Source organism: Phoenix dactylifera, chromosome 9, assembly GCF_009389715.1.
Source record: "Phoenix dactylifera cultivar Barhee BC4 chromosome 9, palm_55x_up_171113_PBpolish2nd_filt_p, whole genome shotgun sequence".
Lineage (NCBI taxonomy): Eukaryota > Viridiplantae > Streptophyta > Magnoliopsida > Arecales > Arecaceae > Phoenix > Phoenix dactylifera.
The window spans coordinates 20,871,975-20,942,659 of NC_052400.1; the positions used below are offsets into that span (position 1 = coordinate 20,871,975).

The 70,685-nt window shown below is 37.2% G+C and overlaps 5 protein-coding genes and 1 long non-coding RNA gene across 18 annotated transcripts in view; 2 read left to right on the forward strand and 4 right to left on the reverse strand.

Moving 5' to 3' along the window:
* Positions 1-482: 482 nt before the first annotated feature.
* LOC103709588 lies at positions 483-10,522 on the forward strand. 3 transcript variants are annotated; one of them, XR_003386164.2, is made up of 9 exons: positions 483-581; positions 746-1,011; positions 1,135-1,234; positions 1,324-1,444; positions 2,427-2,548; positions 2,660-2,781; positions 6,969-7,128; positions 9,486-9,595; positions 10,153-10,522. XR_003386164.2 is itself a non-coding variant. In XM_026805617.2 (7 exons), the coding sequence occupies exons 1-7, from the start codon at positions 864-866 to the stop codon at positions 10,160-10,162; spliced, it is 783 nt and encodes a 260-aa protein (XP_026661418.1). In that variant the 5' UTR covers positions 717-863; the 3' UTR covers positions 10,163-10,522. The 3 variants fall into 3 exon arrangements, 1 of the variants encoding a protein (XP_026661418.1); XR_003386165.2 differs by lacking the exon at positions 483-581 and having other exon boundaries at positions 715-1,011; positions 9,481-9,595; XM_026805617.2 differs by lacking the exons at positions 483-581; positions 9,486-9,595 and having other exon boundaries at positions 717-1,011.
* A 1,623-nt stretch (positions 10,523-12,145) lies between these two features.
* LOC103709589 (heterogeneous nuclear ribonucleoprotein Q-like) lies at positions 12,146-18,360 on the forward strand. Of its 2 annotated transcripts, none has more exons than XM_017843441.3 (9): positions 12,146-12,322; positions 14,682-15,459; positions 15,549-15,659; positions 16,382-16,522; positions 16,707-16,880; positions 16,993-17,197; positions 17,298-17,449; positions 17,594-17,676; positions 17,919-18,360. In XM_017843441.3, exons 2-9 carry the CDS (start codon positions 15,046-15,048, stop codon positions 18,034-18,036), a joined length of 1,398 nt encoding a protein of 465 aa, XP_017698930.2. In that variant the 5' UTR covers positions 12,146-12,322; positions 14,682-15,045; the 3' UTR covers positions 18,037-18,360. The 2 variants fall into 2 exon arrangements, with proteins under 2 accessions (XP_017698930.2, XP_038986351.1); XM_039130423.1 differs by having other exon boundaries at positions 12,164-12,322; positions 15,015-15,459.
* A 2,150-nt stretch (positions 18,361-20,510) lies between these two features.
* LOC103709590 lies at positions 20,511-24,762 on the reverse strand. The gene is made up of 2 exons (XR_604473.3): positions 24,207-24,762; positions 20,511-21,014 (listed from the first exon to the last, which is right to left on the reverse strand). It is a non-coding gene; the product is annotated as an uncharacterized LOC103709590 (long non-coding RNA).
* Positions 24,763-27,133: 2,371 nt separating this feature from the next.
* LOC103709591 (nucleosome assembly protein 1;2) lies at positions 27,134-32,170 on the reverse strand. 5 transcript variants are annotated; one of them, XM_039130427.1, is made up of 12 exons: positions 31,921-32,170; positions 31,750-31,793; positions 31,493-31,588; positions 29,335-29,427; positions 29,015-29,105; positions 28,870-28,931; positions 28,594-28,778; positions 28,326-28,503; positions 28,181-28,224; positions 27,717-27,909; positions 27,604-27,621; positions 27,134-27,523 (listed from the first exon to the last, which is right to left on the reverse strand). In XM_039130427.1, exons 1-12 carry the CDS (start codon positions 31,964-31,966, stop codon positions 27,467-27,469), a joined length of 1,107 nt encoding a protein of 368 aa, XP_038986355.1. In that variant the 5' UTR covers positions 31,967-32,170; the 3' UTR covers positions 27,134-27,466. The 5 variants fall into 5 exon arrangements, with proteins under 5 accessions (XP_038986355.1, XP_038986354.1, XP_038986352.1 ...); XM_039130426.1 differs by having other exon boundaries at positions 31,750-31,794; positions 31,916-32,170; XM_039130424.1 differs by having other exon boundaries at positions 31,894-32,169.
* A 12,046-nt stretch (positions 32,171-44,216) lies between these two features.
* On the reverse strand, positions 44,217-45,864 carry LOC103709592 (putative GATA transcription factor 22). Of its 2 annotated transcripts, none has more exons than XM_039130429.1 (3): positions 45,358-45,864; positions 44,855-45,103; positions 44,217-44,756 (listed from the first exon to the last, which is right to left on the reverse strand). In XM_039130429.1, the coding sequence occupies exons 1-3, from the start codon at positions 45,523-45,525 to the stop codon at positions 44,442-44,444; spliced, it is 732 nt and encodes a 243-aa protein (XP_038986357.1). In that variant the 5' UTR covers positions 45,526-45,864; the 3' UTR covers positions 44,217-44,441. The 2 variants fall into 2 exon arrangements, with proteins under 2 accessions (XP_038986357.1, XP_008793253.2); XM_008795031.4 differs by having other exon boundaries at positions 44,855-45,235; positions 45,358-45,860.
* A 12,508-nt stretch (positions 45,865-58,372) lies between these two features.
* LOC103709593 (probable serine/threonine-protein kinase SIS8) overlaps positions 58,373-70,685 on the reverse strand; it is a 21,926-nt gene continuing 9,613 nt past the window's right edge. For 3 of the 5 annotated variants that reach the window (XM_039130430.1, XM_039130431.1, XM_039130432.1), the window contains 10 exons: positions 70,628-70,685; positions 67,955-68,010; positions 63,342-63,410; positions 63,124-63,224; positions 62,639-62,717; positions 62,454-62,552; positions 60,791-60,859; positions 59,862-59,911; positions 59,591-59,767; positions 58,373-58,993 (listed from right to left, as the gene is read on the reverse strand). The exon at positions 70,628-70,685 is cut by the window's right edge and continues 1,177 nt beyond it. In XM_039130430.1, coding sequence (XP_038986358.1) covers positions 58,912-58,993; positions 59,591-59,767; positions 59,862-59,911; positions 60,791-60,859; positions 62,454-62,552; positions 62,639-62,717; positions 63,124-63,224; positions 63,342-63,410; positions 67,955-68,010; positions 70,628-70,685 — 840 coding nt within the window. In that variant the 3' untranslated portion in view covers positions 58,373-58,911. Of the gene's footprint in view, positions 58,994-59,590; positions 59,768-59,861; positions 59,912-60,790; positions 60,880-62,453; positions 62,553-62,638; positions 62,718-63,123; positions 63,225-63,341; positions 63,411-67,954; positions 68,011-70,627 lie in introns of those variants that run through there. The other 2 variants (XM_008795032.4, XR_005513471.1) reach the window with 2 other exon arrangements.

Sequence of the window (70,685 nt, forward strand, 5' to 3'; positions counted from 1 at the left end):
GCTACTTTATCGGATGATCATATGATTGATTTTATTTAGAGTTGGCTAAAATTTCAATATGTTGTTTCTGGCACTAGGAGCTGTAGGTTGAACGGTTTGGATTTTTGAATATAAAAGAAATGATGACAGGATTTTGTTTGGACATGGATAAGCGCAATAATTTATATCAGGCATGGTAAAACATTTTTAGATCTCCATCCCATCTTAGGCCACCCTTCACATCATTGCCATTAGGCTATATATCTATATATATTCATTACTGCAATTACAAGGAACATGGAGAAAGATTCCATGATTGCCCACTCGGAGCCCCAAAAGTAGTTATTTGGGCCTTAAAAAATCTTGATGTTTGTGATTTAGGTTAGCCAAGATAGACGATTTTGTGTTAGAACTAATGCACCTCAAGCATATTCCACATTGAATTTTGGGTGATTTGAATTGGTGTTCCAATTGCCTAGTTTTCTCATATGTATGGCACAATGCCAAGTTCTTAGCATTCTAGTACCCTTTTTTGACTTCAAGATCATGGGGAGGCTATATGGAATCTCATCTTCAGAATTATATGGAGGAGATTTTTTTGGGTATTATTCTCGGACTAAGGATATGGAGGAAGAAAGTTATTCACCCTTCTTCCTTTATTTTGTTTTGTTGCGCTTCCAAATATGAGCACGCAAATTCTTCATTTATTTGGTAAGATGTGCGCACATACCCACATGATATATTTCCTTTCATGTTATGACGGCAGATTGTTTGCCGTCTTTACCTGAAGCTAGAGCTCTGTCCCGATTTGCCCTTTAGTCTTCGCTCGAGCCCTGAAACAAGGAGGACGGAAGGAAGATCGGAGAGGAAGGCGGAGGAGGGCAATGGTGCAGTTCGAGTTGGTGAAGAGAGAGAACCGGGTCCGGGTGTGGGGCGGCGCCCTCTTGCTGTTCGTCTTCGTCATGGTCGCCACCCCGAGAATCCCCCACTCCCCCTCCTTCCACCTCTTCGCCGATATGCGCAACTTCTTGGGTCTGCTCTCCTTCCCCCACTTCCCCGTACCTCCCTTCTATACGTCTCTTTCTTTCTTTCGTGATTTCTTGATTCTTAATTTCTCTCCCTCTCTCTCTCTTTTTGTTTCTATTATTGAATCAGGAGTTCCCAATACTCTGAACGTGCTGACGAGCTTCCCCTTCTTGCTGGTCGGCGTGCCCGGCCTCGTCCTCTGCCTCTCCGGCAGCTGTTTCGGAATCAGGTTTGTTCTTTTCTTCTTTCCTACATAGATTTATATTTATATATATACACGCACACATTTTTTGATGGATGGGGGCTTTGAGTTGGTAGTTTAAAAGGGGAGGTCTGGGGCTGGGCGTTATATTATGCCGGGGCAGCGGCGGCGGCTTTTGGATCTGCTTATTATCATCTGAAGCCGGACGACGAACGGGTTATTTGGGACCGATTGCCGGTATTTATTCTTTCATTGCTTTCTCTGCTCTGCATCATATGTTTCCTTTTTCTTCAGTTGGATTGTGAGATTATGGATTGAAACCTGGATTCATTGCTGTTTATCTTGTGTCTGTTTATGAGATGATTTAAGGAATCGAATTTGTGTTTGGGATTGTCAGTGTTTTAGCCAATTGGTCGGGGAAATTTGACCTAATGCATTTGGAATGTCAAGCAAAAGAACACAAGTCGCGGAATCATACCCCTCATACTTCTTATGTATATCTTAAGTCTTCATCTCCGGATCTTTTTAGCTTTTGGATTGTGCCAACGCCAACTGTTTAAGTTTCATCTGATTTGGTGTAGACGGCTTTCACCAACTTGCTCCATTCTAAATCATTCCGTCCTCTTAACAGGGTATCATATTTATCATCATAAAGATCCCACCTTTTCTTGTACATATCTCATGATATGCTGACTTCCCGTTTCTTTATTAGATTTTGTGCTGAAAATTTCAAATTTTGGTGGCTTCGTGATCTGCATCTTGAGTATCTAGATCTTTTAGGCTCTCAGGTCATTCAGTTTGAATACATGTGATGTGGGTTTGCATACCTATTGCTGTGTTCCTTAATTCTTAATGATTCAATCTCTTTAAAGATGTATCATACTGATTATTGTTGAGAGCCCACCTTCTGTACGTGTATCCTATCTTATATTCCTCCTATGTTTCAATATGTCCCAAACCCTGCATCTCTTCATGCCCTTTAGACACAGATTTTTATTTCTATTATTTCTTTCTTAAAACATGTTAAGATAACTCTTATTCTCTATGCCTTTGCTTTTATTTTTTTGGTAACGCATGCCATGCAATGCTAGCAAGATTAAGATTGTTAAAGTTAAAAACAATTCATTAATAAAAGTAAAAATTAACAAATTTTATAAATTCATGATTATGAGTTCAAGACATTTTAACTGGCTATCCTGTTTGAACTTATGTGATGCAGGTGATGATTTCAGCCTCTTCAATCCTATCTAACTTACTCATAGAGAGATATGATGAGCGGACGGGGATAACATGTTTGTTTTCCCTCCTAATGCTTGTTCTGGTTAGCATTGCATGCGAAAGGTGATTAAATTTTACTCTCAGTTTGAATTCTAGTTCTTGAGTGAATTCAAAAATGCTCAAAGAATATCTAACAAAGATTTCTATTGGATGTGCTATCTTAGCTGGTTGCAGGACCTTTGATGATCTTCGTCTCTGCATGATGTTCCATTTTATTCCATGCGTTGCAATTCCTGCAATGGTATTCTTGTTCCCACCAAAGTATACCCATTCAAAATATTGGTTCTGGGCAACAGGTTGAATTTTATATCTTTAACTGCATTGCTGGTTTATCTTTTCTTCCATAAAGTTTGTATAAATCATATACATCAAAAAAGAAATTTGTTTGCCGCATAAAAAAATAAAGAAAAAAAATCCTCGCTTTCCTTCTACATTTAATAGTGTGGTGCTCTGGTAATCCAGCCTTACTGAAGACACCATGATTTTCACCCACAAGACTCTAATGCTAAAGAAGGAAGAATCATTTAGTAACAAAATCATATTTAGTTAGAGAGCATTAGTTTCGTCGTTCACCAAAAGAGGTGAAATTACTGAGCTTGGGGGTGAAGCTTGAAATTGCTGATCTCTCTCAGTACAAAATTGTCATATTTGGATTTTTTACAACTAAGATTTACAAATTAACCTATCAATCAACTCGAGATATGTTTGTGTTTTCACAATCAAGTAAATCTGTCCAATATTAGTTTCATTAAATTAATAAATATTCTTATTTTATTGAAAATTTTGAAATGCCAATTTCCTTCGCCATCTTCTAATGCTGAACATGGTTTTGCCTCTGTAAATCAGTGCTGCGCTTTATAGACCTAAAAATGTGCATTGGTTATTTTATTTTCATTGACTTGGCTTCGTTAGGAAATTTCCCCATGCTTGGTAAATTAGAACGTATTTTGTATCTGTGCCTTTTTACTTGTTCACCATGTTGAGTTGCTATTGCCCGGTGCAGGAGCTAGCAACCAAATTAACTTCTCCGAAAACTAACGTTAAAGTTCAGAATGAATCTTTTAAATGATTTTTGGAGAAAAGCTCTGATAAGATTGAGAGAACATATAGTAGGTATCTGATGAATTTTTTTAGGAGATTACCATGCTTCTCAAGGGATCATAATAAGAAAGACGAGACTATACATAGTTTAGTATCGCTAGAGAAGGATGTTGTTGTACTGTAAGGACCAAAATTAAAATCTCCATGTGGTTTTATTGTTTCTGCAGTATGCTGAATCCTCTGTACTAGGTGCTGCATACATTCTACTGTGAAGGAGTGCTATGGAAAGCAGTGTGTGAGATGGGATAGTGTGGTCTTACAAAATTTGGAAAGTGAGAGCACCTAAGAAGACTGTGTGTAAGTCATAATGAATTGTTAGGCATATTGATGATTACCTCTCTTGATTGTTTGTTTCTCATTCTAGATTTAATTTTGATGGTTATGTTGGAATAAGTCAACTAATACATGAAATGGAGAGCAGTTTGAAGGTGGGAGGTCTTGTGAAATTTGAAAAGTGAGAACACCTAAGAAGCTTGTATGTAACAATGCATTGTGAGGCTTAACAATACTTCTCTTGATTGATAGTCTCCAATTCTAGATTTGATTTTGATGACTGTGTTGGAATAGGCCAACTGGTCATGAAATTTTGTGAACATCAAACAATGTGACAACTGAACCTGGGTAAGCTAAGTAAGAGGAGGAAATTGGATTCCAGTATAGGAGAGGGAAGGGAATACTATACTTGAAAAGCAATCTACCTTTGATGATATGTTGCTTGAATGTTGGTAACTTGCAGATATGAGGTATTAGATTCTTGAACACTCCATAAAATAGGCAAACAGCTATTATTAGTTCATACAAGAGTCAAAGTAAATGAAGTCTTAGTCGTGCTTGGAAAGCCCTCCCTTATGTTTCATAATTCTGTTTTAATTGTTTTCTTGAGTATGTTTTATGCTTCTTAGTTATACTGTAGTGTCCAATTGGTTTAATAGCAGCAAAAAGGTATGAAAGATATTAGCTCCATTGTCAAATTTTGACATATACAATTCAAGGATTCTTTCCAATGGCATCAAGTTTCGTTATCTTAAAATTTTATAATTAATTAGAAAACCATGAACTGGAGTAGGACTTGTTGTACTGATTGTTATTTGAGCTTTGACTTCCTTAGCGTCTCCTGTCTACATTTGGACCATCTAAGAACTCATAAGTAAACCAGTAATGCGGTCAACCATCCAATCCCACATTATATTTGGTATGATTTCAAGTCCCACGCTTCCACTTATCGTGTTCAAAAATTTATCATCAAAAAGTGCTGTTTTTTGTCTTCTTAGATTTCACCAACTTATTTTTGGAGACCCTGTGCCTTCTTTTTCCATTGTTATGCATCCATACATACAGCATAAATAGTCTTGGAACTTTGCTATTGTAAATAACATGCGGTCCTACTTTCCACTGCCGAGCTTTTTAAATCATCTTCTTGTAAACTTGAATTTCTTTTCAATTGCATCATCATTTTCTATTTTTCTTTTGTCAGTTGGTTCATTTTTGAGATAAGTTTCTTTGTCCAATCTTCAAGCAATTAAATCTATCTATTGGTTTTTCTATATGATAACATGATGTTCAATTCTACAATGTCTATATGTGCATGTGTCAATATTGGATGTGTAAAATGATGTCTTATTTTTGTTTTAAGATTAATGTCTGTGTGTCTATATGTATGTGTATCAAGAAATGCAGAATCGTCCCAAACCATATCGTTCGGCCCGTTCTGAGCTATACTGGTGGCTTACCGGTATGGTACAGTTCCGACTTTGAAACCGGTTTGCTGCCGGAGCCGGAGAAGAAGAGAAAGATAGAGCGAGTGGGGGAGGGAGGAAGAAGGAGCGTCTACGGACACCTGCGGAGGGCCGTAGGGGCGCGGCAGAGGCCGAGGTCGCGGCAAAAAAAAAAAAAAATTAAGTAAAATCAACAAGCGATTTGCCAACTTCACTTAAAAATTCTCAAATTTCAAAACAGGGGACGCGGCTGCGGCCTTAGCCTCCGCCGCGCCCCCACAACCCTCCGTCCGCGGCCGCTCCTTCTCCTTTCCTCCCCCGCTCGCTCTTTCTCTTCTCCTTCTTCGGCTCCAGCTGGTTTTCTCTCGATAAGGGCTCGGTACCGAACTGGACCGGGCGCCGACTGGTACGATACCCGGTACTAGTTCGACCATCCTTTATGTGTATATACACTTTATATTGAACTTTGTTAAGCCCTTTCTTTCAAAATTATCATGGCTTTTATAATATTGAAGAATGAAACAATCAGTGCTCTTAGGCACATGGAATTATCTAGTCTGTACATATTGGAGGTATTGACCTAACTCACATTAGCACCTTGTTGTGAAAGGAATATGTCATGTAGGAATACCGTATTTTGGAGTATGCCTTTATGATTTAGTGTTATTAACAGTCATGGCACATCTTTCTTTGTGTAATTACCTTAATGTGGAAATATTGTGGACCTGACCCTGGAGGCCTTGTTGTTGCTTTCCCTACATTTGGAGGTTTGGATCTGCTTTGTATAAGGATGGGGAGACATGTGAGACTTTCTCCAACAACGCGAAAGCTGGGTGGATTTAGTTGAAGGTGCCTCTATGTTGGCATACAACTGTCAAATACCATAGAAATCTGTATCTAAATTGTATAGTATTGTTGGATGTTGTTGATTGTTGTACAACGAGGTGAAGAATTTGCTATAGGTATTTTTTGGGCATCACCCTGATGAAATTTAAATTGAGAGCGACTGTTTGAGATGGTTTTGACTACTGAATTGTAGTCTAAAGACAGATTTTGAGGCATAAATTTCAAATACAGGTTGGTGCGTTGGAATAAATAAAGAAAAGGCTAGAAAGAATTGGATGGAAGTAGTGAAAATTATCTATAGACATGATATTCCAGAAGTGCTGGTCTTGGATAGGAACAAATGGTGAAACACATTCTTGTGATGGGCGGATATTGATCAGATAAGGCATGTTATTCATGTTTAAATATCCAGATATTGCTTGCTTAAATAATTGCCTTTTATTCAGTATGGCATTGTCAGTATTTGATAAAAATATGTCCAAGAAGGCCATTTTAAAATTCAAAGGCATGTTGTTTCAAGGTCTTAGACAATGACTTTGTGACAAGCCACACCCCTCTTGATTTTTATATGGATCTGCATTTCACTGGTAGTGTTGAATGATTTGTGTTGCAAATACTGCCTTTTGCTTTCTTTTATGATGATGGTTCTGTCGTGTTATACTGTTATATGCTTATATCCGATGCATAACAGCACGTGATTATATTTGTGTTGAACATCATATTGCTTGTGTTGTAGATGGATGTCAAATATGTGCGCCACTGCTCCTTGTATATTTGATGTTCTTTTTTAACTACTGTTCTGGTGCTGTCAATTTATGCAGGGTTTTACCTTCTGGCGAGATTTGTGGCCATTGCGGATAAAAAGGTTTACAGTGTAACTCGATATGTTATCAGTGGCCACTCATTGGAGCACCTATGTTTAGCAATGGTTCCTTTGATGCTTACTCTGATGCTCTGGTTCAGAAATATTAAGATTGCCAGGTATGTCCTACAACAAACTCCTGAATCAGGGACTCAATGGGTGAATGAATATTTTACTTTTTAACTTTTTTGAAATGCATGACGCTGTCCTCCTAGCTCATGGCATACAAGCTGGTGTTTGTTGGGTGTTTAGTATGCTAGCCAGATGCCTGGCTAGGTGATATCTTTCCTGTTTCCCAATCTTCTCACTGTCAAAAAAACACATTATTTTAGTGGTTATCATGCCAGTGTTAGATAAAATATGGAACAAATGATGCTGATTGACATGAGTGGAGTTTTTCCTTACAACAGAAATGCATGCATATGTGCGCAATCGTATGTGTGCATAGATAAATCCATACAGATACATGTGCTCCGATATTTCAGTTAGATTCCAGTGCCAACCCAATTGTCTAATGACTATTTCACTATAAACTCGCCATTTGGTACTTGGTAGCAAACAATGAAAAGCTGAAGTGATTTTCCATAATAATGGTGATGGGAAAATTTCTGTTGAATATAATATTCAAGGAAATGATCTCCATCACATCAGTAACAAATTTCTGTTGTCAAAATATAAAAGGGGAATAAGGTATACAGATAGCAATATATGAATCTGGAGATATCTTTACTTTGAGACATGATTAAAGGAGTCTTTCTCTTCCTCCTCAAGTGACTAATGTCCCTGAGATTGGAAGATGTCTCTAGTCTTTGAGTCTGTGAGCCCTTGTGACATTGTTCCCATTGTGCTCTAACATTTCTTACCCTCTAGTTCTGGAAATATATCATCTTAAGAAGCAGAAGAGACCCCAATATTCCTTCAGTTTTAGTTTATCAGAAGAACAAATAATCTGTTGAATATACATAAAGCCTTGCACTCAAGATTTTTAACTTTCCTATTACTAACTTAAAACTCAAAATACCAAATCCAAGCCTATTTCTGCCATGTCCAATACTAGGTCTTCAGGGCTTGTGATTGCTCCAGATAAGGAGAAGCATCTCCATAAAATGCTCCTCGACTGTTTCCCTCTATTTGGGCAACAACATGAATTTGTTTCCCAGGTACATATATATAAATCGCATATGATGGTAAATGTGTTTCCCTGAAAACGTGTTCAATTTCTGACCATGCATTGCTCAAGCAATTCTAAAGTCGTATCTCCTTGCTACTTTCCTATTTCATATGTTCTTTTAAGATTGTCAGAAAAAGAACTCCATTCCATATACATCAGTATTTGGGGCTGTCCAAGTGTTTAAGAGTAATCTTGTGGATAACTGTGCACTACTAGTCAAAGCCCATAAGAGGCAAGTAGAGCAAGTCCAGCGGTGAATCAGAAATTTTGTCTTGATTATACTTTTCCAGAAGATTGCGTTCTGCAGCAGTACTCTCCTGTCTGAAAGGATACAGCCACCACTGCAGTAATGCCTATTTCATAGAACAGGATCAAAAGAATCCCAGGGAAAAGTGAGCCAGTAGTCCTTAAAACCAATCTGGATATTCCCTTGACTGAAAGCTCTCTTCTGATCAGTCTGGAAACTCTTACAAGTTGAAGGATAGGATATGTTCTGCTGCCTAGTCCGGACCAATGATAGGCAGTACTCGCATAAGCTCAATTTCTTAAATCCATTCCAAACTTATGGGCCCTTATCTATAACCCATGCTTAATGGCCTAACTTCAGAACCTCTTTTCAAATGCAATGAAAGGTTTCTTTCCCATAGGCATGGAGTGCTTGATTAGCCTTTTTCTTTTGCTTGATCATATTTAGTCTGTGCTAAAGTGTTTCTCTCTAGAATATCCCTTTTAATCTCACCAGTTTTCTTGGAACAATGGTGTATATGAGATAAGTATATAATACGAAGTACAGCTATGAAGAACCTGACATAATTAAGGTATATGTCTCTGATCTTCCATTGTTCTAACTGTTAAGTGCCCTTTGCATCTTTTTAAACGAGGGACCTATTTAGGGAAGATAACAAGCATGCTATAGGGGTAGATATGTCTAAAAGATAAAAACGCTTTGATGGGCCTTTCAGATTGGAAACTATTTCAAAGCTTTGAAGGATGTACAAAATTTTTCAAAAATGTTTAACATCATTTAGCTAAAGATGTGCACATCTGGAAGTAACCATCACTCTGCCTGTGCTAACCAAGCAAATGGAGTGGTTTCCCTTGCCTGCAAGAACATTGTTTACCACTTTGCCTGTGAAAGTAGATTCATATTTATATGCTTGATGTGCCATTTGTAATTATAGACATAATATTATGCAGTATTGTTAGTTGAAGCAGCTGCTAAGCAAATTGATGATCTAGTATATGGTGGTGGTTGAGTCTGATTTATAAAGCTGTGGCTGGCATGGTTTTTGTTTTCTAGGGCAGAAGGGAAAGTATAAGGTCATAATATGATGTCAGTTCACCGATCAGGCTGGGATTGGAGTAATGGAGGCATGGCATTGTTAAAGTTGATTAATCACTTTGTCAATACCAAAGTGAGTAATGTGAAAATTTATGTTAATTGCATTTAATTGAGAGATAAGCCAAATCTTTTCTATACTTGTTCTTATTTCTTTATGATTGAAACTTGTAAATCTTTCACAAGTTTGTGGGTTTAGAAATCTCTTTGTTGTTATAGCCAAACACTGAAATAATATTGTGTGAGCTGGCATAATTGATACTTGATAAGTAACAAGGGACTGTAACTGAACTTTTAGATGATAGGTTACCCTTTTTGCTATGTAAACTTGGATATTCACATGGCTAGGTTTATCGTATAAGTTATAGTTATGATGTGATGGACCATTGTATGAAGTAATATGATATAAATAATCCATCTTATAATATATATCTGAATGTTGTCAAGGCGATGCTTTTTTTTCCCCATAAGTCGTGGTCCTATGTCATCTTATTATACTGCTGACTTCTAGTGGTGGTCTTTCTTTGATGAGTATCGGGTCGTCTTTAGTTGCTAGTTATAACATTGACTCTCTTTTTGGGATTGGTCTTGGACTTGATGATTGGCTCAGGTGGCGTCTGCTTTTTCTTGCAGGGACTCTTGAAGCAGGTCAAGGCTTTAAGAAGTTAATGTAAATGGTGTTAGAATCACTTATTGGTGAAGCAGGTGCAGGCGGCGGGTATATCCTGCTGGAACACTATACAATTTCTAGTTTTTGAATAACTAACGAAGAAACAATTTGGCAACTGTACTAAAACTGATTCCGAAAACTGATTTATTCGACACAATGAATTGATGGGGGCCGCTTCGTTGTTCTTTTCTCTGAACTTTGAGAGTAGTAACAAGGGACATTGTGGGCTGTTGCTTCTTGATGTTGTTTGCGGATGTAATATATTTGTTTGCGGATGTAATATATTGGAAACGAGACAATGCTAATTTGAAGGATTGTTTTGCTTATGCTTGAGATATGACTTTCTGGCAAGATAGAGTGCAATTTATGGAGCCATTACGTACAATGTTCGTTCATAACCATCTTGTTCTTTGCTTCAAATTCTCATCGCTAATAGGAAGGTTGTTTCTGTTCTATTTCATAGTTAAGAAATGGTTTTGGGCTGCCAACTTCCAGAAGACTTGGTCTGTGCTGAACGAAAATTTCAATTTAACCTGTTCAGCCGTCAAAAGGTAAATCATCCAGAGTGGGGAAGATCAAAGCCCCAGTTAATGCTCTATGCTTCATGTGGTTTTATCATGCAAAAATGTCCTATGGGGATAGCGAGAACCACCAAGCTGCACAAAACCTGGCAAACTGACGAGGCTGGAATGCATTGATTTCTAGCACTGGTTTGTGCGATGAAGTTTATGGGATCTCTTCCCGAATGGAGAAAACGGCGGAATTTTCGCAGCTAATGTGGCAAGCTGGAGTGCGGGATGGTGGATCTCTTGGGCCTGATGCCCCAATTTAGAGTATATTTGGTTCGGTGGGAGTTAGGCTTATGGGAATGAATAATTCCCATTTCAGCTTATTTGGTTGGAAGAGTCTCATTTCTATTTTAATTTTGGAGGGCTCGTTTAATATTCAAATTCTATTTAGTCATGAACCAAATGCATAAGAGGATATGACCGTTCTGATTCTTATTCCAATCTATTATAACGCCGATTTTGATCGTGAACCAGATGCATGCACTCTTAGTTTAGAACCCAATTGACCCCTGTTCATCAGCACTCGCTTGGCTTACTTTGTTGGTAGGAAATGGACTTTTTAATTTGTACACCACGAGAGGGAACTCAGAGGAGCGGCAGTCAGTATTCGATAGAATGCATTTGTGCTTCTCCAAACATGCATGCAGACTACCACTAAAGTGGTGCCATTACAACGGCATGTTGCTGAAGTTTTAGGAGACATGCGTTGATCATATCAATGATTACAAGAGAGCTTGAATTTGGAAATAATTAATAAATTTAGTGTAGAAAGTATTTCATTCATTGAAAAATACCTAAGCAGTGGTATTGATGGTTAGTTTTGTTGTTTCTAGACTAACCAATTCTTGCTCGAACTACTATACCCTCTTAATGAGGTACATATAAATTCAAAATGGCAGTAAAAGGTGTAATATTAATTTGTTACTTGGAAACAGCAAAACCAGCTCTAGAATTTAGAGATACCGCATCGTCCAATATAAATATGTATATATATATATATATATATATGTATGTATGTATGTATGTATGTATGTATGTATACATATATACATATTTGTTGTTTTATATTCAGTATAAGGTGATGAGATCTTATATTCCACATAGAAATGCATCATCTGTGCATGCTAAAAATCATAATTGCTCGTTTCTATAATAATACATCGAGCTAAGCATATGCATAACGTCATAAAAATGAGCAGCTATAATTGGAGGCCTACCACGGGCCAATTTCTCCATGATGTAGGGTACAATTTCTCCACGATGCTGGCCTACCACAGGCTTGCTTGGACCCGGTCCAACAAAACATGTCGACGTAAGATGATGATGGTTGGAGCTTGGGTTCATGATGAATTGATGATAAACTTTTCCGGTCGGGCACGTCTCGAGCAAAACTAGGCCGACCGAAAAGAGCACGAGGCGCGAAACCAATGACCCGTCGGGCTTCCCTATCTTGGAAACCCTATTTTTTGTTTTTAGGGTTTTCTCTCGCTATAGAGTTGAGGGGATTTCTTTTCTCAAAAGTCTCTAACCCCTCGACTTCGGTCTCCAAAATTTCGAGTCTCTGGTACGTTCTTTGATTCTATCTCTATCTCCCCGCCTCCCTTTTAATCCGTTTCTTGAATTCATCGATTCGTTTTACCTCGCGATGGTGAAATGCATGAGCTTTATGGCGTCTTTCTTAATTCGCATTTGCTTGAGTGGTACTAAAAGAGCAATTTCTCTGGGGATTGTTCCGATTCAGATGGGTTTGGATGTTTTGATAGAGAATAGCTTTTTTCCCCCCGTGACTAATATCTAGGGATATGGATTTGAAAGAAAAAAAAATCTTGGGTTATATATATTCTTGGTGAAATCTATGTTGGCTACGTGTTCCGCTGCTATTTCTTTGATCGGCTTTTCTGAATTTTAGTTCCAGTTCATTGGATGGTTAGAATATTTCTCGTTTGTCTGTGCTTTTAGTCGAGCTATTTGACAGCGTTCTTGTCAAGCTCAGAAGTTAGGGCTATAGATCGGATAAGTTGAAAATATTGTGGTTTCTATAGCTTTATCTCTTTGGTCCATGTTCTTGAGAGTGACTCAACTTGTTTTAGGCAAAACTTGGTGGTTTGAGAGTTGAAGCTCTAAAAACCCTTCCTTTTTATGGTTAGGACGATGATATTGCAACTTTTTGGCGACATTTTTATATTATGAACTAAGATATATTGTAAAATTAAAGTTTGATGGCTAGAAATTCGAAGGTATGGATAAGTAGATGTCCTTCGGTGCATGATTTCATTGCCCAGCGTTGGTAGCCAAGATGGATGCCAAGTTTTCAGGTAGTCAGTTCATTGTGGGCACTGAGATATTTTGTTATTGTGTTCAGTATGATGAATGTGCGACCGGTGAGGTGTGTTGCTAATTAGCTAGTTGGAGGCATGTAGAAATTTCGTTACTGAGTATGGTGTAATGAATGTCTGACCAGTGAAGTGTTGATATGTATACTATTCTTAATTCTATTAGATACCGTATATATGAAATTTTTAGTACAAAATCTGCTTAATGCTTTGCATGACTTGGCTATTGGTGCTGCCTATCAGTTGTGTTGTCCACCCACCACCATATGAAGGTGTGTCTGGTAGTCCCTTTTAAGAGAGATGAATTTTCTTGGTTGAAATCATTTCTTATGAAAATGTTGATTTGATGTCAAAACTCAAAACTGTGTTTGATGGTGTATGGAGGTACGTGTTACTATGTGTATGGTAGTTTCTTTTGTTATCGTTGTGTTGCTTTTACATTGATAGCACTTCTCAACAAATGGTGGAAGCATCTTTTCCACTTATTTGGCATTCTATAGTTGTGTCCAAAAGGCACTTGATCACAACATTTTGTTTCAGACTGGAACTGGTTTCGGCTCCAGAATTTGGACTTGGGCCTCACCACAACTCAAACTAGATGTGGGTTTACATATGGACCCAAACTCGACATGATCAATTCCAGTTATATGTTGTTCACATTGATTTGACCGATGTATATATTGGCTTTAGTTTGCTGTGGTCTAAATGAAGGGTCAATGTGTCTAGTCGATTCCATTTTGAATCTTTTTAGGTTCAATCTGGTGGATTGCATTTTTCTTAGACCTGGAAATCCAAAATTCAGCTGGGAAACAGGTCTTTTGTCTTATTTTAAGAGAGCAACCTAGATCATAGTTCTAGATTTCTAGCTTGAGGTGGTTCCAAACAAATCCAAAACTATCTGATCTGCTTGCAACCATGTTTTCCCTAAAGCAATGAAAAAAGAAAAAAAAATCATTTTGACATAGCTTAGTTGCATATTGAATCCAGAGATAATTGGGGGTTCCTTTTTTTTAATGAGAAGCCTTTTTTGTTGAGTGCCTCCAAGGATTATTTTTATATCAATTTTACTTCAATTTTTTTAAAATGCTTGATTCAAGAAGTGCCAAAAACATTCATCATGAGAAAGTTGTCCAGTATATGTAATATGTATAAATCATAACAGATTATGCGTGTTCACCTAAAGTGCTAATTATTCATATGTTTTAGTTCATACTATTTCGGGAATAATTGGTGGGTATGTGCATCATGATGGCTAAAGATATTTCTATTCATTGCTATGTTGGTCAGTCATGTTTTTCTGATCTACGATTTGCTACAGGATGCTTCCTAATGCCTTTGTTATGTATTATTTTGTGCTTCACATCCCTATTCTGTGTTATTTTGAATTGCTTTGTACAGTAAGTGTTTGCTGTTAATTTTATTAGAACTCCTATTTGTTTTGCTGGAAGTGAGTGTGTTGCTTCATTTTGGATTTGTCACTGTAATGTTTGTTTATGTGTTTTTCTGTATGAGAACTGCCTCGTTGCTTATTTCTCATACTTCTTTCTTTTTTTCCTTCTTTTTCTTGTTATTTATTTCTCTGGAATTTAGATAGACATGCAATGAAACCAGCAATTGTATTTTGGCTTCAGCCTGATATCTATATTGCAAGAAACCCTTCTTCATTTTTTTTTGGCACCTGTTTCACATCAACTTCTTGATTATCATTTGGAATTCTGTCCTGCTTGTTTCTATTATCACTATTGTTATCACCCATGATGAAAATCTTTCATATTGAAATTCCATTTGAGCCATACTCCATGGCTGGGTTTGAATTTAGATTCTTATTCTGCGACTCTTGTTGGCATTTCTACTTTTTCCCTCCTTTCCATATATCTATACTTCGTCCTCCAAATGCTTCTGGCTTCTGTGCTTCCTTCACAGTTGCCTTGCAAGCTTCTTTGAGATATAGAAGATGCCAAGGCCAAGTGCCACTGCAGCTGCCAAGCCCGATGAATCGGTAAAGCAAGCAGAACTTGTTGAACCAGTCGAACCTGAAGAACAGGTGGATCTTGATGAAGCTGAGGAGACAATGGAAGAAGAGGTTTATGAAGAAGTTGAGGAGGAAGTGGAAGAGGAAGTAGTAGAGGAGGAAGAGGCTGATGAAGAAGCAACTGCTGCTGCTAATGGAGCAGATGCTGATACAAACCTTGGTGGTGGTGATGACATGAAAGATCCTAAACAGAAGGATGAGGATGAAAGTGAGAAGCATGCAGAGCTTCTTGCTCTCCCTCCTCATGGTTCTGAAGTTTATGTTGGTGGTATCCCTAATGATGCATCTGAAGAGGACCTGAAGAGCTTTTGCGAATCAATTGGGGAGGTCACAGAGGTGTGCTTTTTGTCTCCCTATTAGTGCCAGCATATATTCACAGTTTATTTAACTTGTATATTCATGTTGTCTTATGGTGATGACAACAGGTTAGGATGATGAAGGGGAAGGATGAGAACAAGAATTATGCCTTTGTTACTTTCAGAACAAAGGAGTTAGCTTTAATGGCCATTAAAGATCTAAATAATACTGACTTTAAGGTAGATCCTTCTTAGCTTTTATGTGCTGTGACATCTATGTTGCTCTGACCATTTTTATATGAATACATTGACAAGTTATCATATACAGAAGCGATTTTTTTTAGAGATGGTTGCAAAGGATCGATGTAAAGGTCATTTATATGCCTCCACTGTTCGACCTTGAACATGTGGATGCCAATGAAACTGTAGTAAATATATGTCATATTACAACCATTTCCTTTAATCTTGTATTATTAGTATGTCAAAAGATTTTTTTTTTGTACATTATAAATGTGAATTGTGCAACTTTATACGATCAAAAGGGAATAGTGTTTTTGTTGCACTGTTCATCTTATATTTTTCTGATTATTTGTAAATCCTGACTTTTATCTTTGTTTCTTGAACTCAATGGAAAAGGAAGGCAGACATTCTGTTCTAAATTTTAAGAAAAAGCAGCTTTTTTTTTTTAGTTTCATTTTATTGAATATAGATCCTTTACTGAAATTTGTAGAAAGGTCAGAGGGGCAGGCTTCTGCCATTGAATGTGCTTATTTTTCGAGGACAGCCATTGATGGTTTAGTCTGATTGAACTGATAGTTTTTAACCTAAGTAAAAGAATAAAGTGGGGCAGACGTTCAGAAATTTAAATTTAGATGATGTGGCCATTATACTAGATTTTGTTGGTATTGGCCTCTGCTTCTACCATACACTATTGATGCCTTTGTTTGCATGCATTGTCTCAGCGAAAGAACGTTAAGTGTTCGACATCTCAAGGAAGGAATAGGTTGTTTATTGGCAATGTTCCTCGAAATTGGGTGGAGGACGATATGAAGAAAGCTGTGACACAGATTGGTCCTGGGGTCATTAAAGTGGACTTAATGAAGGTAGTGCCCCCTTCTTTTCTTTTCTCCTTCTTGAAACAAATGAGTATACACGTGCACACACTCACCGTTAAATTCTGGTGGCCCTGCAGAAGGAAAATTCATTTTTACATGAGCCTTTCATTTTGTCATCTATTTGGCTGATTGACCTGTGGGTTTTGAGTTGTAATTTTTTCTGCTGTTACAGGATCCACAAAACTCAAGCCGCAATCGTGGATTTGCCTTCATTGAATACTACAACCATGCATGTGCAGAATACTCGAGAAAGAAGATGTCAACTCCAAAATTTAAGTTAGACTCGAATGCTCCTACTGTGAGCTGGGCTGATCCAAAGAGTGGCGATTCCGCTTCGACTTCTCAGGTTTATTGTAAACTTTCTCGAGTTTTTAGTATGCTATTCCTTCGTTTATAATGTTCCAGGTAATTTGTTTTGCATTTCTTCTGATACATGCTCTCTGTTGATTTTTCTACAGGTTAAGGCACTTTATGTGAAAAATTTGCCCAAGACTGTGACCCAAGATCAGTTTAAAAAGCTCTTTGAACACCATGGAGAAATTACAAAAGTAGTTCTGCCTCCTGCCAAGTCTGGTCATGAGAATAGATTTGGTTTTGTACATTTCGCAGAGAGATCAATGGCCATGAAAGCACTCAAGAACACTGAGAGATATGAAATTGATGGTGGTTTTTATTCTAAGAAGATTTGCAATGTCTTGCCATGCATTGTTTGTTTTTTAATTCTAATGTAGCTTATCGGGGTCATTCTTTTTTATGTTAACAGGACAAGTTCTGGAGTGTTCCCTTGCGAAGCCTCCAGCTGATAATAAAGGTGAAACAAGTTCTAATGCCAAAAAAAGTGCTCTAATACCCAATTATCCTGTTGGATATGGTGTGATGTGGAGTCCCTATGGTGCTCTACCTGGTTTTGGGCAGGTATGTTTGTTTTCCAGTCATCTTAAGTTCAGATAAATTTTCCATGCAGCCTTTGCATGCTCACATGCATTTATTTATTTATTTTTTTGCTCAAATTGCTGTCACTGTTCTGCTTCCGAGTGAGAGCTTCTTGTGTCCTTCCAGCCTTCGATCTATGGAAGGGGAGCAGCTCCTGGCATGGCAATGATGCCAATGATCTTACCTGATGGTCGTCTGGCGTATGTCCTGTAAGTGGAAGTGTCAGGCTTCGTTTGACAAGCTTTACCGTTGCTATAGAAGTTACTTTAAGCAGATGAGTGATAATATTCTGCATGATTTGACACTGATATATGAATGCGGCAACATAATCGATCAAATTCTATTTGTAGATTAATGTAATTGGTTGCCTTTCTGATGTCAGTAAATGTCAGCTTTTTGGTTGCCTTAACAATTAAACCTCATAATGACACTAGATTTAAATATTGTGCAGCCAGCAGCCTGGATCACCTGCAGTTGCAACGCAGCTAGGGGTTGGTCGGAGCAGTGGATCTAGTGGGAGTTGGCAAAGCAATGATGGTAACCGTGGACGTAGGTACAAGCCATATTGATCCACCTGGCCTATCAATTGTGGATGCTGACCGGACCAGCACCATCCTATTTTTCCTTGTCATAGAACAGGGACTCTCGGAGTAAACAGGTTCTGTGGTCTATGACTTTGTTTCAAACATTTTGATGAGTATCTGAGGAATTAGTCCGGAGAAGAAGGAATTAGTTCCTTCATTCTGCGATATCCTTTTCAATTTGCTGAATAGTAAGTCCTTGTGGGAAATAACATGTATCTAGACATTCTGAAAGGCAGAGATTGGAAACATTTTTTATTTTAAATCATGATGTTTTTGTTCTTGGTGAGCAATTGGATGCTAGATCTCAAATGTGCTGGATCCATGTTAGCATAATCTTGGATATGCTAGGTCTTTTTCAGTTTCAATTAGCCATCATTTCTCTACCACATCCAGTCTATAATCCCTAAATGGTTGATCTGGTGTTGATGGAAATCCTTTTTATCCCAAGCTTGAAGGTATTGCTTCCACATGGAAATTAAATGGTATGTGACTCTTGGAAAATTTTGATTTACCTGGTATTTATTTTTGGTAGTCTAGTGAGTAGTTTGAAAGGTTTGTTATGACAGGGAAATAACGTTCCGTGGGAGCTTTATGTTCCTCAACACTGCATCATGGTCTAATCTGCTGCCAAGCATGGACAATGAAGAGCGGATGATGGAAACCTCAGCGCTCAAGAAATTTAGCTTAAGCTACATGGCATGAGAATTGTGGCTGTAATTTTTTTTTAAAAAAAATTATAACGTTATAGAGGTAGCAATGAGTTTGGGTTAAAAATTTACCGATTCAAACTTGAGCTATTTATTAAACTGGTCAAAAATTCAGATTTGAGATTTATTTATTAAATAGGTAATCATATTCGACTCGTATGATCTGTTTATTAAACATATCAAAGTCTGGTTAAATAGGTTAGGTAGATTTTTAAAAAACTAAACGAATTCAAATAGGTTAAATATATTTTATATAGGTTAAACAGGATGAAATGAATTGAACGGATCAAAGGTCTAAATTTAAACAAGTTTAGATCAGTTCGACTCTTCTTAGATTCGGACCTATTTATGTCAAACCTAAATCTTTTTGAAGTAGATTGTTTGTAGGTTGGGTTGATAGATCGGATCATAAATTGCCACCCAAAACTTTATAAACTAGTTATAAACATCATTATTTACTCCATCACTTGAAACTTTGAATCATTCTATTAAAATGATCGTTGTCATAATGTGTTGCAGCAAGAAATAACAGAAAATAATGGGAAAATATCTGCATTGCTGTTAAAATCACTCTTTGTCTAATTTATTACTGTTTCTGGAGGTATAAATATTTTGGATAAAAAAGTGATATAAAATTTGAATTTTAAAATAAATATTTTGTAGAAAAATCACGAACATCAACTAACAAATAAATATTATAATCGGGATAGCAATCAAATGGCAGTTGTTATTGAAATGCTATATTCATATGCATGCCATAATAAAACCATTCTGGAACCGTCGCTTTTAGGACGTAAAAATCTAGCTTTACGCGATCAATCGACATCAGCATTATGGATCCCATGCCGATCCACGTCATATTTAGGATCCACTTCAAGATTTGGAAAAAATATACTGGTGCTCTGCCGAAGGGCTGATGTTAAATTCTAAGTTTTACCCTATCAGATCAGTTAGAGCGGCAGTATTTGTTCCATTCTCATTTCAGGAGAGTTCATTTCGTGTCGCCTTGTCTTTCCATTCCTGGAGACCTAGCAGCTATAGATCATCTTCGCCTTTTCTTTCCCTTCATGGAGACTTGATTTTTGGCCAAGATGATCTAAAATCGATAAATAGAAGCTACTTAGCTTTTTTGACCGCTTGTCCCCAGGCTTCCCGCCGCATCATTTTAGGACTCATTTGGGAATAAAGAAGAGATACCAGATAGTAGCTTTTCTATGAAAATAAGATTTTGATATTATATAGAAAAAAATTTCATATGGGATGTAAAAAAGTTCAAGTCCCATCAGCTGAAAATTGGAGTAATTTTTTATTTCAAAAGTGCCTTTTAAGTTTTTAGATGGAATAGAATAAGATCTTTTTCTTTATTAATAGCATAACAAGTATTTTATATTTTTTTTAGAAAAGTAGACCAAGCATAAGCTACTCTGGATGCTGGAATGTGCTACTTTTATATGGTCAATTAAATATGCAAAAGTTACTTTCACAAGCAGCATATACTCAGACATCAGCTTTCTATATAAAACATTCTAGTAAATTTTTTTTTTCTTCTGCGAACCAAACAAATCCTCAGTAAATATTTAGCCTAATCTCTCTTAGCTGCTGCTATCTTGCTAGTTATATCCGAGGCTTGTGCACCGCAATTTTGAATCATACAAAGGTGATAGACCAGCTCCGAAACTGCTAAACCCTCCCAAGTTTGACCGGTTGCAATGCAAGATTCAGTCTTACATCTTTGCGAGAGCATGCATCCAGTAAATCACAATCAAGCAAATATGATGTGATACTATTGTTTTTAATTTGCGGAGCTCCAATGCAACACTTAAATAGTTAACAGTAAGTTTGCACTTTTCTTTCTCTCCAAAGAGAAAGGAAAAAAAAAACTTCACGGAAAAAAAAAGAAAACTGATGCTTCATTTTTCTAGGGAATAATATCTAGCATATAACGCTTCATGCGCTGATCTAACCAGGAGTCGTTCTTAATACCGTAGTGATCCAAAGTTTGGTGGTCTTCCAGCTCTTGCTCTTTAAATATGAGAATTTGTCGGTCCTTCGGTGTTTTTTCCTTGGAGAACATCATTTCCTTGATACGGTTGATGCTATCAGAACCCATCGCCGGAAGCTCCAATATCTTCGAGGTCCACGACCTCACGTAAATGGTGAACTCATTTGCTTGCATGGCTCGCTTAGCACCTCTTCGTGAGCTCTTGCTGGGACTTCTCTTTTGTTATTAGACTTTGTTTTCACGGCATCACCCATCTACACAAGAAAAGAATTAATGATATCGAACATAGAATATATTACGCTAGGAAATTCTTTTTCATGTCAAAGTTTATGGATATGAACCGAAGGCGTAAATTTAAATTGGAGTTTTTGGATATATAGAGCTTGAAAATAGTCTATTTTTTGAGAAAGTTGATGCGATGATCGAAGATGGAAGAGAACAAATGAATCATATTGTTGCAATATCAAACCAACAATCAATATCGGTCATAACCCATCTATCTATTGGTGAGATAAAAGTTTGAGTCAAACTAGCAACGCAAAATTCTAAATTGTGTTTGCATGCATAAATTCTAAGCAGAATGGTAGATCCCTCGTGCACCTAATTTTCTTGTATTATCATCCTTAAAAGAGTAATTGAAAAACCTAATTATTTTTTCTCTTTCTTTGTCAAAAGATAGGATTTTAATTATTTTATTTTTTAGGAAAATAGTAAAAATTATTTAAGTAGGAGTTTGCTATGTATTGTAACTTGTAAGAGATGTGAAAGGGTATTTCTGAAAGAAATATAGCAAAAGAAATCAGAATGAAATATTTCTCAACTTCAAAATTTTTGTTTTTACATAAAGTATAGATTATAGGCATAAATTTAAACTTGTTAATTGGGATTTAAACCAGACTTAATTCGCCTAGACTCAATAAGCAAGCCAAAAGGATATGGATGGATGTTTTAACAACAAATACATATAGTTTCATCATTTTGAGTCAATTTAAAAAAGAAGCGACACAATATTTACAGAAGATATTATGCTAATAAACAATAAATAAAGGAACTTATTAAAAAGAGAAGTCCTAGAAAGGTAAAATTTATGGAATTTCCGATAAAGTGCAAGGAAGAGAAAAGCCCTAAGGACATATTCGATTGCAAGAAAATAAATTATTGTCATAAATTTCATATTGTAATATTTTTTAAAAAAAGTATAAGTTTTTCAAGAAAATAATTTTTCTTATACAATTTTTCTTGCAACCATGCATATTTTAAATAGAAACTAGTTTGTTTAGTCCAAAAAGAGGTTCCAATCACCGTTTTTTCACAAATAATGGCGTGCCTCGTGGGGATCCAACAACTTGATAAGTTTGGTTGCCCAAAATTCCAACTCAATGCAAGATGGTAGGGTAATATCAGATTTTTTTTTCCTTTTAGTTTTTCAATCATTAGGGCAATGACATGAGTCTTTTATCAAAGAAATTTGAGAGTTGGGGAATAAGAGATAGTCTTCACTCAGGGGATGCTGGATGCTGCATGAAAATGCTTCTAGTACTAAAAAAAAAATGCAATATCATTTACTTCCACTTTGATATCTTCTAACATGTGTCACCTCCCAAACTCACTGCACAATGTTGGGCATGGGAAATGGCTGCATATCCTACAAGACATGATTCTATGAAATATGCAAGGCACTAAAACTTATACAAAAACTTGTAATATTGGAGACAATACAAGCACTAGTTTTTTAGACACCAATATAGATTTAAAATATCAAGTCCTCAAATATAAACTAAATATTCTGACCACAAACTTAAAATAACAACCTCCATTATCAACACCAATGTCCAAAAATACAAACTATTAAACTGAATCATCCAAGTTTCAAAATCTCTAAAATAATAAATAAAATCTAAAAATTCAATTAGATTTCAATTCTACTGATCTCTTCATATGTCTCAAAATAAGCAATTTCAAGAATTTCTAGGTGTCATGCTTCTTTAGAAATTATTAAGAGGGAGTGTGATCCCGACAGTTTAGCAAATATCTCACCATGCATGCACACATCATAATAAGAAATTTCAATTTCAATAAAATTCCACAATTTGCATGAAAATTCCTAATTTCAATAATAAGAAATTTCTGTTATTTCACAAATCCATATTATAGTTTTCCACCAATAAAAATAACCCAATATATAATAAAAGGTCACAAGCAATCACCACATTTGGACTAAGCTATGGTCATTTTCCAGCCCCTGAAGAGATACCCTATAATAGGGCATCAATATTGCCAAGTTTTCAATTCATAATAGGACACCATATTGCCACATTTCTAACCCATGATGAAATATTGATAATATCATATTTCCAACTCATGATAAGGCATCAACAATACATGACTAGTCCAATGCCCAAAATTAATTCAAGCACTTTGATTCAAATCGTAGATAATTCAAATTAAATTTTCAAGCATGACATGGTTTATTTTATAATTTCTAAATAAAATTTCAAGTTCATATTTTTTTTAATATCATGATAATTCAAAAGCGAAGCCATTCATAGAAACATTCACATATATGGAGAATAATCAATTATGTTCTTTATCCTGAAGATATAGATATATAAAATAAAGATTTATAATATAAAGAGAGCATATGCGGCGGATATTTACTTACATGTGGGTAAGCAATCATCACCATCAACTCCTCGAGCATCTAAAAAAAACAATCTAAAATAAGATGATAAGATGCTCGTTTCCTGATCATTCTCTGCTTATTCTAATGGTAGCTGTTCCAAATCATAAATTTATGTCTTCCTACTGAGGAATCCTAAATTCATAAAATTCATCAGGTAATAACTGCACTAAGGCACACTCCAAGATGGAAAATTTCAAAACCAAATACCATATCTAAGCCATGTATGAAATACCCGAAATCTAGGTCCCAGAATCTATCCTGTTCAATAATCAACCACATAGATCTAAAGATCTCATGTACTTCCCAATCAAACTAAATCTTAAAAATTTTCAGATTTAAAGGGAAGTATCACAACAACTTCTTTACCAAAAATTGTGTCATAATAATATATCTAATTAAGGTTCCAATCAATTCTGAATTCAATATTCTGTTCTGTCTATCACTGCACATCAGATCAATAAGACAATTTTTTTGGCCAATCAAACAATATTTGCATAATTGCTGATCCATCAGTTCACAATGAAGCTCTAAACTTCTAGATCAAAATTCTTCGGAGATCACCATCATGAGCACTCGAAAACCTTTCTTCTCCTACAATCCTATCCAAGACCTCAAAAATTTCACAAACTAAATTACTTTTTTTTTTTGATAATACAGATTCCTTCGTACCATTCTAGTATGAGCACATCCAACTCCGTTACATCTCTCAAAAATTATTTACTATAAAGTCTAAATATAGATTGGCTTAGAAGAGAAGGCTCACCTTAAAGATGATATATGGATTACTTGGATTCCTCTCTCTTTTCCCTTCTTCTTCTTCTTCTTCTCCAAAAACGCCAACGCAGGGAGAGGCAGCGATCAAGAGAGTGGATCTCTATGTGGGATTAAAGAGAGAGAAACGGGGAGGTAGAGGAGTACTTCCTCTTCCCCTACTCGTCCGTTCTTAAAAAGAAAAACGTGGAGGTCGGGGGGAGTTCGGCTTGGGCCGAACTTCTCCCCTCACCCTCATCCTTTCCGAGGCTGACTTGGTTTGGGTCGTCGTAAGATCGAAAAAAGGAAAGTAGAACATCGGATCGCGAACTGGTGGTACCTTCCCTTGGATCGCTTTAGGACTCTGAAAGCTGATGGCGATGATGCTGGTGGTAGACGATCAAGTACAAGTTGCCTTTCCCTCCCGTCTTTTAGTACAAACTTTGATCGAGTAAATAGAATTCAGTCGATCTTCCTTTTTTTTTTGTTAATGTCTCCAAAAAGGCGATGCGTAGAATTGCAGTGCAGAGGCGAGAAGAAAATTAATTGTTGGTGAGTAACCATGTATGATTGATTTGAGGATGCAATTTTTGGATCCGAATCGGACGCGTTAAATCACATTAAATGCTCTAAATTAATTAATAGTAATAGAATGTTGGTGCAATGTTTTTAAGAACACGTTTGGTTCACGGAAAAAGGAGGAAAGTATGGTCAACGAAAAAGTAACAAGATGCCTCTTATTTAGTTGGAGTTTGTAAAGAAAAGAGATGAACTAAAGTTGTATTCCCATAGAAATATGATTCTCACATTTAATGAAAAAAGTCTTTTCCATAAGAAATATGGAAAAATTACTTTCACATGAGGCGGAAATCACTTTATCTTTATTTTTTTCCAAAAAGACCCTTCAGTATTAAAGAGGCATTAAAGACATAATTTTTATTAAGGGTATAATAGGAATTACGCAACTTTTTCAGAAAAGTGGATGGTCAACCAAATATAAACACTATGAGAATGCCACTTTTCCATGTTTAACCAAATATACCAAAAGTACATTCCTAAACATTCTCTTCCTAGGAATCTTATTATCAGAAATCATATTCCTAGGAGGGAAAATGCTTTCTGCGAACCAAACGAGCCCTAAGGGAACAAAAATTTTTTGGCGCGTGCACCAAAGAAGACCGTCTGGGCTCCTTCAATTTCTTTTTTTTTGTCATGTACTAAGCTGAATGAATCTTGAAGTAAATTAAAGAGACGGAGAGAGGGAGGTAACTCCTATTAATAGAGTCCCACCCATCTCTATTATTACCATATATATATATATATATATATATGGGTTACCATGTTGGTCTATCGCTGTCATTATATATATATATTTTCTTCTCGTATAAAGTATATACTAGTAAACATCATATCCTAAAAACTATGTATCGATACCAGCATTAAAAACACACTTGACTAATTTGCCGGATATGTATTAGCTCATTACAGACTGTGTATCGATGAATACCATGATCTGAGAATTATGTATAGATAGTACTAAAGGTATATATTAGATTGTTGCTGAATATGTATTAAAAAAACTTATAGTATATATTAGAAAGCTGTCAAATGTGTATTGGCTTCATATAAATGATGTATCATAAAACTCTAAATTCTGTATTTGAAAAAGAATGCAAAAATGAGAGAGAGCCTTGACCTTTTCTCTAGCAACTGGCGAGCCCTAATGGAAAAACAAGAGGGATATACTGGGAGGGACTCCAGAGGAGGATGCAGTGGCTGCTACGGACTGATGGAGAATGAAAGATTCAAGGTCCTTCACAATGGAGGGAGCCGAAAATTACCACGGACGAAAGCTACAGTGGCTACGGACGAACAGGATTAGGAAGAAACTGAGATCCCTTTGTAGATCTTTTCCCTTTTTTTGGGAAATAATGGAGATAGGAGAAATCTCGTTAGGAGTATCCTCCATCTGGGACTTCAATTTTAGCTTCAAGATTCATATAGATGTGTACATGGCAAGAAAAAAAAAACTCCAGACAATCTCTTCGGATGCACGCACCAGAAGATTTTTATTCATATTAAGGGCAAAAGATGAAACTTACTAATTTTGACTTGTGTTTGATTTATAGAATCTAGCCAAAAAAATTCATATCCAATATGTTTAAGCGTCCGAGACTTGCTCCATCTAATCAAAATTTTCTTGATTATTTCCAAAAATATCAAACAATAGAACATCTTGAGCTATTTTATGCGGCCATTAAACTTCTTTAGATTAATCCGAGATATCTAATCTGCAGAACTACGTCAATACAATGGACATATAATTTACAATTATTTAGTTAATCTTCAATTTACATAAGTGTATTGCTGGGATGCTAATTTCATACATACAAATAGTTCCGTGGGCTCCGAAGATATTAAAGCAACAGCAAGAAAGGATTGAAGCAACTAGAAAGAATCGGTGAAGCTCATGGAGAGCAGCTGAACATAACATTGGCAATAGCATGAGGTAGGCCGCGATAACGAATCTCCAAAGCATTTTCATTGGCATATTATGAGAAATGGCTAATAAAAGGAAGAGAATACAGTAGATGTGCCTGGGAGGGGAGAGAATATACTGGATGTGGATTCAAGGGGCATCCATGTCTCACAGTTCATAGCAAAACTATTTGAATCAATTATTCTCCGTACTATTTTTTAACAAAAAAAAATGCATTGTCTTGTTCTTATTTTTCCCTAAAATTCAAGATAATAATACCACAGCACAAAAAGGAAGTACAAAATTCTCAAGACAGAATGGATGTAGGCATTCACCATAAACCATGGATCCCTCTACAACTTTGAGAAGGAACATATCAACCCCCAAAAAACAATCTTTGCATGCATAAATTACAGAAGCCTCTGCAGTACATTCAGAACCACGAAAGCATACTAGCATCATATTCAAAAATCAGGAAGGCACAATAACCATTATATATAAATATAACAATTAATAGTTCATCCAGGTATACGCTGGAAAGGCAGTACAAAAATCTTCCCCGACCAAAAAGGCATACAAATAATCTAACAACCGTCTCACGCAAGGCGAGTAAAAGAATAAACTAAAGGTAGTATAAAAATGTCGAAGACACCAAAACTTCCTCTTCCTCATATTTTCCACATAAAACAACAGCATGGAATGAGAACGCATCACTTCACTTAGCCAACACCTGAAAACAGATACTCCAACCTACACTCTAGAAAGCCCGAAAAATACTTCATTCCAGAAAAGCCTTACTGCTGCTTGCACTCCGCAGGCCGATCCCCTTGTTGACCATCCCCTCCACTCTTCTGCAGTAAGATAACCATCATTTAGAATATAGATTAAGAACTATGCAGATTAAGATCAAGTGGGTGAGTAGATATCTCACCTTCTTTGTTGTAGCTGTCTGCTTGGGACAATAAAGCAGATCAAAAGTAAGCACACGATTCTCAAATATTTCAGACCTAAAAAGAGTAAAATTTAGAAATCTCAGACACATACCTTCTTCCTGGTCTTTCCTTCCTCTTCCTCTTCTTCTTCATCATCATCTTCATCCTCCTCATCCTCTTCCTCGTCATCCTCCCCATCTTCATCTTCATCATCCTCTTCTAAGTCCTCAAAATCATCCTCCTGAACAGCCTCCCCCGTGAACCACGAAACAGCATGAGGAATAATCTTGTCTCTGATAGTGGACCTGCAGGACAATGACACCACCCACTCAGCATCATCTAGGAGCATGCATGAGCTTACACAGTAATCATAAGGCTTATCTCAATCCTCATCTTATAGGCAAATCATTATAAGAACTAGCAACCAAAATGTCAGAGATGAGATAATCAAAAACTGCCTCTGCAAATGTTAACTTGATTTTGTTTTTTTCCATAATCAACACCTCCCTCTAATCTGTTTTTTCTTCAACCTGCAGTAGGTTTGGTTGGCTGCTTGAGGGAGAAAAAAGGGCTTACCCAATATCATAATCTTGCTCCATCTGACTCTGTAGCTGCTCAGCCTGTTCAAAGAGAGGCAAAAGATAAGCCATTGTTTTAATTTGATTTAGTCCTTATAGTTTCTTATTTTTCTCCAGGAAGGCAGGTAATGATGTCAACTTACAATGTCTTCATCGATATCCTCATCATCATCAGGGACTTGAGGTGGACTAAAGAAATTGAAAAAACTTTCACATTCTTCAGTTTTGGTAATGGGCTTGGCATTCTTTGAGCCCTTCTTTGGCTTCTTTTTCAGAAGCTTCTGAGTCAAGCACTTTCCTGGCAACCATTCAATTTCAGTCCTGCAACATATGAACAACGGCATGAGACTTTAAATAGAGAAGGAAAAACTTATAAGAAAAATATTTAGCAATAAATAGAAAAGAAAATACCCTATTGCTTTCTCTAGGATCGGTTCGTCATCATCAATCATATGATACATTTTTGTCAGGATGGCATTCTTGAAATAAGGATTAGGATCAAAGAAAAACTCAAGCTTGAAACCCTTGGGATTATCTATTCTGCACCACTTGATATCCTTTAGATACTTGAGAGCTCCCTCATCACGCTCTTGAATCTGGAATCATCATAATCCAACTTTCATAAGTCATATATCCAATTTATAAGGAATAGAAGGAACAAAAGAAATGCATCATACTCTCAATTACCTCCTCGGAGAGCACTTCATTTGTTTTCATAGCATTCAGCCAAAAATTTGGTACACCTTTTTCTGAGGCAAGAAAGCACAATAAGCATACAAGAAAATAGAAATAAATTTAACAAACATCTGATAGCTCAAGTTCTGGTACAAACCTTCAGTAGCTTTATCTTCTGTTGGGTTTTCCTCCGCAGGTTCATTTGTAACACCTTCAACTTCAACCACACCATTCACAATCTCATATCTCTGCATTTTTACATGGTAAAAGTTTCATGAGCAAAGACCAGAAAAATGAAAGATACAAAAAACAATAGAATAACCATTAAGTGTCACTAATGGTGATGATGGCATAGCAACTGAAACAAGCCAACAGAAAACATACTAATTATTAGAAATTCTTGGAGCACCTGACAAAATGGTTGTGGAAAAGGTAATCATATATTCTGATAACATTATTCACCATTAAAGAGCATACCTTGCTGTAAAGCGGATCATAAAGTTTCTGATATTTAGCTTCAAGTGCAGCTCTTTCTTCAAAAAATTTTGCCTCAAGTTCATCATGTTGGCTCTAGAAAATCAAAGACCGCAAGAATATTATGAAATCAGTACGAATAAACTTGCAGGCCTAATTATAAAACTTGACTTGAAACACACACACACTACTTTCAGGTAAAAAAACAGTATCTATGTAGCTTGCACAGTTGCACCATTCAATCACACAAATAATCAATCTGTATAACTAAAATCCTTCAGCCATTTTTCATAAAAAGCAAAAAAAAAATCAAATAATACGTAAACTTTTCTCAAGGTTCATGGATGTAAAAAACAAGAGGCTCAATGGGAGAAGAGGAGCAGATTTAGAACTCAGAGTAAATGCCTCCGCCTTTCACTTTCCATCTATCAACATTTATTCACCACTACTCATGTATGTAGCACATCCGAGATTCTTCGAGACATTCAAATGAACCTAACTATACTTCACACTCAGGGAAGTTAGTCTGAAGCATCATCCAATGTATATCTGATCTGCCTAGGTGTGCACCTAGTCTCAAGTGGTCGATAAGCAAAAGCAACTGCATGGTGCAAAATTAGGATTTATAGTGGTATCCCATGCACAATTGTTTTAAACATATTAGTTGATAATTCATTGATGTCTTCATTATTTTATATATTTTTCGGCATCATTTCACCAAGACATATGACTTGCGTTGCACCTTGTGCCTAGGCTTCAAGCGACATTGGCACCTTGAGCCTTTGACAACTCTGATTGCAACTTACAGAGGAATCTATTCATCATAATCCACAAGTTTCACCCCAAACACTTGCTGGTCAACTTTCCTTTGAGAATCATCCTATAACAAGTGAAATTTGTTGTCACCATTTCAAATCCTTGATCGCAACTTCCGTGAAATTTTAGACCTTCAATTAGATTCCCAACCTTTCCACACATGTCATCAAATTTTAATTGCACATACCAATAAACCCTCAGTCTATCCTTAGTAACTCTTATTCAAACTTTATGATTAGACAGAGAACTAATGAATATAATAACAGATTCAGAAAAGAAAAATGACTCGATTTTGAATGAAATAAGAAGTTTGAATTGTTAAGAGCACCATAGGGGCTTTAAAACCATGTTTTCATGATCCATAAATTTGCTATATGTGAATGTTCAGCCCCACATATCCCAAACCTAGACACATTATTTTACCCCTATTTTACCACCTGCCTGCAAAGAAGCTTGAAGCACTAACCAAGGAAGTACCTTTTACTACAACTGGTACCGCTATTCATCAAAGAATAGATCAACCAGCTAATTAGCCAGCCAAAATAAAGAAAACATCCAGCGGACTTGAACACGGACCATATAACAAGTAGGTTAGTCAGAATGTAATTTTTGCTGGTTCACATTTCAAGAAACCAAGTTTCCAACCCCCCCCCCCCCCCCCCCCCCCCCCCACACACACACAAAAAAAAAGACCGCCCCCCCTCCAACAAAAAAAAGACCCCCCCCCTCTCAAGGGAATTTTCAAGTTCTCTTCTACTGCACAATTTAGAAAACGTGGTTAAGTAATTTTTGCGTACCTAAACCCCTCTTCTTATTTTAACAATACTTTTTTTCACACGGGCTTTGAATGAGAAGCACACTGAACTTAAGCGTCCTGCCAATGAACAAAAGTATGGACCTAAAGAAAAATCCCTCATGGATTAATAGCTGATAATCCAAAGAGATACACACAAAACCTGTAATACATAGCGTTCTCGTCAAATTTTAATACGCAAGTCTCTCCATCCTCGTATTTGCATTAGCAAAAAACAGAATTTTTCCACATCTGACTTGCATTTGAAACCCTAACATACACCAAAGATAAAAGGAACCGGAAACCCTAACAAGAATCACCGACAGAATATGGGGACCGCGAAAAGAACAGAGAAGGCGGTAGACCCTACAGATAATCACCATCAAGAAACCTTGATAAGAAAAATGGACGTGACAGAACGTAAATCAACAGAAGAGGAAGATTGGATGCTCAAGAATACCAAAATCTGTAAAACCCCAAAGAAGAAGCACCAAGAAGGAACCTTGGGAGACGAAAAACATAAGGGATCGAGACGGGGAAGAAAGATCAAACCTGGATCTCCCTCAACACCTCAACCCGCTTCCTGACCTTCGGCGAGAGGGTTTCCAGCACATCGGACTGCTTCCCTGCCAGACTCTGCAGCTTGTTCTGTTTCAAGAACACATCAAGTTACAATTTTTTTTCCAAAAAACATGGAACAAAAAACCTAGATTTCTAATCACAAATTCAGAACAAAGACGAAGACAGAACAGAAGCAAGAAAGCCCCGATCAAAGTACGAAAAATGAGTTTCAGGCAAAAAAAAAACACCTTCAGAGCATTAACAAGACCGACCCGGTCCTCCGCGCTCAGAGCTACGCATCAACAGACACCAAGACACATGAGAACAGAGATCAAAAAATTAAAAGAAATAAAAAAAAGAGAGAGATCCGAGGGAAATAGCGGGAAGGAAACCGGGAGTGGTAGTGGGGAGAGCGGAACCGAGATCGGATAGATTGAGGCTGTCTTCTTGCTTGTCGTTGCTCATCGTCACCTCCGCCGAGATGCTAGAGAGAGCAAAACCCTAAAGAGAAGGATAGGGGAGCGAGGGGAAAGCGTGAATAGGAACGAGGGGCGAGAGCGGTTTATATAGAGGTGGGGGTTGTCGTGGGGGTAGGGTTTTCCGGTCTCGTTCCTCGCTCCGAAGACGGCGCGCTCGGGCGGGGTCCCGCTTCCCTCCAATTTTTCAGAGAACCACAGGAAAACCCTATTCGAGATTCGAGAAGTACTCCATATCGACGAACCGCTTCGCGTGGGCCGAACCGAACCGGCCGAGGTTGTTGACGTGACGACGGCCCAACAATAACAGCCCACGGAACTTAACCCGCCTCGGGTTTTCAAACTGGTCCACCTGGGTCTTCGTTTTTGACCGGAAATCGGATTAGCGGGTCGGGCTTTAGGACCCGACCCACTTAGAATTCGGGTGCGAGTTACTGAAGCTTGGAGATTGAGCTCCGAACTGAGTGGACATTGAGTCACTGATGGGTCCATGCTCGAACCAACCTCAAGCATGTAACATGGGAGATTAGCAAAAGGACGGAGTAATGCATCAAGTCGAGACAAAATTATATAACCTAAATTGTATAGCTGAATTAATACCTCCGTAAATGCCTGCGAGAGTTTAAGCTGCTCTTGCAGTAGATTATAGACAGCAAGTTCCTCCTCTAATCTCTTATTTTCTGACTCTAACTTGTATATCTAATACGGTATATACTAACTAGATGGTGTATTGAGCATGTCTAGTGTTGCTGGAAATTGGACCTGGGGGCTACCGCGAAGCCGGGGAAGGAGGAGCTCCGCTGCGGGGACGGTGGTCGGCGGCACGCCGACTGGTGACGTCCTCCTGGAGGGGCGTAAGTCCTGCAAAAAGCCGGTGGCCGGGCTCCCCGGCGCCGGCCCTCCGATGCTTAAGTCAGAGGGGGGCAGATATGTGGAGAGAGCAAGGAAGAGAGTATATGGAGAAGACAGCAGGAATATTTTGATAAGATGAAGAAGATGAAGAGTGTGATATCCTCTATTGTGTCTGTGCTGTTTGCTTCTTTTCACCCGGTCCAGGAGGGTTCTGTCCGGGCCCCCCCCCCAGGTTTTCTTTTATAGAAGGATTTTTGTTACCTGGGAGGTGACATGAGGTTTGTCCTCTTTTGTAATAATTGGGCACGATTTGGCCCATTAATGGCGTAGTGGAGAACGGGACCGAATCGGACCGGAATCAGGGAGTTGTCACGGTCGATCGGACCTGTTGGAGTGGTTGAACCGCCGGCTGTGGTGGGCCTGGGGTCCGTGGATGGTAAATGCATTTATTACCGAATGAACCGGCGGTCAGGGAGAGCCATACGCTCTGATGGTTCAGTGATCCGGAGATCGTCTTGGGCCATGCTCATTAAATGACTGGGTGCATCGGAGACTTGAGGGAGTCTCATGCATTAATGGCAGGTCGTGCCGAATACCTGCAGAGATCTTATGCCTTGATGGCTTGGGGATGGTGGCAGATTGAAGTGGAGTCATGTATTTAGTTGTCAGATCCTTTGGAGGGTTAGGCGGAGATTGGATATTTGGCTAAGGCATGGGCTCGGCGGGGTTGCCTTTCTGGTCGGCGCTCTCTGGTCTCGGCCTTCTGGTCTCGGCCTTCTGGTCTCGGCTCTCTGGTCTCGGCCTTCTGGTCTCGGCTCTCTGGTCTCGGCCTGCTGTGCTCGGCTCGGCCTATGAGCTCGATCACTTAGATGAGCTCGAGAGCGGAAGAGCTCGAGCACTTGGATGAGCTCGAGGGCGGAAGAGCCCGATCACTTGATGAGCTCGAGGGCGGAAGAGCTCGATCACTTAGATGAGCTCGAGAGCGGAAGAGCCCGAGCACTTGGATGAGCTCGAGGGCGGAAGAGCCCGATCACTTGATGAGCTCGAGGGCGGAAGAGCTCGATCACTTAGATGAGCTCGAGAGCGGAAGAGCCCGAGCACTTGGATGAGCTCGAGGGCGGAAGAGCCCGATCACTTGATGAGCTCGAGGGCGGAAGAGCCCGATCACTTGATGAGCTCGAGGGCGGACGGATTTGGGTGCTATAATTGCATTTGTGGGGTGGTCCATTTTTCCACCAACATCTAGAGTTTGCAAATTTCGGAGATCGAGTCTGAATCGACTTAGGCTAACAGTTCGAGTCTAAATCGGTTTACAATATTATATATATTTTTTAACCTCTAAAAGAAAATAGCAATTGAGCGTTTTAGAGATCGAACAGAGTTTATGAAGAAATCTTGTATTCTGTAAAAAAAAAATTATATAGTAAAATTTTTACATTGTTTTTTTCTTATAGATATGCATGTATATGAAAAAAACTAGTATTGGAGAACTAGTTGAGGTGGTATGGTTGTTTTCACTACAGTCCATGGTCTGCCGAATCAGTCCGTACCGGCCGGGTCGGTCCGATACAGACCGGTCCGGCTTGGAACCGGTACCCGAACAACGTGGATACTGGTTCCAACTGTTTGGGTACCGGTTTCAGTTGTTTTCGGGCTGGCTCCGATCGGTATGCATGCATATCGGCTGCGTACCGGTCCGTACTGGTGCGAACTGGCACCTTTTTTTTTAACCACAGCGCACACTGTGGATTTTAAACTATAGCACACGTGCGCGCTGTGGTGTGAGAGCGCATGGCCCGAAAGGGAGGTAAGTAGAAAGAACGCCCTAACATATTAAAAGACAATCTCCTCATGTTTCCAGATTATCGCACCGACTTAGACATCGGAGGATCTCCGATCGGATACGTTCCAGCTAGATGACTTCTTTACTTTGTGCTGTTTCAGGTCGAAGTGCCATTCGATGAGAATCTCGGCTGCAGCGATCAAGCGCCACTCATCTTCTCTAATTTCAACTAGAGCAACTAACTCCCGAGCTCTCTAGCGTCATCGTGCTTCTCGCCGTAGTGCCTAGGGCCAGTCAGTTTTCAGCGGCAACAAGACCATTTATATATTAATGAATGTTGTAACCTATGCCACGTGATTAGGATAACACACCAAATTTTGGCTACGAAACAAATTATTTATAATAAATTACAAAAACTTCTATAAAATTAGGGATAAATTATATTTGCATCCAATAATTTAAAAAGATATATGCTTATCCCTCCTCTCTCATCTCTATCTTAGGCTTATTTTTATCCAACATTTTAACTCATAATTTAACAAAATATTTCTCAATTGTTAATCTTAAACAAAATTTAAATACTATGCCAGAAAAAATTCTAGAAATGACCAAAATAATCTTTAGCGGCATAATAACCATCCAAAAAATTAAAAAATATGTGAATCCTCTACTTTGTCCAAAAATAATTTCAACTTTCTATGTGAGATAAACAATTTCACTAACATTATTAAAATAATTGGTTATAAATGTAGGTTTTACAAATTATTGGATATAAGTATAATAAAATATTTTTTAAAAAAATTATAATTTACTTAATTATTTATTATTAAATCAATAATTATGGCCGGATGGGCGCCGTCAAACATTTTCCATGCAATTTGCTGATATATTCAGAAGCTAGCTGATAGCAAATAAAACATCCGCCTCAAACCAGCATCGGAAACACCGGGTACTGAATATTGCCCTGCTACTAAATTTCTTTGTCATAATTTCGTTATCCTGTCGCGCACCGATACCGTCACCTGTATTCATCTCCTCGTCTAACGTCTCGCCATCAAAAGGAGTACGGACGGGTTGGAGGGACGAAGTATAGGTTAGGTAAGATATCAAAACGTGATGTGACCATATCAATTTTCTTCTTCATCACCCACCGTCCGTTTTGTTTTTTTATTTTTTATTTTTTTTTGTATTTTTGCTTAAACGGGCTCTCTATACAATCCGTGTACTAATACATTCAATAAGATAAAAAAACAAAAAATCACAGGGAGTCCGCAGCTCTTTCTTACGAGACCACAAAGTGCTCCAGGATGACTAGCCACGTAAATGACCATCCAGTGTACAACATCATTGTTTTTCTGAAAACATATTTGGTCTGTTCCGTTTTGTTCAGTGACCTATCCTCTCGTTGGGAGTTTTTTTTTTCATTATAAATGCAGCCAGTTGATTGGCCGACAGGCCTTGGAGGTTCCTGATTTGATTGGTGTTAAGTTCAATTTTATCATTAATTTAAGGAAGAACGGAGCTTTGGTATGACTATTTAGTATCTGCTGAGTGTTGAAGCTAGAAATCTTAGTGGGATATCTCATGCTTGCAGGTTCAAATGGCAAAGTGGAAGCTTGTCCCAACGCAGCGTCCGGGTTACCGAGATGGCTACTGGGTTTTTACTTTTCAGCTCTAGACAAAGAGCTGTCATTGCTTGCTAGCTAGAATATCAAGTTTCCATATGCCGTTTGCTTAGGAAATTATTAAAACTTTATTATTAGTTCTATTTGTACTAAAATTCCATTCCTAATTTATCTTTATTTTTAATTTCAATAGTTTGCCTTTCGGTGCTAGTTTATTTAGTTAGAGTGACCCTTAAACTTAATATATTTGAGTTTATTTTTTAGTTAGAGTGAAATAGTAATATCTTTGTCTTTTGGTAGGAGATGCTGGCATTTTTGTTGCGTAAAGAGAGATTGTGGTTTTATAAATAGGAGGAAAGAGTTACCTGAAGAAATGAGGAGATAATTCTTTTTGTGAGGAGAGAATTAGATTTTATGTGTTGATCCTTTTTTGTGAGGCGTGTTTGTGAAGAGAGCTGAACTCATTGTTTTGGTTTTTATTTTTTTTAAATAGATTTATTTCTCTTCTAATTTGTCTTTCACTATTATTTTCTTTTCGCAATTCTCTGCAAATATCTTTTTTGCATTTGTTATTTATTTTGGATCTTGGGCCGAGCACGACCAATCTACTCTATATATAGCATGCCATTCTACAAGAGACATGCGAAATTAGATATGAACACCCCTATCCATAGGGGGGCTGATGGACTTGATCGATGATCCACATGGCATGCCTTGCAATTACATACATGCATTTGCTTAATAGAAATGTTATGGTGGCATTATTATTTTGATGGCCGATGCCGATTGGTTGACCTAGGTCTTGCTGGTAAGTTTCTTCAAACTAATTAACTATTAGATTTTCCCTAGTTGTAGGTGCTTCTGAATTTAGTGCAAAAACCCTAGTTGTTGGAAATTCATAATGCAAGGATACGCAAGCAAAGATTCCCAATTTTGACTCTCGCATTCATTTCAATGAAGTTCATATTTATTAGCTGATTAAAACATGTAATCTACCCTGCACATTTTTGAACAAAATTCTACCCTACAACTTGGGTTGTAGAGAATATCCTTGCCTCGGCAATGGAATTATCAATATTTTAGCCAACCTGCTTCTTTTTGGCAAAATCATCGATAATACGTTGTGATACAGGATTGAAGATACGGAAATATCCCTCATATTTGTTGTGGTGCCCCTTCCCACGGTGTGGTGGACTTGCATGCAAAAATTGACCGCTTCGGTCAACTTCGCATTGTTTTGGTGTTTTGGACTTGGAAAATGAGGGGGCTGTACTCAGACCGTATACACTAATACACAGTCTTGTGTTCTCCAATCACTTAATTCTCCCCAACTCTCCAAGAAGAGAGTAGGAGACTTAGAAAAGAGGTCTATGGTTCCCTCTTAGTTGAAATCGAGAGAAAGAAGATAGATAGAGGAAGAAATAAATTGCAGTTTGGTTCTTGCTCTACATTGAAGAGAGGTTTATCACCTGATCCTTTGGCATCAAATCCACAAGTTTTGACTGATTTCTTGTGCTCTCCCAAGGGTTTTTCTCTCAAAGGGTTTGTCATCCATCATTATTAATGAAGACTTCCTACCCTCTCATTGTTTGTAATCCATCCATGGGTGAGGTGTGACATGTCATCCAAGAGTGTTTATTTTTCCTTTGGACACTAGAGAATTTTCACGTAGTGGATGAGGCATGGCTGGCATGTTTCTTTTTATTATTATTATTATTATTGTTTGAGAGTTTTTTCACGTAAAAATTAAACTGTGGTGTGCTCCTCTTTGATTGCCATTGTTCCAGATTGTTGGCGTCGGTTGGTTCTAGCTTCTAATACTTGCCATATTATTGTTATTTTCCTTGATCTATTGCACAGAAAGGGATCGAAGGCTTGGTTCCCCAACTAAATTCACCATTTCTGTGGGATATCAGAGAACCTATGAATCTTAGGAGGATATGTAGGATCAAACACCTCCAACTGAAGCTTCTGGTGGGGCTTTGGATGAGTTGAGGAAGAGAACAAGGTGAAAAATCACCATGGTACAATTTGATGCCAAAGGAGCAGTACTGCACGTGTAGGAAGAGAAGAAAGAAATCAAATAGTGAGACAAATGGACAAGAAGTACAGAAGTCTATTGCACTCGCCCAGTTGCTATCATATGCAGCAAGGATTAACAGTATCAGTACGTTAGAAAGAAGCATCGGTAATTTGGTTACCACATCAAAATTTATCGATACTTTTTACTGATGTTGGTTTAAAAGCATCAGGTGTAAAAAAATAAAAATTTTTATATTTCTTTGATAAGCATTATGGAAAGCCAATAATATAGCATTTTTTTGTATGCCCTCCAAAAGACCACAAAAAGTCGTGTGGTAACACTGCTAAGCAAGCAAGTAGTAACTTTTTCATGTTACCGTCTGTAACCAGGGGGCAAGAGATGGTGGCAGAAAAAATAATGATGGGAAGGGGCGTTGGGAGTTGGGGCCTGGGCGGCTGGAGCTGGAGCAATGGCTTTCATCTGGGGTCTCTTTCGGGGATCCCGTGCCTTGTGATTTGAACAGCTTAATTTCCTGAGTTGTTGTTTATCTTAGGACAATATCTATACGATTGCTTAGTCTTTGTCAACCTCAATAGCATCTCTGTTTAGTGATGAAATGCATCTTTTCCACCTTTTATTCTGATGGCTTTTCTTGTCCAATCTGGAGTGTATCATCTTTATTGATTGATGTAGATCTAAAAAGAAGTTGACCCATACTTCACATGAGTGGAGTTCTGGGTTGTGGCACAAAATTAATCTTTAGGCCTAAACAGCAGAACTTTTGGATATTAATGAGCTCGAGGCTGTCATTTCTTTCCCTCTTTCCTTTGGGGATTTCATGTGAGCTTATGGTCGAAAATTCTTGTGGATGTTTTAAAAATATGTTGCAGGTATTCCCTTGGCTAGATTTTATAGATGCAAGAGCACCTCATGTTCTTCGATGCACATCTACGCTACTAATGTGAGAGCTCATGAAGGTATGTATTTCGTCCTACATCAGTAATACACCGAATAGGTCTCGAGTACCTATACATGGCTAATTAAGAAGCCCAAACAAAAATTTTCTTGGCTAACCTTTTTGAGTGAGGTGCTGGGTTATAAAAAGGTACTCGGTTATTATAATGGTATCGGAGTGGACTCAGCCTATAGCCCAAGTGCGACCAGTGGAGAATGCAACATGAACTCTTTTAGAATTGATGACAAATCGATCGCGATATTTATAATTAGATTTGATGAGATTTGGACCCTCATCTTGGTGAGGATACAAGAGCCTATGCAGGCAAAATAATTGGTGGCAGCTCCACTATTAATCTACATCCCCCACCCCAAAGGAAAAAAAAAATGATGCTTTAATTGATAAAAATCAGTTCGAGGAGATAAGTTCAATTGATAATGTAAAATCAGAACCCCCTCCAATTGGAGGATAAGTTCAACAGCTAGACTATAGTCCAGTTCTTAATTTTATATATCTCCATTGCAAGATTTGCCCAAAAGAAAATAATAATCATGTAACGATTGCCTCATATGTGTCCATATCCTTGCCATCCAGACTATCCTGTCAGGAGTCATGAATAATGTGGATCACAATGCTAGATTGTCGTAGGTAGTGACAAAACAAGGACATTAGACTTGCTGTCTTAAGCAAGGAATATGATCTTCAGAGACCAATGCAAGCAATTGAAAAAGGTTAGCAAAACTTGTTGGCCTCTCATACTTTTAGCCCTCAGATGTTGATGAAGTTCGCTGCCCTAAAATTTCGACATGGCGTCTCAGTGCTACGTGCATAAGGGTGATCCAGAAGACCTGGCCTAAGCTAGATGCCAATCAGTAATAAGACTTAACACTAGCAAGTAGCTAGCTACTCTTTCTGCAATAGCGAAATGGCTCCGATCCCTGCTATTTGTGGTGCTCAGACCTCCACATGCTCACTTGATCATGAAACCCAATCAAGCAGTGTCCTCCTTGCCTTGCCAAAAGCTCTCTTTGTAAGATAACTGGAAGTACACGGCAAAGGCTGTTGGCTGGGTGAACCTTGATGAAATTCTCGTGTTAAATTTCGAAAGCCTCGTGTTATTCTTAGTACCAAGCACTTGGCATCTAGTTTCAGAACCGACACTTGAGCTCTTCGTTCCATTGGCCGGAAAGAGCAGAATGTTATCCATCGAGAAGTCGATAGAGACAGAAGGCCTCCGTGACAGTGTCCTACTGTTGGATATGCGTATCTCATGCTAAGCCAATTGAAACTTGTTTGACATTATTGATTATGGGAGATGAACCTTACATCGTTTGGACTGATGGAATATTTGGTTGTCTAATATGAAGATTTATCCAAACTTGGAGCAACCATCTGTAAATTTTTTACTCACTATAGAGTATGTCACAAGTTCCTTGGATGGACTGTTAATTCTCCTGTTCCAAAGTTAAGCAATTTCGATAAAATGCTGTTCGCACATCGAAAGAAGAAGTAAAAGAAGTAATTGCTAGTGTTGAACTCAAACTCAAGGTTTCTTCTACCAAATGCAAAATTTATATTGGAAACACGAGAGGCGCATCATGGATATTTGCTTCTAGATGCAGGTTTCTTTAGCATTTCAAATCCCATCTAAGAATCTCATGACTGCAGTATCAGATAGAGAGACATCATTTTCTCAACCAAATATCAATCAAGACTTACAAACAAGATCAATGTTCGGCTTAAAAAAACTATTATTGTCTTCATGTTTGACTGAACTCCCAGTGTACTACCATCCTCATTTTCTGACCCAATTTTTGATAATGATAATTACCAAGCAGTAATACGCAACCAGATCGGCTAAATTAAGGGTACAGAATTTGCTGATTGAAATCATCTTCGTAATGGTTATTTGCATGCTTAAGTGGACACATATATAACAAGTCACGACTTTAATAAAGAAATAATAAGGAAGACAAAATATTCTTAACAATTAGTAGCTAAATGATGTGTTGTTTTAACTTTGCGATATAATTAACTGCACTTTGTAAGTACAAAAGTATAAAAAAAATCTGCCATTGTTCGTTGTTAAGTTTGGGCCAGGTATGTACATGTTTTTTTTGAAGTATTGGACAGGTAATTTTAATCGGCCAGAATATTGTTCAAGTAAGGTCGTAATTTTAATTAGTCAGAATCATTTCAACATTTGCTTTCTTCATGTGTGTTTTGAAGTTTTAGTTCTGTCTCATCAATCTGGTTCGTGCAGGCTTGTTTTCAGTGCTTTTCCTTGCTGCTTTCTCTAATCTTCTTCTAATCGATTGTTTCCAAAACCTTGTATTGTTTTCAAAGTAAGAAGCCTATAAAACTACTGATTTTTAATTTGAAGTTACTTAGCATGTCTAGCATCATGAATATATAAACATGTACATGTGGATAAATATATAGGGCTAGACCGGGCTCCACTCGAGCAAATCTTCACTCAAATTCGGTCAAATTTGGATGGGATGATGAGAGTCCCATATCGATAATCCGATCCATTGGATGTGATCTACTTTCTTTAGATTATTCACATACCAAAAATTATGTAATTTGAAGGCTCCTAGCCTATGCATCAAGTGGTCCAAAAAATGAACAGTATAAATAATATTAAATTATATATATTTTTTATCATTTGATGCATAGGCTAGAGATCTGGTATGTAAATAATTTAAAAGTAGTAAATCATGTCCAACTATTTAGATCATCGATGTGGGACCTCCATTATCCAATGTATTGTAGAACGACAAAGCTATATGGAGTAGATCGATTGCGCTGGCCTAGGATTCAGGGCAAACACCAAACACAAAAAAAATATTTATAGAGAATTATGAGAAGAAAATAATAGTAAAAAAATTGGAAGAGAAGATTAATTTATTCAAAAAAAAACCAAAATAAAGTGTTTGACTTCCTATCCCAAAAAAGCCTCAAGCAGACATTTTTTCTTGCCAAAAAAAAAATCTCACCAACTCTTAATGTAAAGCTGTTCCGTTATTTATAAACATGTAATCTCTTTGCCAAGACAACTTTTCATAATTACTAAAGGACAAAGTATCAACATCACACTCCAACTAAAATTCAAACTCAAGCCTAAGGTTAAACCTGATTATAATAGGTCATTACTAAAAGACAAACTATTCCAACTATTGCACCAAATCTTGCTTTACCTAATCTACCAGCAAGATAATAGCTTTGCCCTCATTTATGAATGCGGTCTTAAATTTCAGCAGAAGATTGACTTACAGAGGGACTTGTGCACATACATTCCCATATGAATGCAACTGTACGATGATTTCTGAGAAGAACTATGCAACATTCCTAAAGAAAGAGGAAAAAATAAACTTACATTCCCATCGATTCAGGTAAAGGTAACGATCGTGATAACAAAGATAGATCTAGCAACCAGTTTTAGGCTTCGGCTACAATTCTATTGGAGAAAAAGATGGGGCAACTGCCAGTCAATCAACTATTTCACCGATCAAAATGAGACAGCCAGGGATCTAAATCAGACAAAGTTCAGGTCAAAAACAAGAAACCTATCACTTTAAAAAAAATAACAAGAAATATCACCATGTAGCATGTAGTCATGGACCTAAAATGTTAGATTTGGATAGACACTTTTTCCAGTTAATTAGACATCGATCATGGTCGAAAATAATTCAGACTTTGGTTCTTTAAATTTCATTAATTCAAGATTTAGATCCTTAACCATTTGGAGTTGGTTTATTTTGTCAACAACAGATATCTGCTCAACTCTTTTCGCATCTTCTTTCCCAATACTTCCACTTGGGGTTGTTTTTCATAGTTATAGTTCCAGAGATTAATGATAAAGGCAGAGCAGTACTATAGAATATGGATATGAGAAACTCCAATCCCATGGAGAGACGCCCAAGTTTTTCCCTCCAAAACTCTCTGGAGGGGAAACCGTGCATGAAGGAGAGGGAGGCAGGTGGGGATGATAGCTAGCTAGGTTGAGGAGAGAGATGCTGTGTCTGTATCAGTACGTTGGTGGCTTCTGAACTCTTATACCGCCTTCAGAAGGTTATCAAGGAGTCTGCACAGGCTAACTGGAGTCTTCTGAGTTCATTCTACCTCTATCACTTCCCCTTGGGTCAAGTTGAGGAGTCCTCAAAATATTCTGGTGCGTTGTCTTGGTATTAGCAATTGAGTTATAGGTGTTTGGTTATGCTTGTTCCTCTATTTGCTGGTTTTCTTCTGCTCTTGCCAGCTAACTGAGGTTGTCTGAAAGCTGAGCTAAATTCTCTCTTTTTTTTTTCTTTTTTTTTTTTGAAAAGATCAAAATGGAGGAAGTAAGGAACTTCCCCCTATCTATTAAGATATAAGTAGTCTGAAATTATGTACAAGAGAATGCAGAAAAGAGGAGAAAGAAGAGAGCATATGGAGAAGAACAAAAACAGTCAGAAAACCGAGTTAGATTCTCACCTACTGTTCTATATCTGCCCCTTTCCGCTTTCCATATCGGATCATTTGTATATTCTTACTCTCTGCACATTCTTACCTCTCAAACTTCTTTATACACTGTTTTTGCTAACAAATTCTGGTGGTGGCTGAAACCCCATTAGTCTCCATTTTCTTCCGGAAAAAAAAGAAAGAAAAAAGAAAATAACCCAGTAAGTAAATTATAGTTAAAACAATCCTTTGATCCAGGTCATATGTTGGCAAGCAATCATAGAGATGCATGCTAACTTTTTGCCATCAGTGGCATCGTGCCTCGTTGGTTTTATATAAGAGTGGTACCATACATCACCCCATGCCTTATTTTACAGTAAAAAGTATGGTAAACTATAACCATGAAATGAAACACCTGGATCTCCAATGCCTCAAATGCCCTCATCGTTAGCTACTATGGAAAGCCATAACTTTTAAGGATGGTTAACAGCACGCAGATCTTTTTCTGAGAGAGAGAACAGCAACAGGCAAATGAAAAGTAAATAACAATACACGATAATGAATTAGCTTGAGGAGCTCCATAGATATTGAAGGACTGAAGAAGTAGACATCCAGTGCTGCCCAAGTTCTTAATAGCTCGTAAAGATAATTTTACTTTTCCATTAATTCACGGCCTTGCTACATCTTATATTCCTGCTCCACAAACATGCAGTCGCTGGTCGCACTAGAACAAGAAGAATTAATACTTGAGATGGAAAAAGAAAACAGAAAAGAAGCCAGTGCTCAACTGCAGATGCGGCCCCAAGATAGATCCATCAGCAAGAGTGCTGCGTCTCTCTCATCCTGTGGGAAGACTCGATGGACAGCTGAACTCTTGCTTAAACTTATCATGACATCATCAAAACACTTCTTTTGAGTAGTAGTGGCGATGGCGTTCTTGCACCGTTTCTTGAATGGTATCGTGCGATCAACATCAGATTTTTTCTCTTTCCGCATCTTGCCAGGTGCTTCGCTAGGGATTAACACACCACCTGCAGCAGCAGCAGCCATGGCTTGTCGAGCCTTCCTTTGCCTTATTCCACAGGCATTACAAAGAGACTGCAGCATGCAGTACAAGAACAATTGGAGATAAAGATAGATCGCTAGGTTGATCAACAGAACTAAAGATACAGGGAGAGAGAGAGAGACGTGGATACCTTAGGGCCACGAGGACCACTCCTCCACAAAGGGGTCTTTGTGGTATTGCAGTCCGAGCACACTCTGATGATACCACTTGGGGAGTTGCTGCTGTTGTTGCGCATGCTTGTGCTACTGTCTTGGCCTCGATCTTGAAGTATTTGCATGTTTCTCCTTGTTTTGCTCATGATGTCATGACCGGAATTCATCATCTTCCTCATAAATCGCATCTTGGAAGGCATCCACTTACCGGGGCCATGCAGATCTTCCTGATTAACACATCGACCATGAGAAGCTTGCTCGACGGTATAGTTACTGTTGTTGTTGTCGTTGTTGTTGTAGTTGGTTGGAAATGAGACCAGGTGATCACTTGATTTACTGATCAACAAATGATCCTCGGGCTACCAATGGAAAAGAAGATACAAAAATCATAGACTCATACAAACTTATCCCACTTTTTACAAGTTTATCAGATGGACCTAGATCACATGAATTATATTGAATATGAAATTAAATTCCTTACCTCTTGCTGCAGGAGGTGATTATCTCTGTCATTTGCTCCTTGTTCTTGTGAAGTATTGAAGAGAATGGAACATGAGCACGAAGGAGTATCACTTGCTAGAGTGAACGGAGGAAGGTGACTTTGATCTTCACCTCCCTCTGCTAGAGGGATAGGAGAAAATTGATTCATATCCCAGAGAGAGAGAGAGAGAGAGAGAGAGAGAGAGAGAGAGAGAGAGAGAGGGTACTAGGAACTAAGCTATAGATATGGGCAGGGAGGGGACGAGGAGACTAGATCTAGGATTCATCAATCAGTGGGAAGGGGTAATTAAATTCCCTTTTATGAGGAAAACAAAGAAGTGAAAGAACAATAAGAGAAGGGCCTTGGCAGGCATTCACGTGACTCGCTATTAGGTGAGAGAGACACCGCGGAGCACGGAAAGGATGGATAGAAGCAAAAATATATATTTTCAGCCTCACACTGCATTCCAAGGCACCAAATATGACATACTCGACCTCATTGAATAGAAAATTCCAACTTAAGGCATCTCTCTCTCCCTCTCGATCTCCTCCTTCTCAGGTACTGCCAGAGGCCATTTGTTGTGAGAGCAGGCAAAGGGACAAGAATAGCCCCTTCACCCAACCTTTCTCAACCTTGTGTAGATATTACCTTGGGCAGTTAAAAACAGGAGTGGTCTCAGATCTCTTGCCCCTCTCCCCACAAAAACAGTCTGCTCTGCTCATATGGGCAAGAAAAACCGCTGGCAGAGTGAGATCTCTTCCACGAAACCATATGCTTCCATCCACATAGGCCAAATTAAGCAAGTTGTAGCTCTCGTGATCCCATAGAGACCGTTGTAGACTATTATTCAACTTATTCGACTGTTTTAAGAGTTACCGCTGGACAGCGGTTGTATCATTATTTCTTCCACAATTAGATGGTGCAATAGCTGCTTCAAGATCCATGCATGCAAATGGAACGGATAAATGAAAGACTTCCAATGTCTTGAGATATATATACATATACAGGGCACGATCCAACTATCCGAGAGCGAAAGATCGATATATGCAAAACCCAAACCCGTTACCACTTCCAAACAAGCCGTTGCTGGCAAAATAGCTAATGCGACATGAAAGTACGTGACCGCCCTTGAGATATTACTTTAGAAGCAGCTAAACTGTAGGAGATAAATATCCGATAGATTAATCAAGTAGAGAGAGATAAAGCTTAGATATGCAAGCTTGAGTTGAAGTGGACTAATGAACGTACATCTGCTTCAAGCTCGTCCAGCTTCTTATCGGATGGATGATCACTAGATAACGTCACCGTGAGGCGAGAGACGACGTTTAGTTTGTATGATCGCTAGTGTGGATACGTATTAGGTTTGCGCATCACTCCCGGGCTTGGAGGGAGAAGGAGAGGAGCGAAATAGCTCCGAGAACTCATTGTCAAATCTGCAAGGTGTAGGGCTCATTGATCGAGTATGACCAACGGAGTGTGGCTTTCAAAACGATGTCTGCAAATCGAAGGGTCATGGCTCGGAGGTACAAGACACGGACGTCCATGCTACGTGGACCCAGCTGACTCCCTCTCTCTTTCTTTCTCTCTCTCTCACACACGTACACACGCACATACAAGGACACACAATATTATAGAATTTCATTTTTTTTATTGAAATTATGTACGTATTCGATCGGAACCAGAGGTTGTCAGGATATCAGAGACGGTGGCTGATGATTTTGGGATGTTGATGCCGATCCCCTCCGTAAACCTGCAAAGCAACGGTCAAAAAATGAAAGTTCGCGGGATTGGCTGCGTGGAGCCCTCCGATACTGAGTCAGTAAAAATTTTATAAATCAAAAATAAGAAATAAAAAATAGAAACTGAGATTCTAGAGATTCAGTCCTCTTTGGCCAACTTGATTTTTTTTTTTTTTGTTGATTTTTAGTGTTTTTTTTAGAGAACCTCTCGAATCTAAATATGTTAAAATATGTTAAAATTGTATTTTAACAAACTTGAGGCCATGCCGCAACGGATTGCCGATGTGGCTTAAAAATTTTGAGAATGTACTGCAACAATCTGACACTTGGTAGAACCAGGCACGCCCTAGAGATGGTTAAAGCCGAGTTGCTTCTTCTATAGAGAAGTGCTACTCAGCACGGGTCAATGGTCATGGTTGTAAAATTGAGTCAGGAGGAAACTGGCCTTCAGGGTTGAACGTTTTTGCTTTGCTCGGCCTGCCCCTCTGCACCGGACCAAGGAGACTAGATCGAGATGCTGCAGAGGAACCTTAGATGCATGGAGACAGTAGCATGGGCTATGCAACGAAGTTGTTATGCGTCATATCACTCTAATCTTTAATTGTCATAACATAGACAAGCAGTTATTGGGTAGGTGCACGGTCCCTATCTTTTCTTTTTTTTTTTAGCATAAACAAAATTTTTTCTATGGCCTGGAGGAGAATGTGTTTGTAAGGTAAACGATAGATCTCCCGCGCGAAGTTATTGATTAGAGTAACGAAGGAGAAAGAAAACTAAAGAGAAACAGAAGAGAGGAAAAGAGAGCAAGGTTCATTTGATCTTGCAACTGGAAACGACTCAGATTTTCTTTAACTCTCCTAAAGTGCAGCTTCACTCGTCTATGATCCTGCATTCTCTAAAACAAGGTTATCAAAGACTCCAGAACCCTCTTAATCTTACAAATAAAGTCCATAATGCCTGTGTGGTATTCCTAATGATTCTCTGATTCCTCTCTATACGGACTTGCCGGCACATTGCAGCAGCGGTTGTCCATCCTTTTCTCCAACTCATCCATACACACACTTTGGACTCCAGCTGCCAAACAAAGCCGCTAGGTGCGAAGGTTTTCTGCAAATATTAATTATGTGCCAGAAATGCTTGCAAATGCTAGTAACCAAGGTATTTAGTTGGAAAGAGTTGGACTCTGGAATGGAAATAGAAATAAACGACTTCTATTCTAGCCGTTTTATTTGGGGATTTTCATTCCCATTCTGATTCCGGGGGAGAATGAGAATGCTCCAATTCTCCCAAACCTAATCCTTACTCTCTCTTAGTATTCAAATCCTACCTTGATTCTGATTTCGATTCCGATCACAAACCAAATGCGTCGGAGGATATGACCATTCCGATTCTCATTCTAATTTTGACTCCAGTCGCGAACCAAACGTGTCCTCAATTCCTCTTTAACAAGTTATCGGTTGTGAAAATATTGACCAATATCCACAGAAGCTTTAGAAGAGAATGCCCTAGTTCGGTTCCATCTTCACTAAATATATCAAAGTCATTAGGGTGACATGTTGAAGTATTTGCTTCAACTTAGTAGCCTCTTCTTGTTCCTTCTCTATCAGCATGTACATGAACTTTGGCCAAATAGTTGGCCTTCCATTTACTATACTCACATGGTCTTAGACCAAGCTTCTCTATCAGCATGTACATGAGCTTACTAATTAAACCAGCCTTCCTCTCACAAACAAAAACTTCGCTATCCAACCAACTATTTTTTTTTTCAAATTGTCAATTAGAACCACCGAGTCCTCCCTTCTCAACTTTGAATGATGCAGCGGCTAGCCCAAATACTTGGAATGTATGAATACTCCTTGACAACTGCAAGAACCTATATAGGCATGTGTTTAGTCTCGTATCGCTTATTCGCTGGGGAGATTTTAGGTACTTATATAGGATTAAGAAATCTGAGTAATGTGCCTTGTGTGTATTGTGAATTTGTAAAATAAATTGAATAATAAATAGATAAATAAATAAAACTGACCTCAAATAAAGATTTATCACAACTATGTAAGATCAATGCTAGTGTTTAACACTATATCCTTAAGACAGATTTCGCCCTCCACACAGGTGCCTCGGATCTTTTGAGTATCTGCCTGTCAGGATACAATGATCTTCACAAACAAAAGGAGCACACCAATTTGTTTGTACGGCGAACCAAAAAACTAAGTTTTTGTTCTCTCTTTGAATGAATTCACTAATGCTCTCTAAGAACTCTAGAATGAGAGAACTAGATGAATTGAAAAGATTCGGTATATAAAATGGTTGGAGGAATGCTCTATTTATAGAGTTCACGTTGACTTTTCAGAACAGACACCAAGTAAAGAGACATGTCTTTTCTATTCAAATGAATAGACATATTCCTATGAATAGTTTTGCTAACAGTCATGTCTTTTAAATGAAAAATTGCATCCATATAAAGATGCATCCATATAAATGAATAGATGTATTTCTTTTGATGCAACTCTTTTGAAGAAACATATCTCTTCTAAGAAGCAACATTTCAAGTGGGTCACTTTGCAGCCTATTTTCTCATTCATCTATTATTGTCTAACAAATAATACCTTATGGCTAGCCTTTTTATATGAGATCCTATATTGTGGACTAGGAGACACTACAACGCGAGCCCATTTGAGTTGATCATGAGCTGATCGAATGTTTATGATTGAATTTGAATGAATTTAGATCTTTAGTCCGGCGAGGATGCCAGAGCTTAAATGAGGGAGTATGCAAGAACCTGTACGGGTGTGTTTAGTCCCACATCGCTTATTCATTGTAGAGATTTTGGATGCTTATATAGCACTAAGAAATTTGAATGATACCTTCTACCTATCCTTTTTGGGTGAGGTCCTAAGTTGTTACAACAACCTCCTAATTAGACCCAAATTATGATAACGAGTACTTGGTTAGGTTAATTCTCAGTCCTGACATCAACTCAAACCCTAGTTGCATGACCTTGAGATCCTTAATACTATTCGCATCATCCCTAGAGAGACACAAAGTATCATTTGGAAACTGAATCAGCAGAGCTTCATACCACATCCTGTGACTCCCAGGGACTCCATTAATCATAATTATAATTATAGTAGATCTCCAACATGAATCAACCCAGCTAATCCATCTCCGAACTCTCTATGCTTTAGCAAGTCTATAAGAAATTCCCGTCCAACCATATCATAGGCTTTAGGTTGCACACCAGAGCTTCCTCAGATTTCTTGCGGCAATATCGAATGGTCCATGTCATGGGCCCAAATGAGAGCATCCAAAATAGTTAAATAGGAGTACCAGCTAAGGAAGCTGAATGGTCCACCAGTTCCCATGACACCTTTTTCAATCTATTAGCCTGTACTTTAGTTAGGATTTTGAAGATATTGTTCAGTAGAAGCTGATTGATTTTTGCTATAATTATTACTTGAGATGGATAGAGTGAATGTTTACTTTTTTTTTTTTATTTGTTAAATATCGAAGCAAGAGTTTCTTTTTAGAAACTATGCGACGGGATTCAATAATAATCAAACATTAACATAACAGCAAACGGCCTTCCTTGCTGATGGATAACAACGGGTGCAAACAAACACTGGTTATTCAAATCAATATAGTTATCCATAATATGGAAGCATTTCCCCCTATGACATTAATAATTCCATCCCTCATGCAAATGGATAAAGCTAACGAAAAGCTTAAAGATACAATCGGACAAGATCTAAAATCATGTCGGATAGAACTTGAGTATGTTATATTAGATATTAAATAGATAAATATACAAATAGGTGTATTATCTGTTGAGTCTTAGAAAAGAGTCTAAGAACATGATTTTTGATTGTACTTTGCTCTCTCTCTCTCTCTCTCTCTCTCTCTCTCTCTCTCTCTCTCTCTCTCTCTCTCTATATATATATATATATATATATATGTTTATAAAAATTAAATTTGATAGTATAGAATTAGATTTAGTCTAATTGTATAGGAATTCGAATGCTTTAACTTCATTTAGAAAGTTATTTTCTTCACAAAAATCGGTTTTTTAAGAAAGTCGTATTGCACTAAAAATTATGCAAATAGAATTCTGCAACTTTAAAAACTGTACAGAAATTTTTCTGCAACTTTAAAAATTGTACAAAAAATTTTCTGCATATTTAAAATTTTTGCAGATTTTTTTGTATCTTTGAAAACAGTGCAGAAATATTCTGCAGATTCAAAATCTGTATATAAAATTACTGCAATTTTAAAATTCGTGCAGATTTTCTACAGCTTTAAATTCTATGCAAACTATTTTCTGCAATCCCTAATTTCTATATAGAATTTTTTGTAACATTAAAATCTATGTAGGAAACTCTTGCATCTTTAAAAACTGCGCATATTATTAGTTATTTTCAAAATATATATTACTGCTGCTTTGAAACATATGCAAAAATTACAAAGTTACTTTACTTGTTATATTTGTTAGTGTATTAATTTAATCTTATTGTTATTATAGCTCCATATTGCATTTATTTCAAAGCCTAGAATTATTATGGAAAGTCATTAATTAATTATTAAAACATATAGGACTAAACCCCTTGAACTTATGTTTGTAGAACTAATTAAGCAAACAAAACTTCATAAATAGCTTCTTTTGATGATCATAGTTCAATCAAACCCAAAAAATTTAATGGTTCTCTTTTAGAAGGTGGCAAAGCCAAGTAAGATATTGGCTCACCATATTAAGATTGATTTCTGCCATAGAATATCCTGATCCTAGACTGTCTTCTAGATCAACCTCTCAACCCTCTTCTAGTCCTCAAGATTTTGCATCCTTTGGCCCTCATTCCAAAACTCCTGAAAAAATTGATTTCCATTGCCGCTATAGGATTGTTAGTGCCCTTTGTTGATTCTCTATATGATGTGCACCTTACCACCAAATCAGGTAAAGAGCTTTGGGACATTTTTGAAGCAGAATATGGATTGGATGATGCCGATCTTGATCAATTTGCCGTATCCAAGTTTTGTAAATATGCCATGATGGATTTCAAGTCTATCGGCGTCCAAATCCATTAATTTCAAGATCTCTTAAAAAGGTTGAACTGACAGGTTGCAAATTCTCTAAAAATTATAGAGTCCAAGCCTTAGTTGATTCTCTTCCTCCATTTTGGTTGAGCTTTTCTCGTGTGTTAAGTCATAACTAAGGTAACTTAACCCTATTAGAGATTATAAACTCTATCAGGATCGAAGAAGAGCATTAACTTAAACATAAGCCTAAAATTGATTTTGGACCCAAGATAAATTTGACTGAATCAAGTCTAACCCATTTCAAACTCCATGGAAATTTTTTAAAAAACAACAAATCTTCGAATCCTTCAAACCTTGTTTCTTCCTTTAAACCTCTTGAAGCTATATTCGTCCAGATTAGAAGCCAAAAAAGAAGGATACCTTCTGCTTCGTGTGCGGGCAATCAACTCATATGGCGAAGGACTGCTACTATAGGAAGACTGAACCTTGAAAGAAAGGATTACCTAAATCTCAAGTAAATATGGTTGAAGATGGTTCTGTATCCTTCTTCAGGTCAGAATGTCAAAACTCTTTGGTATTTCTAGTCCATTTTTCTTGTGATTGGTGGCTTGATTTCGAAGCTAACGTACATGTTTGTTTTGATCGCTCCTAGTTCTCTATCCTTTAGGAATCAAGTAGAGGAGGTGTAAAGCTTGGGAACGACTCCTCAGCACAAGTGTTAGAAAAAGGACGAGTGGACCTGAAAATGACATATGAAAAAACTCTAATCCTTCATGAAATACTATTCATCCTCAACGTTAGGAGAAATTTCATCAGTGGATCTCTTCTTGTATCTAGAGGCTATAAGATTGTATTAGAATCTAATAAGCTTATAATCACTCATAATAACGAGTTTATTGGAAAATGCCTTGTATCTAAAAGCCTATTCAAATTAAGAGTAATTCCTAAAGATTCTAATAAAGATCATTCTTTTGCTCTAAATCTTGAATCCTCTAATGTTTGGCATGGTAGGCTAAGATCCATCTAGATAAAAAGATCAAATGTGAAATTTGTGTTCCAGCCAAAAGTACCTAAAAACCATTCATATTTGTTAATAGAAGTTTTAACCTTCTTGACCTAATTCATAGTGATGTGTGTGACCTACCAAAATTTCAACTCGAGGAGAAAATTGTTACTTTGTAACATTCATTGATGATTCCTCTTGGTATTATTACTTATATCTAATCAAATCTAAAAATAAAGTTTTAGACAAGTTTACAATCTATGAGGTTGAAACTAAAACTCAAACTAAGAAAACTCTTAAAAAACTTAGGTCTGGTTGAGGTGGAAAATATACCTCGAATGAAATGGCCCTATTCTATCAAGAATATGAGATCATTAGTTATTCCTTCTTACTCCCCGCAATCGAATGGTGTAGCAGAACGGAAGAATCGTACCCTAATGGATATAGTTAATTCAATGTTAATCGCTTTAGGAGTACCAGAGAACTTTTTTTGGGGAGGGGGGAGCTCTTTTAGCAACATGTTATATCCCAAATAGAATATCTTTTAAGCCATAGATGCAATATTTGCAGGGTATTCCTTAGATAGTAGCACAAATAGATTCTTTGTAATAAATTTCTAAATAAGTGACATCTCTAATAACATTCTCATCGAGGCTAAGGATGCTGCTTATTTTGATTTTTTTTAGAAACCAAATAACGAATCAAATTCAATATGATCTATTATCTAACCCTAGTCTTGTTGAATCAGAGGTTCTTTATGATTCTAGAAAGAGGAAGAGGTCTAACCCTGATCATGGACCTTCTGAACCTAGAAGGAGCACAAGGACTAGAAAAAAAAGGACTTTAGTAAAGATTTATTTACTTTTCTAGTTGAAGATGAACCTTCCACGTCTGCAGAGGCAATGTCTTCACCTGATGCCCCTTTCTGAAAGGAAGCCATTAACTTTGAATTCAATTCAATTATCTAAAACTAGACCTAGATTCTAACCGTTCTTTCTCTAGATAGTTAACCATTAGGTTGTAAGTGAGTATTTTGTAGGAAGCTTAGACCTGATGGATCAATAGAAAAGTATTTATTCTCCTATAGCTAGAATTTCTACCCTTAGAACTCTTCTTGTCATTGCTTCCATCCATAAGTTGATCATTTATCAAATGGATGTAAAGACTGCGTTCCTAAATGGAGATCTAGATGAAAACATCTATATGAAATAGCTTGAAGGAATCATTTTAAAGGGACAAGAGAACAAAGTTGCAAACTTGTAAAATCCCTATACGGCCTAAAGTAGGCACCTAAACAATGGCATGAAAAAATTGATGAAACCATCCTTTTCTTTGGTTTCTCTATCAATGATCATGACAAGTATGTCTATTCCAAAATCATTGACGATGATTGTGTGTTTTTTTATTTATACATCGATGATATTCTAATATTTGGAACTTCTCTTAGAAACATATCTGAGAATAAAAAAAAATTCAAATTATTTTGATATAAAAGATTTAGGTGAAGCTAATATCATCCTAGGGATGAAGTTAATCAAATTTCTTGAAGGGATAGCTCTCTCCCTTGCTTATTCCATTAAGAAAATGATTTAAAATTTTGGTTACTCTGATCAAAATCTAAATTTACTCCTTATGATCCAAGTATTCATCCCAAAATAAATTTAGGTGAACTAGTTAATCAAATCAGATACTCCTAAATTATAGATTCTCCCTTATATGTTGCAAACAAGACAAGACCTAATATTGCCTATGCTGTAGGAAGACTAAGTAGATATACTCAAAATCCAAATCAATCTCATTGGTTAGCCATTAAAAGGGTATTCCGATATCTTAAGGAAACCCTTGATCTATCTCTCTTTTACACTGGGTACCTTAAGGCGGTTGAGGGTTATAGTGATGCAAATTAGATTACTTATTCTCTTGATCTTAAAGCAAGCATCCAATATTTCTTTCTTCTCGGTGGTGCTGCTATTGTTTGGGGATCATCCAAGTAAACTATTATATCTTGGAGAACCATGGAGGCCGAGTTGATTGCTCTGAATACCACCTGTATTGAGATAAAATTGATAAAAAATATTCTGGCCATATTAATCCATTATGATAATAAGGCCATAATAGAACTGACAAATTAAAAGAGTACTAACAAAAAGATGAACCAGCATATTCGGATTCATTGTAAATTTGTAAGATAACTCAAAAAGAGTAATGTTATTTTCTTAGAATTTGTCAAGTCTGAGAAAAATTTGGCAGATCAATTAACCAATGGTTTATCTAGGAGTGGAGTTCTAGAATCATCGAGAGAGATGGGGCTTAAGCCTACTATTTGGTCACCGATAGTGGACACCTAACCTCTAATTGAAGATCTCATGAAGGAGGTTCAATATGGGAGAAATGAATCTGATTGAGTGATCTTGTCAGAGCACATTTTTCGGAGTATATCTCCTCCTATTCCTATGATAAATGCTCTTATTAGTGACAAAAATATATATTGGAAAGGTTGAGCTATACTTTTAATGAGTCCAAGATAGAAAATCTACAGGATATTAGGTCACAAATACTATTGGAGGACTTACCTATATGAGAATTGTCATATAGGTCGCAACTAGGAGTTTGGGCTAACCCTAATAAAATTCTCATGAAAAATTAAGGCACTAAGCACAAGGCCTTTAAATGGCGTTGACCGCATAAAAACCCAATTGATCCATACTGTATGTGTGATAAGTAGAAGTCAAAGTTAAAGGACCTAGTTCAATGTCTAATCTATTATGATTCCTTCAGAGAGATACTATCAACATTTAGTGAGGTTCAAGTCCACAGAACACCTCACCCATTGCATAGTTTTCTTTTCTTTCGTTCTTTCTTTATTCTTTTTTTTCTATTTTTTTTCTGGGCACCTAAAGGAGCCAGTTGAGTCAAGTATCCCCAGTGATCATACTTGTTAGAGAAAGATAAGGTTGAGTCGGATTGTTGTACCTTGGGGACGAAATCGCCACAGACCTATACATAAGAGGCGAATCATGTTTTTAGGGTAGTGTATATCACATACTTCGATGCAATCAAGCGCTTTTCAATCTTCGAATTTTATTCTAGAAAATTATTCTTTTATAATACTTTTATAAAATAAAAATATCCTAATTTTTAGGTAAAATATTTCCAACAAAGGGAAAGGTACAAATCATCGGATGGGAATGCCTAGGCTGCATTCTCTTCGTTTTTGCCTTTGATATATCTCCATTCTTGTTCGTTTCCTTGTAGTAAAGGAAAGAGATCTCTGATACTTTATCAGCAAAGTCTTCCATGCATATTATGCCATCCATATGAACTCCGTGGAGGCTAGGAGTTGGAAGGTCTCATATCTCTCAGATACAAAACCAGATAGTATGTCTAATTGAACATGATATGCTCAATTTTTTTTATAATTTTTTTCTTATTTTTAGAAGTTCATAGATACTCATAGATACTTACCACTTTGGTAAATATCGAGATGTTGATGTCCGACTAAAACGTTATCCTAAAGATGAACATCTCAAGATAATCTTTATAGTAATTGGCGGCCGTGGAGGACACGCGCCCCCAACACGGATGCCCGTCAAATGAAAAACCTGGGCAATACGTGGAGGAAGGATAAGGTGGGAAATAGACGGGCGCGCATGCGTGTCGCCTTGGTTCAATCATAACCACGTCTTTTCCCAGACTTTATCCATTGCTCCTACTTTTGGTGCTGATATTGTCGTTTGCCCGTGATAGCCAATTGGATATTAAACTAAGCCATTGATACATCGATGCGTTGAGAACTTTTGGTGGTCTTTTTGGGATACAGAGATCGTACGTAATTTTGATCCCAAATCACTTTCATTCTTCAAATCACCGTCTAACCACTAATCTTGAGATCAGATATCCATGATTGCCCCAAAATATTGATCTTAAGCTGAAATTTGAAGAAAAAAAAATTTCACGGTCCATTGAAAAAAAAACTAATATATTAATATACCTAATATATTATAGCAATATTGATGAGAAACCTATTTTTGAGGTTGGAAATCCAAGATCATCTGATTTTAACTAAAATTTAGAAAAAAATTACCTTTCAATCCATTAAAAAAAATAGTATATCAATATATATATAATATATTATATCAATATTATATATGTATTATTTTATATTAATATTATATATATTTTACTTATGATATATATTATATTATAATATACTATTAATCATATTATTATCATGTTATTACTCATTTATAATTTTAAATTAAAATAAAAATATATTATTGTACTTTACATTTGTATTATGATATTATTTAATATATTACTTCTATTCACTATATTTTCCTTGTCAAAATAAATATTAATTTTAAAATAATAATATATTGTAAGTATAAATGAAAATAATAATTCTATTATAACCATTAAAATATTTTTGTAGAATTAATAAATTATAGAATTAATAAATATTTTTAATAAAATATATTAATAATTTATATATTTGTAAGTATATTAATAGTTTTTTATTTGATTAATAAACATATTTTATGGAATATATCGAAGGTAGTTTTGGTATTATGCAGTCAATAATTTTCGATTTCCATGTAATACCAAATAGGCTACTCGTGGGTATCCGAAGATATTTAATAACTAAAATATAGTATATAAAATGTTTGATCTTAGATCATCAGGGATCGAATTACCTCACGATAAGAATCATCAAACTCTCTGCAAGATGTTGCCATTATCATCCAACGGCAAAAAAATCTTTTAGGAGTTCAACTTTCGTACTTAACTAGCTCTCAACATGTTAGGTCTAAAAGCCTTCGGATCGACATCCCGATGGAATGAAACTAACATCACCTTTAATCTAGGTCATGGTAAGTGAAAAAAAATAGAGAGAATGTAACAAATATTTTCAAACTAAGATATCGAAATCTTAGCCAATACAATAAATTCGAGATTAAAAACTTTATTTAAACATTAATTTTAAAAGTTATTAAATAAACAATTATTTAACAAAGTAAAAAATAAGTAAAAACTATTGGCTTAAATAACCATACCTTACCAATTGATATCTCAAATTTTACCTATTTATATCCGTCCATAGATGCAAGCATGCAAACATAAACTGAGATTTCGGCCAAGATAAAAATCTCCTTTGATACAATAGGATTCCATGGATGCAGGCATACAACCATATGAAAATAGATAACAGTTTTCAAAATAAATACTTACCAGATGATAATCCATATTTTCGTGAGGTTGGGCTCCCGAGATTCCAACATCTTCATGATTATTTTTAAAATGTTTCTAGAACAAATAGTGCCAGTTCAAGGACACAACAATCATCTTATCAAGAGCGTAAATAAGGGACAGCGGCTTGTGCATCCCTAACATTTTCTTTCCGGTACCTCCTTTTCCTGTCATGGCAACAATAATGACAATTCCATCCGATGTATACAATTCCAACATTCCTCAGATTCCTTGATTTATGAATCTGAAACAAAAAGATAAACTTATATACTATGGTGCTGTGCTTTTAGCACTGCTCCCATGCTTCAGGAGTTCTCCCATGCTTGCTTCTTCCGCCGCACTTCGCACAGCTTCGGACCATTTTTGTTGGCAGCTCTTAATTAAATCTCCACTTTGAACAGTTCTTGAGTCCTTAGAATAAACATATTGTACAACTAGTTGTGCCACTGCTGTTCCAGCAGGGACACAAATTGTTGATATACACATGGCAAGCTATGACTCTTGCCATTCTTTGTTTTGATCAATGTCTTTGTATCTTCAATTGACCGTGACAACCAACCTCTGCAATTGCTTAAGAGGTGACATAAGCTGCGCAAAAGATGGACGTTTACTTGGTTCGCTGCACAGCCAACCAAAATTGTCAGAATCGTACAAAGTTATTTTGGATTGAGACAGGACATAGGTTTCAAAGAGTGTAGATAAAAACATAATAACTTGACTACATGTCTCTTTAGCATTCTTTGAGAAATTGTTACTAGTCCGAGATAAAATAAACACTGCTGCCATGACTGGATGAATAAGTTCACAAGCAACCGTGCACAATTCCGCCCATATCTTTATTTCATATAAAGCCACCTTTAAATGTTTGCAACCCCTAATTATCTTTTTTTCACAGTTATTAATTTTTCACAGAGAAAAGGTTTAAATAGCTCGACATAAAATTTAAGCTTACTTTGACTGCATGGAAATTAGAAGTTATGACAAATGCTTTTATCAACAAAAAAGGAAAAAAGAGGTTACAAAAAATGCTACAACATTCTTTATAAAGCAATTCTCCCTGTTTTTTAAATATGTTCTGAATAATCATCATTAGTTTTGTTTTCAAATTCTGAACCAATCACGAACACAAAAATTCTTTCAATTAACTGTCGGACCCAAAAATCCTGTACTGGAGTGTTGGTTGAGACTATTTAAATGAATATCAGTGCAAGCTCACCTTTCCCAACAATCAGTTATTATTTGTGCAACCACGGGATCAACCTCTTTTGGTATGTCAAGGCGTCTATTTTGGAACCCAACAGCTCCAACAACTTGCATTGGGTTCATTCCACTCCATGGCATACGCAAGGTAGCTAACTCCCACAGTATGACACCAAAACTATAAACATCGCACCTGAAGCAGACAGAAGAGGCAACAGATATATTAAATGCAAAAACTCGGCCTTCATGAGAAGAGAATAAAACTTAAGCTGGCTCTCCAGACTCACTTCTCATTTGATGGCTCATTTCGTAAGACCTCTGGTGCCATCCACTCTGGCTGCAGCCCAAAAAGAAATGACAATCAGAATGATGGTTCAGTATAAAATAGTGAAACCTTGGATTACGGCATTGACAGATACATATATCTGGGGAATCGATTATTTTCTTTTATTCAGATCCAAACTTCACACAGCCAAAGTCTTTTTTCTGCAGAAATGGTTTAGTTTGCATCTTGATGCAACCACATCAGGATCGAATGAACACCACAGGGCGTGGAGCAGAATCTAGTGGTTCATTCCTTGCTCCATGCTCCTGTGGAACCCATCCACCTCCTGGCGCGATATCATCAAAAAGCAAGCAAAATCCCAGAGATAAAAGATAGAGTACTAAGAACTTAGAACTTAAAGATACACGATAATACTGCCAGAAGCTAAATAGGACAGTTCCAAGAAGTCTTACTATAGTTAGAAGCTAATATGATGTACATGTATCATGAAAATAAATGAGATTTTTACCATTATATAGTGTGTCGAGCAACAATTTAATAACTAAGAGATAATAAGTATCTCTTTTATGTGCATCCTTCTTGCTGACAGCCTATATTGCCTAAGAACAAAAGTGAGCATGGAAAAGGTAGTGCATCAGTTTGAAATGTGCAAGTTCTTTGAGTCACAACAGCATTGCTGTGCAGTTTTGGCAACATATAATGCGGTAATAGTTATGTTATTTTATATTGATTTGATTTGCTATCCTCCCCAAAACCTCCCCAAGAACATGAATTTTTGTTCGACATCCAAACTGAAGGATGTTCATAGATTAAGGGAGGGAAACAGAGAGGGCAAACCCATCAAAAAGACCAGAGGTAATGAAGAAAGATTAAGAAGGTGAACAGAAGAGTATAAAAAGCATGACAAATATAAAAGCTTGAAAGACTTACTGTTCCCGCTGTTGATTTCGAAGACAAGAATGTATGATGCTTCAATCTTGACAAGCCAAAGTCACAGACCTGCAGACAAATTCAAATGCCTATGACATAGTTACCTTCTGGCTGGGAGAGAGAGCAAGAGAAGTTCAATAAAACTATCAATATACAATTAACATAGTTCATTTTAAAAAAGGAAGGTAGAACAGCCACATAACCAACTCTCCTGAAAAGCCAATCCACATGTTCTGTTATATCATCCTCGATGACCTGCTTTCACTCTGCTTTAATTTTTATCTGGACTAATATGAACAACTCCAGCGTGTCTGGGATTTTCTATCTTCAAAAGACTTGGTTACGAAATGAATCAGCTATACTAGAAAAGTTTACTCATGGCCAAGGCACCAGATATAAAAACATCCGGTTAGATTTGAACTTAGGCAGAATGTTTCTAGAACAGCCACCAAACCAATGATTAACTGTTTCACTTCTATTTCAAGTACTTTTTTATTTTAGTATCTGCTTCTTGAGTTCTAAGCCTATAGGTGAACTACTTGTAAAACTTGACGTGAGACTGAATGTTTTAGGTAGCGACCTTAAATCATTCTATCAGTCTAAAAAGCTAGCCAACCATTCTAAGGTGAGATCTATGATGTTGAAAGAAAATTAGTGATAGCTGATTTGAATAAATCAGGTAGGTTATGGCTTAAAACAGATGATTAAATTTCGAGGTCCTAACACTTTCGTTTTTTCAAAAAAATGATGACCAAACCAACCCATCGAGAAGAAGACCAGGTCTTATTTTCATCAATAATAGCTGAAGGAGAATCTGATATACTTGATATAAGAAAATGCACCATAAATCAGGTGTGAATCGACATTGCTGCTTCTGGGAAAAACTTTTACTGAATTATTTTTTACATGGAGGTAGTAAGATTCAAGAGAAGTATATGAAAAGGTCATATTTGTGTAGGAAGAATCAATCTACCCTAGTTCCACTAGATAAGGAAAGAGCATAACAAATTTCACTAGCCTGTTAGCACCTTTGATGTTGTGATAAGAGGTTCAATAAGAATTTCACCTTGATCAAAACTCAGCCCCATATTTGACACACACCTGGCATATTCAAGATTTGTCCAAAGTTCTATTGAGCTGACCAATGATTTATCACTGCAACTTTTGCCAGTACATAATATTCTTGGTACGAGAATTGAGTTCTGCAATATAATCTTTAGGAACCTTAAACCTTCGACTATTTGGTCAAATATGACCAAACAATTTGAAATTATAGAGAATGGGAGAAAGGATAGCTATATTTCTTGCAGCTAGATGTATTGAACATTAATGCAAAAGGATCTGCTCCAATATGCTCTCGCTATACAAGTAAAACAAAAGAGAAACCCATGGATCATAACTTCACATTTGGAATAAAAATTTCTCAATTTCATCTCAAACTGCATTTACAAGATAAAAAACTCAACTATATGGTGGCAAAGTTAAAATATCAATGCATTAAACCTTAGACAACCATCAATGCTTTAGAAATTATAAGCACACAAATGTTTATTCATCAACTGAACATAAAGTTTCACAACAGTACCAGCAATTCATATTGGACAATTGGCCACATTTCACAATATCAAAAGAAATGCTCACAAAACATTGGTCAGGAAAGTACCTTGACCACCCAATTTTTATCAACAAGAAGATTTGGGGACTTCAGATCCCGATGCACAATTGTTGGGTGGCTTGTGTGCAAGTAATTCATCCCTTTGGCCTGTAAGAATGACCCAGGTTCAGGTGAAAATCGAAAATAAGCTAAAACAAATCACATAAACAACAATAGAAGAGTCAAAATTGTACCACATCCAGCGCCATTTTCAATCGTCGCTTTTCATCAAGTTGAACATTGAGGCGATGCAGCAACCTATATAAACTCCCCCTGAAAAAACATTTTTGTTCAATCATTAGAATAAGATTTAGCATGTAAGTTGGATGTAAATCAACACAAATCAAGCAAGCCCGGGCAATAACAGAAGAAAAACCAATATTTGCACATGTCAACAGAAACAAGGCTTTTTGCAGGTTTTATATGGTTTTGTTTTATGTAGATACTATGCTAAAATCTTTAATCTTCAGCATGCTATTCAGAATGTTTCCAATTTGAGATAACATTTTAGAAAGTTATGTTTGGAAAGGATAGTACAGCAATATAACAAACAATTCATTCATAGCATCCATATGCATGTTCCCTTAGAAATTGTTCAGGCAACACGTCCTCTTTCATTCTTTAACAAAAAAATAGTAGCAATGCCAACAATGCCAGTAGGAATGTAAACTGAACAAACCTTGGAAGAAACTCTGTCATAATTGAGAGGTTAGGAGGACGAGTTACAGCTCCCATAAAAAGAACAACATTCGGGTGACGCAGTCTTGACATGATTTTCACCTGTACCACAATGCTGAAAGATTTTGATCGGAACATCTAAAAACAAAAGAAGACTGGAGATACCATACCTGAAATGTTACATGCAAGATGTCAAATTTTAAGTTGTCCAAAGCTTACCTCACATCTGAATTGCTCTAATGCATCACCTGACAGACCCTGGTCCAAAAATTTCTTAACAGCGACCTCCTGTAAGGCAAGGTTGACTACATTAGGAATCTAATGAGATTATCATAGCAATCAACAATTATAATTTTTTTGTAAAATAGGCAAGAAAAAACTTTTTTGTCTTCAAGCACATATTAACAGGATTATTATTTTTACTGGCAATGCCATACTATCACCAATAATGGCATCATTAATTATTGTATACCATTGCACTTACACATCAGTCACATCTAAACACCTGCACAATTTGTTAGCCCTGAAGAGGTGTCAAGGCACCTTCAGCAATGCCTCCAATCCCATCATGTATAATTGCTAACCTTCAAGGCTCTTATTTCTTACTAGCCCAAGTAATGATCCTATAAATCATCTTCAACTACTGCCTCACACTGAAAGGTTCTCCCTCTCGTATCAAGGTCTCCTTAAGGGCTGAAAATTCAAGTGCATCATGATGAGAGTAAAAAGGGGGAGTGAGGAATTAAAAGAATTTATAATTTAATTTCAGCATCCAATTCCAAGTGAAGATCAGGTGCTGGCTGTGCCGGCCCATGCCACCTGCCACGTAATGTGACAAAACTGGACCAGCATGGGGCAGATGGGTGGTGCTGAGTGTCAAGCAAATTGCCGGGCACCAGCCTGCATCAACTTTTATCAGACTTGCTGGTTCAACCCAGTTCAAAATGGCTCGACGCTGCTTACTACAATTTGTGAAGAACAAAGAAACCCCCTTCTTTTCCATTTGAAACCATTCCTGAGTTTTGGATGTGGGGAGCTGATAGGAAGGACTACACAAATCTAAGCCTCTTGTGCTTTCAATGGATCAAACTCAAAGACATAATGTTGTAAAATCAATGCAAATCTTAGTTTTAAGAGATTACTTGTTCATGCTCTAATATTCATGGTACCATGTGTTTTATCATGGATCATTGTCTATCTTTACCAATGCTTCTCGTTAAAATAATGTCAATGAGTTATTAGGATGTCACTGGTTTAAAAGATGTGTTCCACAGCACTCGGCATGCATAAATCTCTCCATTGTTAATTTCATGACACCATATTTAGTTTTGAATTATCATTTTAATACATGAAACAACTATAAACAGCATAGAGGGTGAGCCTTGGCTTGACGATAAGGTTGCTCTATTATGACCTGGAGGTCATGGGTTTAAAACATAGAAATAGCCTCTTCGCACATAAGAGTAAACCCTCTTAGACCCATGATAGCAGGAGCATAGTGCACTAGGCCACCTTTTTTAAACAACTCTAAAAAACGTCAAGAAAGGTCTAAAGTACCACACTTGGAAAAGAAAACTCCAAAGTTGCTCATGCCCACACATGTCAAATCATGCAGGTGCCACAGGCACCATGACCATAGAGCACTGGTCTGTGCCTAGCATCAGCACAATATGCAGGGGTTTGGACAATTCGGATCGGAACAGTTTAGGGATATTTTTGAAACTGAACTAAGTTAAATCGGTTTCCTAAAACTGAAACTGACATAGAACCGACCTAATACAAAAATTAGTTCAAACCAATACCGAAAAATTTGATTCAATTTATCAAGTTGGAAGAGGAAGAGAGAAGGGGGTAGAGAGAGACAGAGGAAGAGGGAGAACAGAGGTCTGGTGGCTTCAATGGTTGCAAGAGACTCGACGGTTGTGATGGTGGCGAGGCTCAGAGGCCAGCCCCACCCTTTGTTCTCTTCTCGATTCAAAGCAGAAGCTAGAGAGTTAGTGACCGTTAGGATTGGAGACCAGGAGGATGAGGTCGGCCGGCTTGGGGTAGAGATCTTTGGAGAGTGGGTGGCAAAGCTAGGGGCAAGGTGACAAGGGGAGAGGGAGAGGGTGCCACGAAGTGGAGGGAGACGGCAAAGAAGACGATGGGGAGGACATTGTTGGAGTTCTCGAGCATCATGAAGATGGTGCCGCTACCGTCATAGGCAATGCGATGAAGGACATTGGCATAACAGGTGATGTCCTTGTAGACACACTAGAAGGTGCCGAGGGCCATGGGGTATGGTGTGACGGTGTGGAGGACCTCAACACCGTCGATCCAGATGGCGGACACCTGATCCTTCTTGAGGTCAGAGGCAGAGAGCTCAAGGAGGGAACGGGTAGTCATGGGGCTAGGTGTAGTTGGCCGACATCCATAGAGTCAATTGTGTCGGTGAAGTCTTGCTAGAGGGCTACAAGGGAAGAAGTTGGATTTTGATCGGAGCAGACCAACAAGAGCGGCAGCTAGGGTTAAAGCCTTAAAGGCTATATATACACCGAGGTGTGGTCCCATCGTTGTTGCTATTTGATTGGATGACTCACAAATGTTGTGATTAAAATGGTTGAAAGGTGCTAGCTCTATTTAGTCCCACATCAACTATTTACATGATACTTGCTCCCTTTAAAGGAAAGATCCTCATGAGTCCTATTGCCGAGCTTGGTAGCTAAAGCTTGGTTTGGGTGTGACTGGTATGTCAAGCTAGCTAGCCGATTCCAAGTTAAATAGTACATATGCAAATCGGTTTAGTTTAAGTTCATTTTTTTTAACTTAAAGTGAAAACAAACGATTTATCCGATGCTAAAAAATTCCAAATGGAAACCAAACTAAATGTGGAAAAACACGATCCAAACCAAACCGAAATAATTGGTTTGGGTCGGTTTTGCAGTTTGGTCAATTTTCTTGCACACCCCTAACAGCATGGCATATAGTATTTGCCATGCCAACCCCCGGCTAGCACAAGCCCAAATGCAATACCTAAATCCTTGCTGAAGATAATAGCCATTACCAAATGTAGATGGAAACCTTCATCGACTGCATACTTGTAATTTATTCTGTAAATAGGAATGGAAGTGATAAAAACATATATCTTCAGTTCATTAGTTGAAGTTAGAAATCTTGAATGTTGCCACCTTTTTGTATGTAAGAACTACTGCACACTTGACCGGTACCACTGTATGTTTTGCATAAGAGTCTCTTCGGTAAGATTTGGATCTTTGTTTTTACTTGTATGAGGTTTGTTGGCATATAGGTGCATCATATGCACATCACATATATCAATTTTCTATTTATGAGGCCACCACATTTTTACCATAAACATCAATCCTTTTTCCAACAATTTGGGTTCAGCACATATGTGCATGCTTACTTGGTCAGCAAATTTAATTAAAATATATCTGCTGGACTAGACCATGTGACTAAATCTAATATCAGAGATCAAGGTTGATCTTTCTCTCTCTCCAAAAAAAAAAATCAACATGATATCAGTGACATTGTTGTTTCATTCACCTCACATGGAAGAAACGGTGTATCAAGTCTGCATACATAGTGATAAGTAAATAAAGTAATCTGTGGCTTTTTAAGATTCTCATGGTGTAGATAATGGATTGCAAATTTGGAATCATGAGGATTTGGAAAAACTAGTGGATTAGATTACACAGCATGAGAGCTTCAAGTTTAAATGTGGAAGAAGGTATGCATAGCATGGCAATTTGGGGAGAAAGCATAGCAATTTGGGCAGAAAACATTGCCAAAGATGCTAAAAGAGCCTTAGTAAGAAAGCTTAACGCTTCAGTGAGTTTAGAAACATCTAGAAGTGGCATGTTAAATACTTCTTCTGTCAATAAAAATGAGTATTTGTAGTATCGAGTCGGAAAAAATTAAAAGTTAATTAGGTTAAATCATTTCCTCTAGTCACCATCAGGATATAGGTGAAGTTTAGTACAAAAATACAAACCATAATATATATATATAGATAGATATATTATGTGATATTGTAAATAAAACAAAAGGAATGGTATTGCTCTCACATAAGCTGAGCAGTTGCCTTAATCTTGAAAAAAGAAGTTGCTGCTTCAGGATATGATGGTCAATTTAGACATTACAAATGATGCAGCCTATCCTCCACATCATAACATGTCACGTGCTGGGCGGTTTATATCAATTCCACTGCTTCTGATACATAAAGCACAGGAGAAAATAAAAAAGTTTCATGGTTTCTTATGACAGTTTATGGTTTGTTCATTGATGACCATTGCAAGATAGGTCCCAGTGCTTACACAGGCATAAGTCCTCACATAGGTGCACAATGAGCATATATGTGCATGTTTACGATAAATGCAGCTATCTTCCTTTGGTTGTTTTGATATCTTCAATATCTGAACAGTTCAAATTTCTAGATATCCAGTCTACTATGTAAATGAAAGAATATGGCATCAAAAATAAAGCAGTACAAGCAAGCTGTACTGCCTAGATACTACAACTCGCTAGCATAGTGAAGTCATTCCACAACTTCAGTGACTTTTGATGTCAAATATTCAGTGATTCAGAATTCACTTTCCACCACTCAGCAAACATTAGAATGCACCCAGATAGTTCTGGCTGCTAAACAACGACCTAATTCTATCTACATCTACCACAGGAGTTCCATTTTTCTTTAAAGAAGAAAAACAATTGATGTCAGAAAGCCATTCCATTCTTCCACATGTTCAACATAAGCGACACCAAGTCCAGTCTAAATGGCATGTGCCAGATAAATTATCTAAAATGATGATTAAATATAAAGAAAGATAACTTACAGTGCCATTCCAATCTGCACGATAAACCTCTCCATATGAACCTGAAATGTGAAAAGCTGTAAATAAACTATGAACGGTTATCAAGTCAGCACAAAACAAAAGAAACTACCAGTATTGATGACATAATGTGAAGCAAGCCAACCTATTTAACTTTACACAAGAAATCCAAGTTCAATATGGTTTCCCAGGCAGCTCTCTAAAGCGAACTACCCCAAAAAATATAAATTAGCATTTTACAACAACCTAATACATTGTTGCACAAAAACAGAGGAATCGAGTTCAACGAGTTAGAAAGAAATAACACACACACACACACACATATATATATATATATATATATATATATATATATATATTTGAAACAAAAAATGTGTAAAAACAACAAGAACAATGAGGTTGGAAACAAATAAAAAATGTAATTGAAAAGGCCAACTAGAGTTACAAAAGTGAATTGACAAGATGTAATTCCCTTGGACATGTTGTGGTTGGTGCACATCAAACCCTTTCATGGCACACACAGCCCACCTGTGCATGACATGTGGGACCCACCTACTTTCAACAATCATTGAGCAATCAAGTATAAGACAGTCGGTCACACAGAGATGCGGGTAGGGGAGGGGAGAGAGGCATCAGGGGTCTGCATTTCCCACATCTGGGAGAAAACATTAGATCATGTAAGATATAGGACAAGATTGGTTCCAGAATTAATTATATGTAGAAAAGATTTCCATGTTTAGTAAAAAGAGCCTTGATTAATTTGGAAACAAGAAGCACAAACAACTTATAATTCATCAACAATGTAAATAAGCACTTGATTTTCTTCCATTAATGTGCAAACCACAAATGAATTTTTGGTTTTTTTCAGACAAATGTACTCACTATATATACCATGATGAAGGATTGTCAAAAGTCAATTTGGCCTTATGTAATACTATCTATACTAATTACACCTAGATTTTCAGGATAACTTAATGTGAATTCTTCATCTCTATCAGAGATTTAAATTCAGTTCATGCGGCTGCATATGCACCCTCATATACAGATGTGGCTTAGTGACCACTCCACATTGGAGTTGAGATGCATAGGGTGCCCATTAGGCACCTACCTAGGCCTAAGTGGCTCATATATGCAGTGCAGACGTATATTGATTTTGATAATGGTCAATGATAAGTCACTTCCAACAAGAAAGGGTGTCGATCAGTTAAATACTACATGTCTTGCTTATTAGCTAGTCTTTAAACTTACCTACAAGGAATGCATCTTTATTGTTAGTCTTTTGATTTTATCCTTGGTAATTTATAAATTTGTTTGTTGGGTTAGTGAATTTAAAATTTGAGCATAGTTTTTAACTTTTTAGAGGATTAGTTTTTTTATGTTAGCATGTTATACTATTAGGCTCTCCAATAAGTTCAGAAGTATACGCTTAAATTTTCTTATTTTATGATTTTTTTTTATTTGTTTATTTCTCATATTTCATGTATTTTTATCTATTTTATGAGTTTTATTTATTTTTAAATATTTTCCAAAATATCAATTGCATAGATGCCTACATATACCTGCATACTGCATATGCTCTATGCAGTCCCTTGACCGCTTGCATGCCGTGGCCACTTTTTTAAACCTTGAAATCTATTATACCTTAACAGAATCATACAAGCAATATTTATAGCTTTGAAGCGTAGAATTTTAGTCATTCTAAAATCTGGACAATTAAATAAAGCACGAACTTCTGGCTGACTTGCCAAGAATTAAAACTGCTATAAAAAAACTTCTTTTCATGTGTCAAATGGTGAAGAATAGAATAAAAAAATTATCACAACCGGACGTTCTATGCATTCCGAAAAATTTGTCATGAATCACAAACTTAGAAATGACTCTTTATCCAGTAATCCATCAACAAGACTAGATATCTAAAGTTTTATGCACAGATACGCATTGAGGACTTTGGTTGAAGATTCACCTGCAGATTAAAGGAAAAGACAAATTCAGTATATTGCATTTTACAAATTTCAGATGGCAGCCTAGACATTAACCTTATTGGGTGAATATGGAGCATCCGATATGGAAACATGTGGTTGGGGGGGGGGAGGGGGTGACAAACTCTGACTACTGAATAAATGTATTATAAAGTTTCAAATATGATCCAAGTTTAGTATAATATCACAAAAATGATTTTTTTGAGTCAAATTGCAAGTTTACTTTCTCATTTAACCAACATTGAACATAAAAACTAAGCCTCATGCCATCTTTCTGAACTCAGATTAAAGATCAAGCAATATCCATTAAAGTCTACAAAAGGTTTACTACTGGCTATTAACCTGGCATTGGTCTTCTGATTTGGTGCCAAAGTCCTGGCCAAGGCATCCAGAGAGTCCTACTGGCACATGGTGAAATCTTGCTTTTGTGATTAATACAATACAACATTTCCAACTAGAGACAAAAAAGAGAACAAAGTCTCTATCTGTTGCATTTGAAATATAGGTGAGCAGTTTCACCAGTTAAAAACATACTGGAAGTAAAAAAGAAAGGCAATCGTCATCTAAATGTATGTGCAAAATTAAGAATGACTCTTTAAATGGTCTTAGCATCTAAGAAAGCAGCAGAAAATATAATAAGCCACACCTTACTTAGTGTACACAATCTGAAAACAATGACTTTGAACTTTATGCTTACCCAGACCAATTCGCTCCCCGATCTGGAGATCTTCCCATGGTATCTCCCATTCAGCAAC

Coding starts and splice junctions, on each gene's coding strand:
- LOC103709592 (XM_008795031.4), bottom strand. CDS start 45,525: ATGAATCAATTTTCTCCTATCCCTCTAGCAGAGGGAGGTGAAGATCAA. Junction 45,236..45,357: donor ATCACCTCCTGCAGCAAGAG/GTAAGGAATTTA, acceptor TTCCATTGGTAG/CCCGAGGATCATTTGTTGAT. Junction 44,757..44,854: donor GTGGTCCTCGTGGCCCTAAG/GTATCCACGTCT, acceptor TGCATGCTGCAG/TCTCTTTGTAATGCCTGTGG.
- LOC103709591 (XM_039130424.1), bottom strand. CDS start 31,966: ATGAGCAACGACAAGCAAGAAGACAGCCTCAATCTATCCGATCTCGGT. Junction 29,106..29,334: donor ATGATCCGCTTTACAGCAAG/GTATGCTCTTTA, acceptor GTAAAAATGCAG/AGATATGAGATTGTGAATGG. Junction 28,932..29,014: donor AGAAGATAAAGCTACTGAAG/GTTTGTACCAGA, acceptor TTCTTGCCTCAG/AAAAAGGTGTACCAAATTTT.
- LOC103709588 (XM_026805617.2), top strand. CDS start 864: ATGGTGCAGTTCGAGTTGGTGAAGAGAGAGAACCGGGTCCGGGTGTGG. Junction 1,235..1,323: donor GGCAGCTGTTTCGGAATCAG/GTTTGTTCTTTT, acceptor TTGAGTTGGTAG/TTTAAAAGGGGAGGTCTGGG. Junction 2,549..2,659: donor GTTAGCATTGCATGCGAAAG/GTGATTAAATTT, acceptor AGCTGGTTGCAG/GACCTTTGATGATCTTCGTC.
- LOC103709589 (XM_017843441.3), top strand. CDS start 15,046: ATGCCAAGGCCAAGTGCCACTGCAGCTGCCAAGCCCGATGAATCGGTA. Junction 16,881..16,992: donor ATTCCGCTTCGACTTCTCAG/GTTTATTGTAAA, acceptor ATTTTTCTACAG/GTTAAGGCACTTTATGTGAA. Junction 17,677..17,918: donor GGTCGTCTGGCGTATGTCCT/GTAAGTGGAAGT, acceptor AATATTGTGCAG/CCAGCAGCCTGGATCACCTG.